We start from the raw sequence: 71,133 nt of genomic DNA, 5'->3' as shown, positions 1-71,133 counted from the left end.
AGCGATCACATGGATAAAACTTGAACCCTTGCAGAATAAATCAACTTTCCTAGTAACATGCCACAGTTGGCAGCTAGAATACCCAGAATACTAAAATAATGATTCACTTATTTAAGTGCAATTATAATCTAGGGTTATACCATGACCAATCATTAGTCATGTTACCGGTTTTGTTTTTGTTTTTGTTTTTTATTTTAAGACACGCCGATACACACACACTCTTACATTGTGCATTTGTTCCGGAGCAGAGGGAACCCTCAAGGTCACAGAGATGTCCAGACTGATGGGGGACGCGACAAGGCAGGCCGAGACTGTCCAGAACACGGTGACGCCCCGTTCACCGCCTCTTCGCAAAGGCAACGCCCCGGCCTACTCCTACCAGCAGATCAACTGCCTGGACAGCATCGTACGGTGGGTTTGTCTGTGAGGAGGGAGGGCTGCTGGGTTTAAATCCGCTGGGTTTCCCCCTTTCTTTGTACTAATCCTGGGCCTTGTACGAAACCACTTACTTGCCTGCTATTGAGTATGTAAATTGAGTGCACTGGAGGAGAAAGTTTAACAAGTAGGTGAAATGTTCTCTAATTGTAGTGTACTTACAATCCCTGGATGATCTACGTATGTCCAGGGTCTTGAGGACGCAATAGTTAGGAGGCCGTTTCCGATACACGGCGCTGCATTACGTGTACGGGAGCTGCTGTTAAGGTCTCAGGCTAATGATGTCACTTCCTGTTATCCACAGCTACCTGGAGAGTTGCAACGTTCCCAACACGGTGAAGAGGAAGTGCGAGTCCTCCTCAGGAACTACGTCCTCCACGTCGGATGAAGACCGGCAGAAGGACTCCGGAGGCCCCAAAGGTCATTAACTTTAACCTTGTAAAGGGCGGCCTGTAGCGTAGTGGTTAAGGTACATGACTTGGACCCGCAAGGTCGGCAGTTCGATGGCCGGTGTAGCCACAATAAGATCAGCACAGCCGTTGGGCCCTTGAGCAAGGCCCTTAACCCTGCATTGCTCCTGGGGAAGATTGTCTCCTGCTTAGTCTAATCAAGTGTAAGTCTCTGGATAAGAGCGTCTGCCAAATTCCAATAATGTAATGTAATGTAATGTAATGTTAACCCGGCGGTGAGTGTGAGTCTGTACTGCCCCCTGGCTGTGTGGCTGTTTCTGTTATTCCAGTGCTTATTTCGGCTGTTTTCATTCTCCCAGACGCGCCCCCCCTGCCCCCCCTGGCCCTGCCCCCGAAGGCGGAGAGCGTGACCTCTCACTGCAGCTTCAGCAGCACCATCGTCCACGTCGGGGACAAGAAGCCCCCCGAGTCAGGTACCCCCCCCTTTAATGCCCTTCACCTCTTTAACAAATCTCAGAAAAGCAGCTAATCAGCTGGCTAGGGCCAGGTCACATCCATTTGTATTAAAAAGGAGTTGGTGGCGTACTATACGGAGTGTTCATTTAATATCATTCAGTAGTTCACCGCAAACATCCGCCATCTCAAACGCATGTCTGCTGTGATGTGCTGTGTTGCTCTCGACAGTTTCCCTGCCCCGAAAACGACGTTTCTCTCCGTTTCTCTCTCTCTCATCCAGACATCGTGATGGAGGAGGCTCCGCCCGCCCCGCCCTCCGCCCTGACCCCGGCCCCGGCGGCCCCGCCCCCCGCGGCCTCCCCCGCCCCCGCAGCGCCGGAGCGGGACCTGTGCGTGGGGCTGACGAAGGAGGTGCTCCTGGTGCACACGCAGCAGGAGGAGCAGGCCTTCCTGGGGCGCTTTCAGGACCTGAGCAGCCTGCCGGACCCCCCCTCCGGCCCCCAGCCCCGCGCAGCGAGGGGCCACTACGCCTCCACCGGCGGCATCAGAGGTACGCCCCGCCCCCCTCTCCCCCTCTACCCCCCCACACACTTAGGAACCCGCCCCCCTCTCCCCCTCCCTCCCACACACTTAGGACCCCTCTCCCCCTCTCCCTCCCACACACTTAGGAGCCCGCCCCCCTCTCCCCCTCTCCCCCCCACACACTTAGGAACCCGCCCCCCTCTCCCCCTCTCCGCCCCACACACTTAGGAACCCGCCCCCCTCTCCCCCCCACACACTTAGGAACCTGCCCCCCTCTCCCCCCCACACACTTAGGAACCTGCCCCCCTCTCCCCCACACACATAGGAACCCGCCCCCCCTCTCCCCCGCCCCCCTCTTCTCTCGCACGCTTATGTCAATAACTATTATCTTTTTTACAGTATGGGAGGGTTGGGTTGGGAGTTTATAGTAATTCTTGTGCATATTTATCAAGGGTGGCAGTAATTCTGGAGCTCGCTGTATGCTTTGTTCACTAACACATGCTCTTATCTTGTGTAAACACACGTATTTCACAAAACCGCAAACCTTTCAACGTGTACAAAATGGCATCACCTTTTCTCTGAGCACATTTTCTTCATTCATAGGGATAAGTGCAGACCACAATGTGTACACACACATGCACGTGTATGCGAATGCACACACTTTCTTGGCTCAGGAAATAAGCTCATAAATGAAATCTGGAGGGGTAGTGCGTGCGCGAGTTCATGCCTGCAGACACTGCGGCCCACAGAACCTGGAGCTCATTTTTACACAAAGACCAGATTATTGGCTGAGTGATATACATTGTCACTGGTCCTCACTCCTGGTCTTGGAGAGCCGCAGGGTCTGATCACTTTTGTTGTTGCTCACTACGCTTGAGGAGCACAGCAACTGATCAGTTACCTGGGTAATCACCTGCTTTCACGCAGGGATGTCCAGTCTTATCGAAAGACGGACTGTGTGAGTGCAAGTTTTAATTTTAGCCCAGCACTATGACTCCTGATTCACTATATCAATGTCTTGATTGAAGACCTAATGGGTTGAATCGTGGAAGGTGTGGTAGTACTGGGCTCGGGAAAAGGCTGCACCCACCCCGGCCCTTTCCGGATATGACTGGACATGGCTGAGTTGATTACCCAGCTAACTCAGATCACCTGCTTTCTCAGGTCTGAACTGGCTGCTGATAAGTGTGATTTGGGGATAACTGTGTGTTTTGGTCTCCTGGAATAGGATTGGGGTTAAATGTGTTTTAGTCTCCAAGATGAGGATTGAGGATAAGTGTGTTTTGGTCGGTCACACTCTTTCTCTCCCCTGGTTTTTTCGGCAGGGGTGCGTAGCTCCCGGGACTATCCCACCGTGGCCAGTAGTGGGCGCCGAAGAGGCCGAGGAGGAAAGAGACTCAAGCACCAGGAAACGTCCGATCAGAGCTGCTCCTTGGGGCCGGGGGGCGCATTTTTGGGGCCCTTGGGGGGCGTGGCAGCTGGGTCGGCCTCTGTCCCACTGCACACCCAGGTGTCCATGGGCCCCCAGACGTCCTCCTCCTCCTGGCCCAACTCTGTGGGGTCCCAGGCCAGCCTGCCCTCCCTGCCGTACCACCCCGCCGTCCTGCCCCTCTACCCCCTGTACCCCCCTCTGGCCCCGCCCATGCCCCACCCCGCTGTGGACGTGCCCAATCCTGACGCCTCCCTGCGCTATCCCTTGCAGTGCGCCCAATTGGCTCCGCCCCTGGCCTCTCCCATGATGGCGTTCGTTCTGCCCAATTACATTTTCCCCCAACCCAACCCTCCCGTTCTGCAACCCAACCTTCCAATTCAGCAACCCAACCTTTCCGTTCCGCAAAGCAACCCTCCCGTTCTGCAACCCAACCCTCCAATTCCACAAGCCAGTTCCACCCAGGAGTTTTACAACCCCGATCACATGTTCCCCTTCCCCCGTCCCGCGCCGGTGGCCCCCGCCGCGGCCCTGCGCGCCCCCCCGTCCCGTTCCAGCACCCCCCTGTCCTGCAGTCAGCCGCCCCCCGAAAGGGACGGGACAGATTCTCCCCTCTTCCAGTCCCGCTGCTCCTCCCCCCTCAACCTGCTGCAGCTGGAGGAGTTGCCTAGCAACCGGCTGGAAATGTCAGCCCTGGTTGCCACCCAGCAGGCCACACCCACCCTAAACGGGGCTGCGCCGGATTGGACGGCGCAGCAGGGAGGCGTCGCCACAATGCAGGCCTCCACGAACCCAAGCGACGCAGTCGGGGACGGCAAAGAGAACGAGACGGTGAGAAGCGCTTTACTGCTCCTTCCAGGAGTCCGCTAATCCAGTAACGCTAATCTACTGTCCGCTTCCTACTCCAGTTAGTTTGTTATGCCTCTGCGTGTTTTCGTCAGCGTAGTGACCTCCTCTCCAAATCTGCTTCAGAGACTGACCTGCACGATCAGTTGCTAATGTTTTAAGTGGTTTTTAGCGTGTCATTAGCATGCGTAGCTCTCTCTGAACTGATGTACTGCTAGGCTAATGCTACCGTAGGCTAATGCGTCAGCCTCCTGTCCCTCCACCAGACGGAAGCCAACGAGTCGTCCAACCAGGATGCCATGTCCACCTCCAGTGACCTGCTGGACCTGCTGCTCCAGGAGGACTCCCGATCGGGCACCGGCTCGGCCGCCTCGGGCTCGGGGTCCTCCAGGTCCGGCTCCCAGGGCTGCAGCATGACGGAGAGCGGCACCAGTGAGTCTCCCAGAGCCGGGCTGTCTCATACCCCACACACACACACACGTACTCACACACACACACACATACTCACACACACACACACACACACACACACTCACTCACTCACTCACTCACTCACTCACTCACTCACTCACTCACTCACTCACTCACTCACTCACTCACTCACTCACACACACATACTCACACACACACACACACTCACACACACACTCACACACACACACACTCACACACACACACACACTCACTCACACACACACACACACACACTCACTCACATACTCACACACACACACACACACATATACACTCACACACTCACTCACACACACACACACACACACACACACTTGCACACGCATGCACACACACACACACACACACAAACACACTCACACACAAACACACTCGCACACAAACACACTCACACACACACACTCACACACACTCACACGAACACACACTCACACACACTCACACGAACACACACACACACACACTCACACGAACACACACACACTCACGCACACTCACACGAACACACACACACACACACACACACGCACACGCACACACACTTAAGTCTTCTGCTGCTGTAGCCTATCCGCTGAGAGGTTTGAGGCGCTGTGTGTTCAGAGATGCGGTGGGTGTGTAAACGGGGAACCCTGCCCCACTCTTTCCTCAGGGAGCAGTCAGAGCAGCCACACCAGCCAGTACTTCGGCAGCATCGACTCCTCCGAGAACGAGCACTCCCGGAAGCAGCCAGCAGGGGGCGCGGGCGAGGAGCAGTTCATCAAGTACGTCCTGCAGGACCCCATCTGGCTGCTCATGGCCAACACCGACGAGAAGGTGATGATGACCTACCAGCTGCCTGTCAGGTGAGCATCTCAGACGGCTTACTTAACCTACGGTCGAGTATGCAGGAGCCCTGTGCACTCAGTACAGGGGACAGCCTGTAGTTAAGTGTCTACGGTACATGATAGGGACCTGGGGGACTGGTGGTTCAAGCTCTGGTGTAGCCACGATAAGATCCATGCAGCTTTTGCTTAACCCCACAATGCTCCAGGGAGGTTTGTCCCCTGTGTAGTCTAACCAACTGCATCAGTCAGAGTCAGCTAAATGACAAATGATCATTATTGTACAGTGTAGAGTAATTGGGACATGTGGTAACTGTGTGTGTGTGTGTGTGTGTGTGTGTGTAACAGGGACCGGGAGCAGGTCCTGCTGGAGGACAGGAGGGCTCTGAGGTCCATGCAGAAGCAGCAGCCTCGTTTCAGCGAGCTGCAGAAGAGGGAGCTGAGCCTGGTGCACCCCTGGATCCGCACGGGACGCCTGCCCCCAGCCATCGACATACAGGTGAGCCTCTCTCATACACACACACACATACACGTTCATACATACACACACTCACACACACACACACACACACACACGTACACACGTACACACATACACACACACTCACACTCACACACACATACACACACACACGTACACACATACACACACATACATACACAACTCACACACACTTACACACACGTACACACTACACACACACACACTCACACACTCACACACACACACACACACACACGTGCATACATACATACACACACTCACACACACATACACGTTCATACATACACACACTCACGTACACACATACACACACACACACGTTCATACATACACACACTCACGTGCACACATACACACACACACACACTCTCACACGTTCGTACATACACTCACACACACATACACACACACACACACACACACGTACACACATACACACACACACACATACATACATACACACACACACACACACACACATACACTCACACACATACACACATACACATACATACACTCACACACACACACACACGTTCATACATACACACACTCACACACACATACACGCACACACGTACACACATAAACACACACACACACACACACACACACACACACATACATACACACACACGCACACATACACACACATACATACACACACATACACACACACACGCACATACACACACACACTCCTGGAGCAATCGACGACATCCCAAGTGTATGTGCGCACCTGCTAATGCCCCGCCCCTCCCTGTGTGACACAGATGTGTGTGGAGTGCGGCTTATCCCCCGCTGTTCCGGAGGCCACGCCTTTCGACGTGCAGATCCACGACATGGACCTGACCGGGGTTCCCGACCCGCCCCTCCAGGCCGCCACGGACGCCCCGGCCCAAACCAGCGACCAGGAAATGACGTCGGAGGAACAGGAAGTGACCTCGCGGTCAGCCGTGGAGAAATGGTCGCTTGAGACCGGAATGGCCCACTGAAGCGCCAGGGAGGAGCCTGGCGATGTGTGACTCTTAATAACCCTGGAGTGGTGCGCCGACGCACACGCTGTGTGTGGAGCGCCCGGTCGGGTGGCGGGGTTCAGTTTGGCCCCTGCAGGCTTCCGTACCTGCTGCTGCAGTCAGAGCAGGTCAGGTTTGCCCGGACACCGGCCGCACCGCGGTCGAGCGGGAGGCCCAGCTTTCCCGCGTGGCGCGCAGTTTACACGGTCAGCGCCTCGGTGACGTGTAGTGCGCGCGTGGTCAGTGTGTCAGTCGCCCGTCAGTTTCGCGCGGTCAGCGTGTCAGTACCTGTCAGTGAGCTGTCTGTGGAAAATCTCCATCTTTGAGGCTTTCTGGTCTCCAGTAGTTTTTAGGGGAGGAAAAGATCTATAGCGTACGTTTTTGAGTCAAGTTATTTAAAAAGATTGGTGACTGGCAAAGCAAATGAAAACGGAGGGGGAAAATGGGTCATGGCAAGACAGCGTGACCTCTGATTGGCTGACGATACAGGAAGTAGGAAGTGGGGAGGACAGGGGAGGTGGAGGGCACACAGCTCTCCACAGCAGTTGAGAGATCCTGTCTGGTCTTAACACTGTCCGGTTCATGCAAAGTGCATTTCCACACCACGGCGACGACTACTGTCCTTCTCAACAACACTAGAAGTAGAGGTGTGGAAAAGTGTAAATGTTGCTTACTGAACTGAAAGAGGCCATTTTGAGCGATGACTCAGCTCGATTGTACAGTGGTGCTTTGGCATATCCCTGACAAGAAAAGGTCCTCTGAAAGACTAAATCAGTTTCGCTTGATCAGTACGTTTGAATGTTTCTGAAGGTTTAGTGTTCATCCACTGAAAGAAAAGGTTGTTTATTTTTTAATACAGTGTATATATTTTTGTACTTCATTGTAAATTATGTATTTGTAACTATTTCTGTAAGTGTGTGTGTGAGAGTGAGAGAAAGCAAGTGAAAGAGTGAAAGAGAGAGAGTATGCGTGTGTATGCATTACATATCCCAGCATGGATTGGGAGAAATGTCAGTTTGAGTAAGAATGCCCCCTTACATCCATATAATTGAAATAGCGTCCCCATGGTAACAGACCCTTCGACTATTCTAGCTGTGTGGTCTACTGTATGCTGTGTGGTCTACTGTATGCTGCATTGTATACTATATGCTGTGTGGTATACTATATGCTGCTGTCTGTGCTCCTGTGGTGGCTTCCGCCCAGTAGTGTTGTCAAGGCTTGGGTTTACCTTTTGATTCATTGTTGGCCACAGTCGCACAACTGGAACGACCAGGAACGTCAGGAATCTGCGACCATTACTGGCTGAGTGTGACCCTGTCGAGCACTGTCGTGGTGAGGGACAAATCTTTTGACTTCGAGCTCAAGTCAGAATGCTCAGGATTTCTGAAACCTTATTGGTGGGCATGTTTCCATGGGACCCAGGACAAGGTTCAGCATGATGTGGACAATCCAAGGAGTCATTTTCTCTCTTTCGTTCCGTGCAAGTCACTTTGGAATTGGTTATGTGCAATTGCATCAGTGGTCTTCAGTATGTTGGAATTATTTTTTGTTTGTTAATAAAATAATGAAATGCCATGGTGAATAAACATTGTTTTTTTATTTAATTTATTTTATTCTTCAAGTTCTTGCTTTTTTAAAACAGGCTCCTTACTACTGTATCCTATGCACCATCTACTAAACGTATTGCCTGCTTATCAGCACACAATGTGCTGCCAATGCAGACCATGAGTACACTGGATGGGCAGTTTTTAAGTAGCCAGAATTTCTCAATGGGTTTTGCTGAGTGTATTTGGGAGCACACTTTTCAGGAAGTAAACCATACTTTTTAGGTGGTCCGACAGTCGAAGTAGACACTTTTGTCGTACATCTGATGTTTTCATGTTGTGCACACTATTGTTTGAACTGCAGACTTCTGAGTATATGGTGGGTAGGTCAGTTTGACATGAATCCTTAATTTTGCCTGATTTTCTTTTTCACCTCGAATACTACTTCATTTTTCCGATTTGTCATCATGATTTAAAAACATAACATTACAATGAAATTGCATAATAAGGAAAAAATATATATCCACAGAGCCCTCCAAAATTATACATGTATTAAGTTATTACATATTAACCCTACATTGACCATGTTCTTGGTTTCCACTTGCAGAAACAGTAGCATCTCTAGCATAGAGTAATTGACACAGTTTATTTGCTTTTTGCATAATGGACTCTGGATAATGGACTCTGGAGGCTGGAAGCCCACATTAGCAGCATCTCATCCATGAATCAAACCTATGACCACACGCATAGGAGAACTAGTGACTGTTATGCTATGTGTTTAACTGCAATTTAATTTCATGACCCTGTTCTATTTTATTGGCTGCCCACATGACAGTCCGTCTGAAATTTGATTACCACTTAAGGCATTTGTCTATATGTACAGATCGTATAACGTCTGTGTCTCAGACTCCATTAAACAGCTGGGGAAGAGGGATAGGGTGGGCTATGTGGGGGATTTAGAGTGGGGCGGGGGGGTTGGTGGGGGGGGGGGGGGGGGGTCGTGGGAATGTTCAGAGTACATTAAGGATTAATGAGTGGCAGAGACAGAGACAGGGATTTTAAAAGAGGATATGGAGTTAGCATTTGACCAGAAAGAGGAAATTGAGTTCTTCTCATTTCCCAGTTCAACACACAGTGACTAGAGAGCAAATCTGGAGCAGTAAAACAAACATTCTCAAGAATTTGTTTAGTCTCTGTAATGAGATGAGCTGTTTTCTGTCTGCGTTTGTGACTGTGATTGTGATGGTGGGGGCGAGCTGAAGAGGCCCAGAACGTTCTGCACGGGACAACAAAAACAGCAGCAACAACCGTCACATCAGCAACAACTACCACAACAATCACAATTTGAACAATTGGAACAATTTGCCATGTTGTGATCAGGCAGACGGAAAGTTCACCAAATGGCTCCTTTGCTTTCCTCCAGTGCCCCACAACTGATCTGGGTTCAGTGGGCACTTTAACTCAAACTAATTGTTTACCATGATGGGTGTAAGAGTAGATCAGGGATCAAGAAATGTTGTGATGATGTAAGGAGAGGAAGATAGCCCTGGTAGCATCCTCTAATAAAACAGATGAGTGGGTCCGACATAGTAATAAAGCACCTTAGTATTACCACCAGATTGAGTAAAAACTCACATCCAGAAAAATAGTTAATACAGTGTTAGTCCTTGTTTAAGAATGCTTTCAGGAGTGTGAATGCTTTCTCCTCCAACTCTGTACTTTCCCTTTCTGTGTTATTCTTGTTATTTTTCCACTGCTCCCTCTCTCACCTCCCAGATTCTGTTCTCTCTCTCTCTCTCTCTCTCTCTCTCTCTCTCTCTCTCTCTCTCTCTCTCTCCCTCTCTCTCTCTCTCTCTCTCTCTCTCTCTCTCTCTCTCTCTCTCTCTCTCTCTCTCTCTCTCTCTCTCTCTCAACCTCCCTCACACCACACTCATGCCATTGCTTATTTTACATACATTGCACAAACCGCATCAGTGAACCCAAGACAAATTTAACAGTGTAGAACTTGGGGTTAGATGAATAAAAAAATAAAAACCATCAAAACATGTGTGTGTCACCAGTTTGTCTAACTGTAATGAGGATGGTAAGGATGAGGGGGAAGTTTGTGATGATAGTTACCGGGTGTGTACAGCAGCAGTAATGAATGACTTGTCTTGCCAAAGCCAGTCCATGGACCATATTGCATTCAGCATTGGATCACAGTCAAATATAGAAATAGACATCCCCAAATAAAATAAAAATGTTTTTCTTGTGGGGACTGGATATTTGGGTTTTTGAGTACCCTGACATTAAGCTCCCAGCTTGGTAATGTAACAATTTGGCATTCTGGTTTGCAATATTATATGATTTTAAAGTTTTACTTATGTCCAGCAGGTGCCATGGACCACCTGGGACCACAACGATCAAATTACAGTTGATCGAATGCCTTTGACCGTGAAAGAGACTGGAATACCCTGTTAGGTCAACAGGGACTGTCATTGCACCAGATGATTCCATACCAATGCCCCTGACTGGGTTCAACAGGCCCCAACATGCTTCTGGTGCTGCATGGATACAAAGCTGTAGCCTCACCATTTCCCCCTCGTCTACGGCTAGGCCATAGTAACTCTATCCCCATATCCACAACCCGTAATCTTCCCCGATGCTGCTGGCTCTCGCTGAACGTGGGCTGGAAATGATACGCTTTAAGGAAGTTTGTTTTTCAGGGCTGTGCGCTGGTGCCCGCTTGCAGCCGGCCAAGAGGGCAGAGAGGTGCTCATTATGCTCGGTCCACACTAGCCGACTGTCTGAGACACAGGCGTGCGCATTCAGTAATGACACGTACGATAACGCCGACACACACAGGCGCTATCCTAGCGGGGGGACGCACACGGAAGCAAGAAGGCGTACGCATGTCAGAAGTTGTTGGGGTTGTTCCAGTTTTCCTGGGTTTATGTTTATCGATCATTTAATATTTTTCTCCCGTTTTGTCTCTGCTCAACTAACCCGAAGAAAAGCTCATTTAGGATTGACTTCTAATTTTTTTGACCATCTGGAAAAAATTAAAACATTCCCTCCCCTCTCCTTTCCTCACTCATTCCCCCCCTCTCTCTCTCTCCTCTCCTACTCTACTCTATCTTGCTCCCACTCTCTCTCTCTCTTCATCTCCACGCCTCTAGTTTTCTCTACTTTCATCCTTTCCTCCTTTCTCGTCCTGCGCCTCACCGTGAGTCTGCTCTGCACCATGAAGCGATTGGTACACGCAGGGGCTCCTTGCCTCCTACTGTTCCTGATGTTCGGGTGGACATGGGGTCAAAGCTCCAATGCGCAGAACACCAATTTCACAAGGTAAGTCCGACACGTACTTCAGTGATTGTATAATGGGTTCCCATGTGTCTGTGTGCCCATTTAACAGTCGTCTGCAATATTTATCTATCTACACACCGATCAGTTTGTGTGTTAGCAAGTGTGTGAGTGTGAGTGAATGTTCTTCATCTCTTCAACCTCCACTCTCTCTGTCTCTCTGTTGATGCAGTATGTGGCGCTGGCAGGAAAGGCAGTCCTTTCATCCTTAAGGGCCAAGTCCAGCAAAGGCTTCTGGGGAATTAGTGGTTTAGATTGTAGAGACAGGAGTCCGCCGGGTTGACCTGGGCTAGTTGGCTGTTCTCCATGTTGATGTGCTGCTGCATGGCTGCAGATCTTTCCTTCTTGGAGAAGGGGAACTGCCCATGTGAGTCGTGTCATGAATGGACTGTAGGAAAAAAAACTTTAATATCTGCCAATAGTGTAGGATGGACTGGCTTTGTGTGTGTGCATGTGATATCTCACGAATAGGTAAATTACAACTGCGTAAGAGAATATTTTTGGACATTTGAAAGGGGTGTGTTTCAGTATTTTAATTCAGATTGGCTGGTTTACAGTGAGGCAGGGGGAGGGTGAGTTAAGGCCATTTGATGAATGGTGTATGCGAGTGTGTGAGAGAGAGAGAGGGAGTGTTAGTGACGACTTACTGAAAATCACAACTGAGCATTCACTAGTGAGATTTTACGAGGTGATTGGCACACGGCAAGAGTGTTGAAATTTGGAGTGTGTGTTATTAAGCCTGCTGGGTAGCAGTGATGTAGGCATATGGTCAGACAGATGGCAATAGATACCAGACAGCGGTAGACAGTGTCAGGTTGGGGGAGGGGCTCAGGACACTATTCTGGAAATACTTTCATGTTCATGTTCCATGAATATTAAAATGTTATTCTTTATTTATTCTTTTTTTTTTTGCCATACTCACACACACACTTTTTTTTTATTACTTATCTGGTATATCTGCAAATAAGCTTATCTGAATGTCCACTTCTGTGCAATGTATTTACATGTTTATTCATACTCATTCGGCGATGAAAAGATTAATTTCCTCATGAAAGTGGCAGTGCCTCTCCTTGTGTGTGCCTCTGTGTGCGCAGTCTGTATACTTTGGAAGACCTGTGTCGTTACATAACGCATTTCCATCAAATGCTCATGCAAATCTAACAGTAGCAGATCTTGTCCAAGTACGAGTGTGGGCTATCCCTTGTCCTGACAGATATAAAGTCCTTATCCACTTGTTCTTCATTCACTTATCGACTCAACAGCATTTCGGTTTTTTAACAAAAATTCACTTGAATGAAAACGAACGGCAGTAGAATTAATGCCTGCAGCCACCGTGGCTGGATCGCAAAGAATGTTTACTGTGCGTGTGTGTGTGTGTGTGTGTGTGTGGGTGCGTGTGTGTATGTTTGCATAAGTGTCGTTAAGTCCCAGAATACAGTATGTATGTGTGTGCTGAATATGAGCACTGTAAATGTGTGTGTGTGTGTGTGTGTGTGTGTGTGTGTGTGTGTGTGTGTGTGGGGCCATGTCTGTGGGAGTAAGGTGTGTTTCTGAGAATTCGTGTTCATGTTGTCTGGATGCATATAATGGTGGTGCCAGGTGCTGTCTGTCTGCACCTATCTGCATGAACGTATGCATTCATGCCTGTGTTCTTAGTCCCGAGAGGTCAGCCCATGTGAATGTGTTTCCCTGGATTTGTGCCTGTATAAATACACCCCCCCCTTCCTTTCAATATCCTGTTTGCACAGGAAATGTGAAATAATATACAATAGCACAAAAAAAAAAAAAGATTCACTGAGAGGAACTGACCACCCCCACTAGCGCATTTCAACCAATCAGATTGGAGGTTAGGCTAACCACAGGGCTCCCAGAGTACACAGGATATGCTAATATGACATGTTATGTTTTCCTATGACACTCTCCTGACACAGTGGATGCGAGCCCTCTTCTTTAATTGTTTAAGAGCACAGAGTGATCCCTCTAATTGTGCTGCACAGGGCAATGCTTGACACGGTTTCCTTTCTCGGTTCGTTTTTTTTATTTATTTCCCTTTTGTTTACATTTATTTGCCACTATCTCTGCTGTCTTTATGGGACCGCATTTGTGATCTTCTGTGCTGCTAGCTTCATCAGCTGCAAGGTCATGGTCTTCAGGACTAAACTTGGACTGGCTCTGATTTGCAGCTCTGTAGTTGCAGTTCATACTTTGCTACTCTATGGTCTCTTTTTGTGGTTATACAAAAACTTTGTATAAGTCTGCTTTGTGCTTTTTTTCATTGCTTCAATGTTCAAAGCAAGAATCCTCTGCCTACGTTACTAATTCGGGTGATTTAGTGTAATTTTGGATAATTTGCGAATTGTTACTAGGTTATCTGATGGGTGGCTATTCTGAGCCTGGCATTCTTGACGCTGCTCAGTTAGAGGGCACTCTGTTCAATTCTATTTAATTCCATTTTATTTGTATATTGAAGACTGATGTTTGTTATACAAAGACGCTTTACAGAGTAACAGAAGGGGAAACACCAGGTCTGAACCCCCAAATAAGCAGAGGGGGGGGGAGAAAAACCCTAAAATGGTGGCGAGAAAAAATTCCCCAATGGGAGGAAATTTCAGGAGGAACCCAGCTATATAGTGGGAACCCATCCTCCGGTGGTAGACAAGGTGTAAAGGTAGAAAGGACTTCACAGAGGAGTAATAATAAATCTATTCCAATGGGTTGAACAGGTTACAGCCAAGGTAAAACAATAGCTGGAAGAGAGAATGAGGGGCACTTCCGTATAGTGAGCAGTTTATAGTCGCAGGATGATGCCTCTGTAGCTCCAGGGCGTGTCAAGGTGTGGGCAAGAACCAGGGGAGGAGCTGTCCATGACCTCCGGGCAGGGGTCAGGGCTGGAGAGTCTGCCTCTTACACTGATAAAGCTTTCAATTTAAAATGTTTTGGGGGGGGGGTTTACATCAGCCAACATTATAAGGCTCTCTTCTGCATACATATAGTCCATGCTTCTGTGCTTGCATCAATTTTTGTGATTTGTACAAGCTAGATTTTTCAGACGATCTTAAAGTGACTGTAAAGCTAAATCTGCGAATGGATTCAGACTACATTGTATGGGGTTATTATGATGTGTATTAAGCAACAGCAAAATTAGAGAAATCAAATGCATTGTAAAATCAGTACATCCGTCTAAAGATTTCCACCTTTTGCTATATGGGGATAAAATGGGAGGAGTTAAATGTATTACCAGATTCTGAGCTATTGGGGCCAGATCATTTATGACATCAAGAGGGACCTGAGCTAATGGCCAATAAATGGTTTAGCCTCATTGCAAATCTCCTCCCACAGTTTCATAAGATTTGTATACAGATATTTTTGCAGAGATTTGTAGCATGCACGACTTGTTGCCTCACAGCCAAAACCATTCCTGACTGTGGCCTTTCTGTGTGGAGTTCACATTTAGCTGTTTTTCAGCTCTTAATCTCTCTGCCAATCTTATCCCGCCTTCTCCAATACATTTTGCTTGTGGGTGATACATTTTGAGAGCAGTTAAGGAAGGAGCTGTGGTGGTGAGGCGGCCCAGACCACCCCCATACATTCCTGAAGTTGTTTTCCATACAGATTTTATTTCTGACTTGAAATACGTGTTATTATGGTTATTTACATGACTTTGAATAGATATTTGCCAGATGTGTAGTTCCCTGCCCCTTTAAAGTCACTCTAAACGTCTGTTTCAGTTGGTTGCTTGTTCCATTTAGTGTTGCTGAACAAACTGAGTGATCACAAAACCATAATTTTTCCCTCACTAACCTATATATTTATGTAAAGTCCTCTTCATCGCAAGTCACATTAGTAGCGACTATCATGCTAATTTGTACACATGTATTTTTAGTAGGGTGGTATAATTAAAATGTGCTAAATGAAGGTTAGTTTATTACCAACCATTTTGTGTTCTGTTCTTTTGGAGGACCATGCTGTTTTCTAGTTTAAATGTATTGCACATGCAGTACTGTTATGACACTGTTGTTCTGGCAGGCTCCATTGTGGCTCTTGTTCTGTGGGTCACAGCAGAGCCAGGTTATGGATGAAGCACCCATAAGACTCACTCTCCTCCTCTCTCTGCCCCTCCTGCGCCCAGGCCAATATTCAACTGTGGGGGTCACTTGGTCACGGATTCTGGGTTTTTGGGTAGCGAGAGTTTCCCCAGCTACTACAAACCCAACCGGAAATGTACCTGGTACATCACGGTGAGTGCTCATGTCTGATCACGCTTGGGCAATCCTACACTCACTTAGCCACACTCTCAACCACAATAGACCACCTCGAGTTGACCACTCTCATCTGCACATTACATCACATGTTATTTAGCTGACACTTTTATTAAAGGTGACTCACGGTTGATTAGATTAAGCAGGGGACAATCCTCCCTAGAGCAAAATGGGATTAAGGGCCTTGCTCAAGGGCCCAACCGCTGTGCAGATCTCATCATGGCTACACCGGGGATTAAACCACCAACCATCCCAGTCATGTACCTTAATCACTACGGTTACAGGCTGCCCCACATACAACTGACACACACACCACCTGCAACCTCACTCTTATAGTCTCAATGTCCTCAACCCCCCTCCCTTCCCCCCATCCCCAGGTCCCAGAGGGCCATGTCGTCATGCTGTCCTTCCGGATCTTCGACCTGGAGGCCGACCCCCGCTGTCGCTACGACTACGTGGACGTGTACAACGGCCACTCCTACACGGTGCAGAAGCTGGGCCGCTTCTGCGGAACCTTCCGGCCCGGCGCCCTCATCTCCACCAGCAACACCATGATGGTGGAGATGGTGTCAGACTCCGCCAACACCGGGCGGGGCTTCCTGGCCTACTTCAGCGGGGGCAAGCCACACGTGGACGGTGAGCCCCCCCCCCCCCCCCCCCCCATCCTGCTACATTTAACGAGTCAGAGATTTGCCTGAGTCCGAGGTGCCTCTCACTCGTCCGAAGAATTGGCAGACGAACGCATTACCAGTCAGCTAAAAAAGCCAAGGGCAGCGACGTTATTTTGAATTTGAGGGTTACGTCATCGGGGAGCGTTGCCGTGGTAACCTGCTCCGGGCCGAGCTTGCGGTGCTAACCCTGCTACATATGCAACAGCGCTGCGATCCAGCTGCCATGACAATGGCTGTCAGTCGTTTTTTTTTTATCAGAATTCAAATAATAAATAAATGTGTAACCTTGTTTGCTAAATCAGGCATTTATATTTTTAGTTATTCGTTTAATTTTTAATTAATATTTATAATTATAACTATGCCCTGCTGAAAAAAAACAAGCCCAAGCTAGGTTTTGAAACAGCCGGTAGCTGGTTGACCAGTTCAGACCAGCTCTATACTCAACATGGTTTTGACCAGCTCAAGCTAGTCTTTGAAACAGCTGGTAGCTGGTATTTCAAGTTGGTCATAGCTGGATCTTACACCAGGGTAACTACTCCGATTCATAAAGCAAAGGCTGCTTGCCTCTTTTAGCATTTGTTCTTCTCTGCTTTTTCCTCAGAGCACCAATTTTGCGGGGGACGGTTGACAAAGGCCGAGGGTTCAGTCAAAACCCCAAACTGGCCGGAGTCAAATTATCCAGCAGGCATCAGCTGCTCCTGGCATATCACCGTGGAGCCCAACATGGTAAAAGCCCAAAGATCTCCCCGCTTACATATCCTCCTTTCCTCTGCCCCATCCATTCTCTGAGAAACAAGATGGCGGGCTGTGTAGTGAGACTCATTCGCCTCCCTGTTCCAGTGGGACCAGGGAAGGTCTCCCTGCCTGTGAATGTGTTTCTTTGGAGTCAGAGCTAGGCCTCAGATTCCACCTGCTTTCTGCATACATGTGAATGAATGGTCTCATTGAGTGCAGTGTGTGTGTGTGTGTGTGTGTATGTGTATGTTTACTGTTAATGTAGGAAAAAGGGGCGGGAAATTCTCTGCCTACTCCAGACTTCCTATTAAAAACAAAATCTTTTTTTTTCACAGTTTTAACTTGTTTGTTGGTTTAATTTTTAAATGAAAGTACGTTGGTTTGGACTGCTGTTAGGTTAACCTGCCAAACTACTTGTTCTTGTCAATGGACACAGATCTCTTTCCAATCAGAATGATTGATACCCTGGTGTAAAATCCAGCAATGGCCAGCTTGGAATTCCAGCTACCAGTTGTTTCAAAACCTAGCTTGAGATGTTTTTTTCAGCAGGGTAGTCATCCTATCATTCTGGTCTGGACTGTTAGTGTCTAATTCTGACATTGCTGATGTGTTTCTGCTTTGTGTGTGTGTGTGTGTGTGTGTGTGTGTGTGTGTGTGTGTGTCTGTGTGTGTGTACCCTCTCATTTCTACAGTTAATCGAGGTGAAGTTTGATAAGTTCGACATGGAGGCTGACAGTTACTGTCGCTATGACTATGTTGCTTTTTTCAACGGTGGAGAAACGGACGACTCGCGGCGAATTGGGAAGTACTGCGGTGATATCGTACCTGAGTGAGTATCCTGAGAGGATCAATTGTTTGAAACGTCCCGACAACAGGAAGAGGCTTTAATAGCTTTTCTTTCTGTTTTCATACTTATTAAAATGTCTTAGAGAGGACCCCTCCATTAATTAATTTACTCCTCCTTCTTTGGGCATTCACACCATTCTCTTCTCCTCTTCCATCCCTCCCTTCATCCCCCCCTCCCTTCATGCCTCCATCCACAGAAACATAATAACCAATGGGAACGAGCTCCTGGTCCAGTTTGTGTCTGACCTCAGCGTGACCTCTGACGGCTTTCGGGCCACCTACTCCAGCATTCCCCAGGGGTCCAAGCGCCCCACTGCGGGGAACGATATCGCCCCCGGGCCTCGAGTAGACGCTATGCCGACTGGTCCCGTATGGCCTACCCCAAAACCTAAACCCAGACCTGCTGTGAAACCAGCCATCAAGCCCACTGCCAAACCCAAGGTCAAAGCCCCCGCCAAGCCCACCAAAAAGCCTGCCAAAGCCATCCCTACCAAGCCTGGAACCAAACCCAAACCCAAACCCAGCACCAAGCCGGCTGCCAAACCCACCCCCAAACCTGGGGCAAAAGCCATCCCCAAACCTGGTACCAAGCCTGGGTCGAAACCCACCACAAAACCCGGCGCCAAAACCAATATCAAACCCACTCCAAAACCTGGTTCTAAACCTGTCCCAAAACCAGGTACCAAGCCTGGTTCTAAACCCACCCCAAAACCTGGTTTCAAGCCCACCACAAAAACAACAACCAAGCCTGGAGCTAAAACCGTCCCGAAACCTGGTACTAAGCCCATTCCTAAGCCTGGCACTAAACCCAAAACAAAACCAGATGCCAAACCCAAGCCCAAAGTGACAGCAGGGGCAAACAAGCCGGGTCAGAACAGAACCGGACCAGTGGTGAAGCAGCCAGGAGCACAGAAGCGTGAGTATGCGCTGTGTCACTCAACTGGGTGACATCAGTACCGAGATCAATGCTCACGTCTCTACCACAGTTTTTCTAGTACAAATCCCCCCGCACAATTGGTCGACTGATTGTGCTACAAGACTGACTGACGCTGAGTCATGATGACAAGACCACTACTCTACCTATAACACTGTTTTGTGAACTTAGTAACGTTCATATGTTATTCTGGTTGTGTTTGTATATGGATGCGATGTTCTGGCTGTGTGTGTATGCGCGTGTGCATGTGTGAGTGCGTGTCTGTCTTGTGCTGACTGTGTGTCTTTGTGTTGCAGCATCTCCGAACCCTCTCTGTGCCCAGCCGTGTAAGGGGAAGACCAGCCTCCCGGCCAGCTTCTGCTCTGCAGAGTTCGGTGAGCTACATCGCCCTTTACCTCCCATTCACAGCTTGGAACCGCTGACATGTAGCACCTCCTAATTCCTCCATTTCTCCCTTCTCTGCACCTTTTGGTTCCTTCACAATATTATCGAGCCAGGGTAGGCAACCCTGGTCCTGGAGTACCAGTGATGTTTCTGGTTTTTGTTCCATCTGAGCTTGGCCTCCTGAATGTGATGGATGATTAAAAGTCTGAATATTCTGAATGGTCAAATGCTGAGTGCCTCCAGCACTTTCATCGCAGCACAGATGGCCCAGATTTATTAAATCCACTAAATCTGAATGAAGTTCAGATACCTAGATATACCTTTGGATAAAGCAAGAACCAAGACCATCTCTGGCACTCCAGGACCAGGATTACCTGTCCTTGTTATAGAGTCTACAGGGATGGTGAGGTCGTAGTGTAATGGTTAAGGAACTGGCCTTGTCCCAGGCAGGACACTGCAGTTGTACCCATGAGAAACCTGCATTGATTCAATACATATCCTGCGGTGTCACATATCCACGTGTTAGCATACAGCTAGCATAAGGTGTCAGAAACTAAACCATCCTGTATCAAGTACGTGCCTGTATTTAAATTGAATTTGACAGCACTGTCACTACACGTCAATATTCAGCCTCTATTTAAACCAAGCAGTCTAACTGAGGTATCATTATCCACCTACTGTAGGAGATTTGTGTATCTGCTAATCTCTCCCTCCCACTCCCTCTCTCTCTGTCTACCGCAGTAATCACAGGGAAGGTGACAGCCCTGGCTCCAGGTTCGAGGGGCAGTGTGCATGTCAGCGTCACCCTCTTGAAGGCCTTCAAGGCCGGGCGCCTCAGCCTGGCCCAGACGGGCAAATCTACATCTGTGAAGCTACTTTCAACATGCAAGAACTGTCCCCTGCTGCGCAGAGGTACTGCCATGCATGTCCAGACACACACACACACACACACACAGACGCACACACACATACACACACACACACATACAGACACGCACACACATACACACACACACACACACATACAGACGCGCACACATACACACACACACACTGTACACACACACATACAGACGCACACACACATACAGACACACACACTGTACACGCACACATGCACACTCACACACATGCTGCACATGTACACATGCATATACACACATACATGTACACACACACACTCACATGCGCACACCCACACACATACTGTACATGCACACACGCATATACACACATGCACGTACACACGCACATACACATATATGCACACACACATACGCACACACAATTATTGAGCATGTAGCTCGCATTGTGCATTAACGTCCAAGGCTTTTATGGATTGACAGATTAGCGTAATGACGATGAATATATAAAGCCAATAACAGGCCATTCAGCCCATCAAAGGTTTCTGTTTTGATCCACCCTTTCATCTGCCTCCCAGGGATGACCTACATCCTGACTGGCCTGGTGGACGCAGAGGGGCGTGGCCTTCTGGATCCCAGCGGCTTCACATTCCCCTATAAAGCTTCACTGCAGAAGCAGCTGACCAATCTAAGCAGCCAAACCTGCTGACCTCATATTACTGTCCACTAATCAAGGCCCAGAGAGCAGTCCTTCCATTCTGATAGAGGAAGACCAGACAACCACAAGTATTAATAGTTAAGATGTAATATAAAACATGAAAGGGGACTTTGTATTTGTATTCACAGTTTTTATTTTGTTTGCTATATAGAACTTTTGGAAACATTCAGTTTATTTTTCAAAACTTTTAACAAAACATACAATACTGTGACTTACAAAAATAACTTTGCAAAAATTCCAGTAAAATTTCAATAAACTAAATCTTACTGTAATGTACAATTAAAGATTAGATTACAGTAAGAGCAAAGGAAAATATATTTTGACAGTGTAGTATATATATTTTTTGCCAGTACACTTTAGTACTTGTTTATTTTATTTAGTTTTAATGATATTACTTTTTCCTGTGTAGATGATTAAATTACTGATGTATTGTCATTTCATTAAGGTTTTCCTTTGATTAATTTGTTTAAAGATGTCTCATCAAAATTGAACATTAATGTACAGTTTTGCAAGTCAAATTATCTTTTGTAAATATAGTTAGTGGTTTGGAATGTTGTGCTACCAGTTTTGGACAAAAGCGTGTAAGCAATAAAAAATAAAAAAATAAAACCATTGAATTTGGAATTCAATTCCAACCCGAGCGAAAAATATATAGTCATCGTTAAATAGTTATTTTCTCCGGCGAACGTCTGTTCACACCACGTTTGAAAGGTGGCGTATTGTACGTGACATTGCACGTGATTACAGTTAAGCAGAGCAGCCATCGCAAGGCAACAGCAGGAACATGTTTTCAATTCATTAAGCGGCCTTATAGTCACGTCAGCCCTCGAGAGGGAACACAGAGTCTCAAGCTGAACATCGTTGTGTCAGGCGTTCATTATAGCTGTTAAGTAGCTGTTCAGAATAAACAGGTTTTTTGTTGTTTTATACACTCACCAAAGTCACACTTTGGAGCTATTTGTAATTTATAATTGTCCTTAATTAAAGGCTTTGTAACACTGAGTAGTGCTTTTGCTTTTGCGGATATTTGTGGTATTCTTCCCTGCAGTGCTGTATAATCAACTGTCTAATAAATTTTCAGCTCTGACCCCATTATTGCATCATTCACAGAGGAAACAAAATAGCCTTCAGAGAGCTCAGTCTTTTAAGCCGTGAATGGCGCCTGCCCCATTGAACAGTGTATTAATTCCCCATTCAACAATAGATTCTGTCTTGTATATATATATATAAAGGAATACAAAGGTTCTCTGTAGTACAAAGGTAATTGACTGTGCCTTATTTAGAAAATTCAATGATAATGATTGAAAGCTCCATGTTCTTCATTGGAAGTCTTTTACCTCAGAACAAATTTAGCTGCAGCTGAACTGTATCGAGACCCCAGCTGTCTGTTCGTTCTATTTTGAGATATGATGTACTGTACTGTATGAGCCCTGCAATTTTGCTCTGATTATTCTTTATAGCAGTCAAATTGTGCTTCCAATTATTTTTGGATTATGTTTGATGACGGCAGTGATTGATTTTTTATTTTTTATTTTTTTTTACCTCTCCATCCTCTCTTTAGAGACAGATTTATTTCAGCACGATGCATTTGAATTATTTACAAAACAGTTCCACCATAGGTCAGTTTAGATCAACTATTATGAACATCAATCCGAATTTCGCAGCTGACCATATGAATAATATTCTTCCAAATTCTTCAGTTTTCTGCAAAGAAAAGCCCATTTCTTGTATCCCTTTCATGAGCACAGTGTCAAGCAGGAAGCTCCACAAAACGTTCTTCCATTGATTGCATTATTAGTTTGCCTAGATAATGTGGGTACCCTTATCCATTCTGTGCTTCAAACTTTATATCTTCATTCACCTGAATTTTATTCAGGCGAATTGTTTGAATACCCTTTCATAGCAGCATTGCCCCCTCCTGGTAACTAACTAACCAAAATCAGAGCCTTAGATCTCAAGCCCTGACTGCTATGCCTCAGCACTGCTCCCTGTGGCTCATACAGATATTTTATCTACTAAGCTTTCATAAAATAATCTAATATCACAGTATTGCATGTCTCTATTTTATATTGCTTTCTTTTAATTGAACATTTGTAGTTATCTATTTAATATTTTCTTGATATTTATCCCACCTACAAGACTAGTTTGCCCACCTCCCCACCCATATAACAGACGTAAGGTCAGCTTTCAGAACACTGAAATGTCAGAGGTAAGATCGTTGAAATCTTAGATTAATTCAACGTTTTATCAGTCAACGATGAACGTATTGTAAATTGCAGCCTGTTTTCACTCCATGACATGTATTCACAATTGACTTGCTGAGTTTTTAAAATCTTCAGCAATTGCACTGTTACTGGGGACCCCTAGTGGCCACTTGAGCTCAGGTTGTCCTTCAAGGGATACAACTTTACTTCAAAGTAGGACATGACATGTTACCCATAAGCCAGCGGGTAATGTGATCGCTGATCATCACCTCCATAAAAAGACTAGCAATGAGCACGGCAGCACGTAGTAAATTATAATACACCTGCCAGGGGAGAGGACAGTTGGGAAGTAGGTCACTCTCAGAAGCTTTTAGATTAATTAAAGGTGTCTGGGAAGGACTCGGGAGATAGTTCACGAACAAATCACTGCATCTGGGGCTGGTAGCTCTGGGGCTTGGAATCCAACCCACAAAAAAAGGCACACACCGAACATGCAACCACAGAAGCACTGGGTCATTCCCATCATCATGTTATTCTCTCGCTCTCTCGCACACACACACACACACACACACGCTCTCTCTCACACACACTATCTCTCTTTCATACACACATTATCTCTCATACATTCTCTCAGACACTCTGACATCTACACACCCGCACTCACACTATCAAACTACCTCTGGCGCTTTCTCTTTCTCTTTCTCAATGGCCCATCTCCACTGCATCAGGACAGATGGGGGGGGGACTGGAATATCAGCGGCCAGAAAGAAAGGAGAGAGGGAAATGCTACACCTCCCTACAGTATCATTCGTTCCCAAGCCCGTATCCTGTTACTGTAGGCCTCTTCTTTTTCACCTGGCCTACGCTCCTTCCATGTACTTTGTCTCACGTTGCAGAGTTCTATCTGTGACCCACTCTATCATAGTCTGTTGTAAAAAAATAATAATTTTGGGCTGTTTTCGGCTTCCATCATCATAATCTGCATGTCTTAATGCCAAGAGTAAATGTAAGAAAATAATTTTAAAAGGTTTATATGTATTATATGTATTGTATTTGATATTGTATTGTTGTGCTTGGGGTATTCTAGCTGCCAATCGTGGTATGCTATTTCGTAAATTGATGTATTCTTCAAGGATTAAATGATTCCAATTGTATCTGTATGGTCACGCTAGGACTCGGAACCGTACTGTCCTCTAGGGTCCTCCTCACACTTGTTCCTGTGTTCGATCTGCACTTCGTTGTACGTCGCTCTGGATAAGAGCGTCTGCTAAATGCTTTGTAATGTAATGTAATGGCATACATAAGATATCAAGTTATAGCATGGAGTGTCGGTAGTCTCCCAGCCTCACGTACACTCGTGACAAAACTTTCAAGCCCGTTTTCTCAAAACATGGTTTAGTGGCACTCAAAATGAAACGGCACACAACTCCCTTGATATCTGGAATTTATTCTAAAACTCAAAATACATTTTGAGGTCGATACAGCTGATTTTGATAGAGCAGGTCACATGTGCTGGGTGTGTGTGAGTGAGAGCGCAAGACAGGCACAGCAGTGGGTGTGAACTATGACATAAACTGTGCATGTCTGTAATATAACCAGCTGCTCCAATTTTTCAGCAGTAGCGTGCACCCACCCTCACTCTCTCTGCATGCGAACGCACACACACACACCACACACACACAGGCCAACAAAAAACTACACGTAAAAACAAAAACTCTGACACTTGCAAACAAAATTTGCAAATATTTAAATAATTCGAAACAGACTTGACTACAACCATCTGGCAATGGGTTACAAAGTGGGCCAAAGAGAAGGACGTCACGTTGCCTTTTTTCAGACAAACACACAAACAGGAAGGCTCTCTCTATCAAAGAGCATAAAGGCTCATTCAAAACACAGGAAGCAAACACAGGACACATCCTGCATGATTCTCATTGGTTTAATTTATTAGTTTTAAGATTTCAATAACTAACTCTCAGAGTGCAATGTTTTGTACATCAAAGCAGAAAAAAGAACAAAAGCAAAATTCATTCAAAACATTTTCGGACGTGTTAACCTGGGATATGGTACAGGGTTAAATTTATTTTTTCCTCCCCACCGAGTCCCTCCCCCCACCCTCGGAGCGGCAGCCCAATTATGCCGCTCCCTGGTGCGGCGGCTGTACTGGGCTTGGGCAGGACCGGGCCGCGAAACCCGGTTCACGGTGTGCAGCCGCACGGAACCGATGGCTGCCTCGCGGTCCGATGCCTCAACCGCGGGCCACCGCGGTGCCACGGGGGGGTTACGTTTCTGAGAGATGCTCGTTTGACGTCGCAAACAGAACACTGAGCGCTGCGCATGATAGGAACCCCGTGGGCCCTGCAATCCCCCTGAGTACAGCACACTGTGTCCTCAAGCCACAGTCTCACGTTCGCTCTGCTTTCAGTCAGGCATGGCAGCTGCTCACGGCAGCAGCAGGCTTAAAATGAAAATTAAAAAAGAACAAACATATCCAGAGAAGGCTTAGGTAAAGCTGTGCATCGGCGGCGCATCCCAGAAATTCATCATCATCATCATCATCATCATCATCATCATCACTGTCATCACACTCACACAACATGCACAGAAGCAAACAGCCCGGTGAAGAAATTTCACAATGCCTGTTGCTGTAAAGGGTCTGCATCTAGAATATTCTATTTACTGACACGGATTTGAGACCAGTTTTCCTGGCATCACATCCTCCCTGCTCGGGCCTGTGGTGCTCTGATACAGTCAGAACCCTGCAGGATTAACAGCCTGAAACATTCACGTCAGGCTTTAACTTCAAAAAGAAATCATTAATTTAAATAATCACAATAACCCGTAATGCCTTTCATATTAACTGGCCTAATCCGCTGTGCAAATCAACTTGAGGCAAACTTAAAACAGTTGCTTGCTCTAGTTTAAAATATCTTTGTTGAAGCAGTTCTAAAAAAAAAAATCACGTGTGACATATTTTTCCATTCACCTATTCCTGAACAACCGAAATGACAAACTTCAGATTATCACAAGCAGGTACATTATTGTGATAGGAACAAGGCCACTCTGTCTACGATAGTGTGTAAGAGTGTAAGACCAGAACAAGACTATCCGTTTTGCAGTCTGGTCACTTAATGAAGCAGACATTAGCAGACCATCTGGAGGTGTTTTGACACGAACAGAAGGTTGGCTCACTTCCTGCCTTTTTGGTGGTGCTAAAGAGAACAGATCACAGAACAGTAAGCAAAAATAATTTCGAGTCAGCAGCTCCTCTCAAACACTACATTCTTAGTGAGACAGCATTTAAACAAAAAAGGCTGTAAAGTGCACAACTTCCTGTATTGGCCTCAGGGCTTCAGAAATGTGAAATTTTTTCCAAACACACATGATATCACACGGAATAAAGCACAGAGCTTTTAAGATGTCCCATCATCTGAGGTATGAGTACAGGTTTTCTGCTGGAATGGGACAGTTATGTCTCCGTGAAGTTAAAACTGTGGCAATTTTGTATTTATTTGTTTAACTTTCAAAGTGTGTTTAATTCCGCAGTGAGAGGCAGTTTGTGTTGTTATCTGCTAGTTCACTTCCTGTTGCTAGGTTTGGTCTGGAATAAAGAGGAAATGAGAGTGACAGAGGAGGAGGGGACAGACAGGTTGATGGGATGGAGAGAGAAAAAGCAGAGGAGAGAGAGGGAGGACAATGACTGAAAAAGGACAGGAAGGCGGGATGTGAGAGGTGTTAATTGGTGTCACGGCTAGCTGTGGCAGTGTTTGAACAGCTGGCCCCTGAATATGGATAGCTGCATGGCCTCATGATTCACTACCCAAACCCTGCCCCCAGTAGCACCCGGAAATGGACCGAAAAGATGAACTTGGAAGCGACTATCCAGCAAGCAAAAAACCTCACATGAACTTCAGTGGCGGTACATAGGAGGACAGCAAACAAGAATGACATTAACATCACCAAAAACCAAAGCAAAAAAATAAATAAAACAATAAAAAAAAACATTGGAAACGCTTTCGGAAGGCTCGGGAAGAAGCACACTCAAACTTCAGCCGAATCCTTCAACCCGTATGTCTGCCCAATGAGAGAAGCAACGTCGTTAGATAATAATCTGCCTACCTAAAGCACTACCTTACTATGCTAATGCTCTAACAGCTCCTACAGATGGGCCACTCCCTCTTTCAAGGGCAGAGGTCAATTGCGGGCCTGATATGATATCATCTTACACTACAAATGTACTACGTACAGTTCAAAATATGACTTGTTATATTACAATAACTATGTTATTGAAATTGAAAGGCAGGGATTGTCCTGGAAATACAACAGTGTTCACTGTGCATATTTTATCAACTAGAAAATCTACATTTCTGACAGACAGTATGGCTGTTTCTTTGTTCTTGCCAGCGGATTCATGCATTCTGATCCCTAGTGAATGGAACCAAATGTGTCCCCAATCCCACACGGGATATAAAGGTGCTCTCACCATGAGATAAAATGCACAGAACATGCTTAATGTGCATGTCATATTCATATGGCGTTATTATGAATTTTTACTCATAATATATTTAATCATTGAGGATCCCGTGGCCTGTTCCACAAAGCCGGATAACTGCACGGAGTAAAACCCGGAGCCTACCCAAATCCGGAACACGGACTGAAGTAAAAATGGCTGTTCCGGGTTTTACTTTACTGCGCTCAGTGATTCTGCTTCGTGGAACGGGCCCCCGGCCTGGGTTTCCGGCTCATTCCAGTTTCATGCGCTCGGTGGGGGACTTCTTGGCGCGCCAGGCGTACCAGGAGATGATGGTGGCGATGCAGCCCTGCAGCGCGAACATCACGCCGTACGTGGAGCCCAGGGTGGGGCCAGAGAGCAGCGGCAGGGGCCGGGAGGGCGCGGCCAGGAGGGCGAGGGTCGGCCGGAGAGCCAGGCCGCGGATCTCGCCCTTGATCATGTGCAGCTCGTCCAGGATGGAGAGGAAGGTGCAGCAGTGGAACCACTGGTGGCTGTGGCCCCACACGTCGAAACGGCCGGGGGACAGGCGCTCCGGCAGCTTGCTGATGTTGAACAGCGCCGACACCAGGAGCCAGAAGCAGTGGCGGTAAAAGTAGGGCGCCAGGGTTCCGGAGGAGGGCGCGGAGGAGGCGATGGAGGCGGGCAGCAGCCGGTAGAACACGGGCGTGGAGGCCACCACGAACGGGAGCAGGAACACGGTGGTGCGGATGACGTAGCGGTACCGCCGCCACTGCTGCCGGGTGTTGCAGCAGGCCAGGGTGCAGATGACGGCCACCAGGCAGGCGCTGGGGATGTAGAGGCTCTCGAAGAACACGCGGAGCTCGGGCGACGGCGGGAGGAGGAGCGGGGAGGGCCCCTCCGCGCCGGCCGGCCCCGGGCGCGTGGCGTTGGCGAAGGCCTCGCCCGCGGCCCCCGCCCGCGGGTGGATGTAGTAGAAGTAGGCCAGCGCCGAGCCGACCGTGTAGGCGCTGATGTTGCCGTAGTCCACGAAGAAGCAGATCTCGCGGATCAGCAGCGACATGGAGTTGAGCAGGTGGGCCAGGCTGCTGGCCATCAGCAGGCAGAACACCCCGATGAAGTAGCTCCAGAACGGGTAGAAGAAGGGGTCGCTCAGCGGCAGGCCGCCCTCCCAGCCGAACAGCTCCAGGAAGTGGAAGGCGAAGACGAAGACGGCCAGGAAGTGGGTCCAGAAGTTGCCGGTCTCGTTGGTGGGCCGGAAGGCGGAGGCCAGGCACTCGCGCAGGCTGTAGTCGGGGAAACGGTAGCCCGAGAGGATGAAGCTCTCCGTCACGCGCGGCGGGACGTCCGTGTGCCTGAGCAGCGGCTGGGTGGGGCGGCCTCTCTTCAGCAGCATGGCTCGGGAGGACGGACGATCGTCTGGATGCCTGATCGGTATTTTAATGCGCACCGCCTGAGAGTGGCGCCTTTCCCGGTCTCGACTGTTCTTATTCCAGTAAGGCTACGGCCATCGCTTAATGTTTTCCTGGCCTCTCGAAGCAATTCACCACACAGGCCGCCGTAGCTGATCTGGCTGATCGACTCGTTAATCGGACAGCAGCCTTGACTGTGGGAAATGTGCTGACAACATGAGAAAATAAGTAGCCTAATGACAACTAAATAGGCTAAACCGGTCCTCCTGAGATAAATCTATCTCCAAAGAAAAATGACAATAACCCTGAAGTCCATTAGAAATTACTTTTCACTGACTCAGTTGGTTCATTCAGGAGCAGTTGCGCAGTGATAATGGATTGAACCACATGGAAGCTTTTTTTGGTTTTAAACCAAAGTCCAACAGTCTAGGGATCATGGGCATAGTATCTGTAGGCCGATTTTTGCAGTTGATAAGCATTAGTAATTTAGCTTAGCTAATAAAGCTTCGGCACTAAACAGCACTAAAGATAGCAGATTTGGTTTAACGAGGAGTTCAAATACACGATTGATACACGAGACTTTGCTTGTGCATTTTTTTTCCACTTCACCTTATTTGCTCCATTAAAGTACGACAAGTTGGAAGGAATCCAAAATCATCAAGTTAATAAATTATGCTTTCGTGCAAGCGCTCTTCGTGGATAGCGCGTGACGTGCCGGTGCTGATATATCTGCAAGCAAGTTAATCCGCATATCTTTCGTAATTGCTATGTATTTAGGCCTACTTGTCTTTCGTTGATATATGTAAAAGTATATGTTTGTTTAAAGTATGTATATTTCAAATCGTCGCGTGTTGTGACTCCAGGTATAGACATAGGCTACTAACTACTGTATGCGGCAATCACATCAAAAAGAATCCCTCCCAAAGTAGGTCATCAGCTTAGCTCTGGGTTTTAAATGGGGATTGGTTAATGGTACATTGCATTTTTCATGGCTCTGCATGCATAATTCAGGTCCCGGTAAATGTAGGCTACGTCATTTTCGCCCTGTGACTAGACTCGGACCCTTTGTAGACAGTAGATAGAAGTATTGTGGTAAAACAAAAAAACCTTAGTCTCCCAGCAAGGTCACTTCGGTGCGATATGTGCTCTCGGCTAAAGGGAGAATATGTCACGCAGATAGACGCATTCCTCTGGCTGCATTCGTTCCCGGAATATTATACGGTCAGATCTTCTCTTTCAAATAGACCAGAAAACCGGCGTTTAACTCCTTCGGCAGCTAACGTTTGTAATGCGGCATTTCCCGCAACCATCGCGAAGTCTCTTACCGTTTATGATAAATGCGCTCGTTCAGGTGACAAAGCAGAGTCCACTTTCTGCCGCGGTTTCTTCTCTCCTTTTTCTCATTCAGTTTGTCCTTGAATCGAAAACCACGACTGATACGGAGAGTTACGTTAGCCAGGGACAGCTGTAGCCTACAAAAGACAAGATGACAATGTGATCGACTTGCGTCACGGAACTGAAGTCACTGTCCCATTTGCACGGTCTTGTTAGTGAAAGTGATCCGCTGTTTCCACGACCGTACTGATGCACCGGCGTCCACCGGCCTCGCTTGATCCTGTGTTCTGCAAGTGTCGGCTGTATCTCCACATACACAGACGTTGTTGTGATAAACGCTCATTGTCCACAAAGCCCTTGCGGCCAACAATTTGGTGCTGCTGCGTTTTCTTGTGGAATGATCTATCGGCTACCAGCCGAGTCTTGCTGAGTTCTGTAGCGCGAGCATGAGCTGTTCGCCTTATCAGCGCTGCAACACGGATCAGTCTAGTACAGACATGCAGTTAGCCCCACCTCCAAACCCCCCCTCTATCTCTCTCTCTCTCTTACTCATACACGCGTGCATCCAGATATCGGCACCGCTAGCCAGCATGACAGTATTTGCATGCTTTTTAACGAAATAGCCTTGAAACGAGAAGGACATAAATAGTTCCCACTTATTTGCATAAAAAAACATACTCACCCGGAAAAAACTAAGATGCAGTCTTGACTTGTCTACGTCCATCTTTTGCAAACTATGCGAAAGCTAAAACAGGTCCTCACGCGTTAAATTGGGATGCAATGCACCGTGTCTGCCTGCCAAACTCCAGTTACACACGCGAGGGGTTGTAAAAGTATACTATACACGCAAGGCACACAGCCTCGCATTTAGATCCCTCAGAGCATGAAACTAAGTATGAACAGATAACCAGGCTAGATGTACTTACCTGTTTTTTGAGATGCATTTGGATCTGCTGGCTTTGGTGGCCAACCTGTCCATGCAGACATTTTTTCTTTATTATTCAATTTACCAGGAAAACCTCATCATCATCATCATCATCATCATCTCTCTTATAAGGGGTGCTGTTCATATGTTTAGAGTGTTAGAGTGCAATGGCATTGGTTGGTAGACTATTTTTTGTTTGTCACTTCCCCATTCAAAGCCACTGGGGTTGGCTGTGTCCATACGGGTATTTAAAAAAATGTATTGATCTTTTTGTGCCCCTTACGCACAGCACAAATATCACACTTCTCCTCAGCGCTGTGCAGAGAGCAGCCTCCGTGTCTGTGTGATAAGGAGGAAGCAGAACCTGGGAAGTGTAGAAATGCAAGTACTGTACAAATACAAAATTAAATAAAAATGGCAGAACAGCCAAATATGCGTTGAGTGCCCTCTGGTTGCTCGTTTTAAGTTATATTAGTTGTTTTCCAGGTCCTAATTGACTTTTACAGCACAAGTACCTTCCACAAGCGTTCCAGGATTTTGCCAACTTCAAAATCAGTTTAGCTCTAAGCAGGCCCTTTCCCAACCCAGTTCACAACATCTAGCAGGAAATAAATAATAAAACTGAAACTTTGTAGTTCAACATAGACATTCTGGTCACAACATGTTTGCAATTCATGTGGGTTTATATAAATATCATTCATATTTACATCGTACATTGAATCGGATATTAAGCTACTGCGTGTGTAATTTAGCTGTGAAAGCATCACATAAATTGTTATTTCTCCAGATTATCATCACACTCTGTGATCCCATGGTGCGAGCTGCGTCCTGCTGGAGCGCGTCTGCGTGTTGCGTGTCGCGTCCGATCGGTCATTTGCGTTTCCGTAGAACGCTGCGGGCGGCCTGCTTCCTCTCCTTACGGGTCATCTTGGACGGCGCGTCGGGGGGTGAGTTCTGTCGCACCCCCGCCTTCTGATTGGCCGGCGGTAACTGTTGGGCGGGGTCGCACAGTCTGGGACGGACGACAGGTACGCGCTGTGGACAGGTGGCGGTTTTGTAGATGAGGTGGAAAACAAATGCATTTGAATACCTGAGAGAGACAGAGAGAGGGGGGGGGGGTTGGGACTGACTGAATGAGATTGAGACTGACTCGTAGGTTGTAGGTTGTCTGTATGTTTGACTTTCATAAATGATATATCTAATTACATGCCTTACAAGTCCAAAAAGACATGCAGGTTCGCTATTTGGGGGATTAACAGGGAGTTGCTGCAAAAGAGCATGTGTGCTCAGTCAACTTACCCTGTATAAATAAAGGTTAACTATAATATGTGCTGTTGTTAATAGTTTCATTGTGAATTGTTTGGCAATATTGTTTATACAGTCACGCCAATAGAGCACTGTGAGAAATACCTGTCTCTGATGGCATGATACTACAATACAGTTGGAGCACATTGATTCATGGTAGAATAGTGGTTGGGAGTTAGAAACTAGGAACTACTCAAGTCAGCAGACATGCTAATTCAGTCATCACAGGATAATTTCTATTCTTGTGTAATGTATCATTCTTGGTCAAAAGTAGTCACTGCAAAGGTTCTGGGTTCAGGCTAATGTATTCTGACGACTGCCATTCATTTTCATCAAGTTCCAGAGATCGTCTGACAGCATTACTGAACTGAACTGAATTGAGGGAGGGGTAACTCAGACGTGTAGATGTGTGAACACGACAAGACCAACAATAACTACAGCAATAAATGAATGCAAAACATTATGATAAGTACGTCTACAACTAGTACTGCTGCTAAATGGTAAATGGTTTGCATTTATCCAAAGCTTCTCATTGACTCATTCACACACACACGGAGCTCCGGGACTCTTCGACACACCCAGGGCGATCGAACCGGCAACCCTCCGACTGCTCTTACTACCTGAGCCACTGTCGCACCACAGTTATTATGCTTATACTATTACTTCTGGTTGGTTGGCATTTATATAGCGCCTTTATCCAAAGAGCTGCACAATTGATGCTTCTCATTCACCCATTCATACACGCACTCACACACCAACGGCGATTGGCCACCATGCAAGGCACCGACCAGCTCATCAGGAGCAAATGGGGGTTAGGTGTCTTGCTCAGGGATACTTCGACACAGCCCGGGCGGGGGATCGAACTGGCAACCCTCCGACTGCCAGACGACTGCTCTTACCGCCTGAGCCATATCGCCCCAATGTTACCCCCAATTCTGCTGCTACTACTAATAATAAAAGACACAATTGGCGTTTCTACGTGCACCTGGCGGTCGAGCTGCACGTTCACGCCTGTTTTCCGTTCTGGTTCCTCAGTGGTGGAATAACTTGCCTACCACTGCCAGAACAGCAGAATCCCTCCCCCTATTTCGACGCAGACTCAAAACCCACCTTTTCAAACTCTACCTTAGTCCTCCCTCCTGATTTCCCCTGCCCCTCCTTTCTGATTTCCCTATCCTTGTCTAACCCCCCCCCCCCCCCCCAAAAAAAAAAAAAAATGCACTTATGATGACAACTATGTTTAGAACAGCATTTCATGTGTATTTTGCTTGTTCTGGATGTGATGCTTTGACTTATGGTAGAACCTATGCACTTGTAAATCGCTTTGGATTAAAAGCGTCTGCCAAATGACTAAAATGTAAAATGAAAATGTAAATGTTTCATCAGCAGCCTCTCACCAGGGCAGCGTGTTGTCCCCTCTCGTGACGCGCAGCGGGGAGTGAAAGGGGTTGATGTGCGGCGAGGAGAGGGCGCCCCCTGTGGCTGCTCCCATCACCTGCTGGCTGCACACGCAGCTCAGCTCGTTGTCCTCGCAGAAGTAGGCCGGGACCTTCAGAGACTGTCACAGGAAGGATTAAAGCTCAAGCTCCTTTTTATCACGTGACGGCGCGCCCTCATGCGCGACTGCGTCTGTAAACGGCCCGCGGATCAATTTTTCTCGCCCGCTTTCGTGAGGAGAGGTGACTGCGGCTCCCGTCGAGCACTGATACATGGTTACTCGCGTCGGTTCGGACTGTTCAAGCTCTCTAAAATCTCTCTGTTGGAGACTTTCTTACTTGCCAGCATGAGAAATTGTCTCTTTCAAAGAATCTGAATTAAAAATATGTTTTTGTTCATTTGAACAATATCAGTAAAACCAGACCAGTGTGCCTCATGTTCAGTGAAACTACTTGTTAGGGCAAAATAGCTAATTTTGTAGATAATACTGTGACATGGAAGAAGGTCAAAGTTTTTTTTCCTTATTTAGAAAGTGGAAATGTGAAGCCTTCATACCTGCAGCCTGGGGAGTGTACTCAGCCAAAAGTCATGCAGGCGAAAGGCTGGCCTGAAACCTGTAGAGGTAAACACACACACACACACACACACACACACACATGTACACATACACACACACACACACACACACACACACACATACACACAGATACACATACACACACACATGCACACACATGTACACATACACATGTACACACACATGCAAGGACATGCACACACACACACACACATACAAACGCACTCACGCACACACACGCACACATGGATGCGTACACACACACACATGTGCGGACGCACACATATACACACACACACACAGGCACACATACACACACAGGCACACACACCACAAAGATATGAGTTCAGAGAAAGATATGAGACTCTTGCAGTCAACTCAGTACAAACCACCAGCCACCAGTACAATGACCCCTTTTCTGGCCAAGTTTACAGAAAATGGTATTATGTTCAGGAGTCCTGGCGTGTATCAGAGTCCTGGTGTGGTTTGTTTGTCCTGACACATGTATTACCGGAAGCAGCACCTGACCACTCAAAAGCCCGCAGAAAGACTTATGAGTTCCTGTTTTCCCTTTGCAGAGAGGACTTACAGAGAGTTACAGAGCAGTTTTCTTTCAACAAACACGGCTGGCTGACATATTACCCCCCCGCCCAGGCTCCCCAACGCACCAATCACCAGGTCCGGCTTTGGTGCCTGCAGCATGTGATAGGCCCTTCGGTAACCTTTGACCCGGATGCTTCTCTTGCCCGTTCCCTCATCATGGGCCAAACTTGGGCACACAAGGGTCAGCCGGTCTCCCTGGGACAGAGGTGATTGGATCAGTCATTCTGTATGTACAGACTGCTGAGGGAACCAGCTTCAACTGCATGTACGACAGTCCGGCTCCTCAGCAGATCAAAATCCCAATTTATTCTCCATTCCCCCTTTTCCTTCTCATCTCAATTGTCCAATTGCAATTTATTTTTCAGGCCTTGTGCCACACGTCTCGTTGAACACATTGTTTGCAACGTGAGTGCAATTTCAAGGCAATCTCTAGTGGGTGGCTTGCTAACCATATCAAATGCTGGTTTTGTACGTCACTTTGGCTTGAAGCAACTGCCAAATGTTTAAAGTGTAAAATTGCAATCGTAAGCCAACTGTAGCAACATCCTGGATATCACAATGCAGGGCAGAGGGCGGGGGGGGGGGCAGAGTTTACGGTGGGGGCTAAAGTGTGACGAGGCTGTTCACACGGCGGGGTTAAAGATCGTTACTCCACCTTCTGTTGCAGAAGAAACTGCTGCTCGTCACACTCCTGGGGCAGACCCTCTCCAATGAACAAGAGTTCAAAGGTCACGTGGGGGAGGAGCATGGCTAACTCCTAGAGGGCAAAAGGATTGAGACTGAGATTGAGACTGACTTGTAGGTTGTAGGTTGTCTGTATGTTTTGACTTTTATAAATTATATATCTAATTACAAGTCCAAAAAGAGGGCAAAAGGGTGGCAGAGTGACAGATGAACACTCACACGCCACAAGCGGAACCTGTATGCAAAACGCGGGCCGATGTGGCAAACTCCAACTCCCAGAGGGCCAGAGTGCGTAGGTTTTTGTAGTTTGCGTTCAGCCAGCAGCCGATTTAGGCAAACCGAAGACTTACGTTAAGCACCTATGTGCGAAAACACACCGCAAAAACTGCAGACACTGCCGCCCTTCAGGACAGGGGTACGATACCCCTCCAGAGCTAAGAGATGGACAGGTGAAAGTACATGTTCTAACAGATGCTACAGTAACTGAAGGTGTGTGGAACACAGGGAGAAACAGTCAGAGGATGAATAACGCACCCAGAAAACCATGAGGGACTGGAATTCTCTGTTGGACTCGATGATGTGGATCTTCAAAGACTTCTTCTTCAGGATGTTCAGTTCGGGAACTGAAAGGTTGGTGGTGGAGAAGTACGCCCTTAGTGCACACATAATGCGGAACACATACACGCACAGGCACGCACACTTACACACACACACACACACACACCCATACATGCCCACACAGACATTTGGACACGCCTTGCCTTTTTCTGCTTTTTCATATTAATGTTTTATTTCCTCGGTTTGTAATCAAACAATTCATACACGGTCAAAGTGCGGATTCTCAGCTTTTATTAAAGGGTATTTTTTGTACATACTGGTTTCACCATGTAGTAATTACAGTACTTTTTATACATAGCCCCGCATTTCAATGTTTCAGACAAATACAAGGTGTGTCCAAACTTTTGACTGGGACTGTACATACACATACACACACACACACACACACACACACACACACACACTCGCTCTCTCTTACAGTCTCGTGGGACCAGGGTCGTCATGATGTAGTAGATGGACAGAGGTGAGCTGAGCAAAGCCACCACTGGAGAAGAGAGACTGAGACCCCGCCACTTACAGTACTGAGTCCAGCACACTGAGAGAGAGAGAGAGAGAGAGAGAGAGAGAGAGAGAGAGAGGGAGAGAGAGAGAGAGGGAGTGAGAGAGAGTGGGAGTTAGAGAGAGAGGGAGAGAGAGAGAGGGAGAGAGATGTTTACATTTAATAACTCCTTTACTTATCTTTTTCATATAATCCAGTTCATCACACCATTTTCACAGCAGAGCAACTGTTATCATTGTCAGTTAAAAATGTAATCTGCTCTGCATTACCCACCCCACAGAAAACTCCCCCCCAACGCCAAAGAGAGAAAGAGAGAAGCCTTTTCATGTAGTCATTAAAAAATGACCATGGCTTGAGAGGAAAAATGTATTTAGTTATTTTTAAATGAAAGGCTGAAGAAAAACAATGAACCAAAAAAAACTATGCAAACGACAGATTTAAATAACCGTGACATCAAGCAGTGTTACTTCTGCTTCACAGCATAAAGCACACAGCTGTTGCACTTTCGTTTTACTTAGCACTTTCATGTGCTAAGAAGGCACGTCTATGTCTCTGCATAAAAGGAGTGTTCATTTGAAATGCATGTGCATGTCTCTCATTATGAGGAAAAAAAAAGGTTTTAAGCTAAAGCGCAGGCCATGACCTCGAGCTCTTAATAAAAAGTGGAAAATGTTCTCTTCCATCCGGCAGAAGTCATGACTGACTAGCAACAACCCTGTCTGCGGCTACACTTCCACTCAAGGTCACTAGCATGCTTTGGGACGTGGCTTCCGTTGGTCACCAGGGCCAGACCTCTGTGTGAGTTCTCAGCTGTTCTCTCCAACATGTTATTCTTCTGTCAAATGACATGCACAATATAGATGCTATATTTGCACCAACTCAGACTGAGGCCAACCACAGTACTGCACAGCCGGGAGAGAGAGAGTCAGAGAGAGAGAGAGAGATGTGGGGAGAGAGGGGGGGGGGGGTAAGAGATGGTGGGGGGAGAGAGAGAGGGAGGAGGGGGGAGCCGGGAGCGTGGGGAGAGAGATATGGAGGATGGATGGAGGGATTTAGCAGGACTGTTCTTACCTAGTGGGGAGGTCAGGTTGGGGGCACGGGGGCCCTTGGCAGAACAAGCTAGCAGTATGTCTGATTCTGCTTTCAGAGGACCATAGGGATCCGTATGACCTGCACACATATGCCACCATACACACACACACACACACACACGCATGCAAAGCGAGAGAGAGAGAAAGGGAGATCACATGTGACTTAAGCCTATATTCGAGGTCCTAGTCAGCTGGCGGTGAAGGCTTTGCGATACAAAAAACTATTGCAGAAACATATGACGGTTTGATATATGATTACAGGTTTCCCTGGTATTAGACTGATGCTCTGATGCTTGTGAGTACATCTGGGTTATACCAACCTGTCAACCATGAGGAGGTGATCTCTCCGGAATAGTCCATGTCAGAATGCAGGAGAAAGTGCGGGGAGCGTACCAGCAGACTCCAGTGAACCCAGTACCCATGATCTAGCCTGTTCTGAGACAGGAAACGCTCCATTTCAAAGTCCTCCCCTGTCACTTCTGAAAGTAATAAATATGAAAGTGTGAAACAATAATTACAACATGCTGAGACACTGCATTTTATTGTTCGTTGATGGAGAGACGCCAATTCAAGTGCATTCTCACTCAGTTATCCCAGTGTATTTAAATGCTAAATGGTTGGCATTTATATAGCTCCTTTATCCAAAGCCCCGTACAATTGATGCTCTCATTCAGCCATTCATACACAAATTCAAACAACAATGGTGATTGGCTGCCATGCAAGGTGCCACACCTCGACACACCCAGGCCGGGATTGAACCCAGGGCGTTACGCCGTCACCGGTTGCTAACTGAGTTTCAGCTGCGAATGAGCTCGTCAGCCTAGTCGTGAGCTGGTCTAGCAGGGTTTGAGTTGGTCAGCCAGCCAATGCCGGTAGCTGTACCTGCAGCATAGGAGAATGGCAGGTTAGCCAGCTCCGCCCCATGCCTCAGGTACTGAGCCAGGCTCTTACACCAGTACTTGTGGCTGGAGTCCTCCGGGCAGCGCGACTGGTCGATCTCAGCGCACCGGTCGGAGCAGTACAGCACAGCGTTGCACTGGGGGCTGTGGACAGAGAGAGGGGGTGGGGGAAGAGAGAGAGAGAGAGCGAGAGAGGGGGGGTACGAGTAGCAAAAGAGAAATAAAGAACAGACGACAAAGAGAAATATGCAAAAAGAAGGGAAAGAAAGAACGGATGAGAAAAAAATATAAAAGAGAGGGAGGGGAAAAGCAGTACAGAAAACAAAGGAAGACAATTATTCAGAATAATCAGAAGAAGGGTGTGAGGGGAGAGTTGTTTGTGGTCAAAGGCGGGAGAGACAAGATGACAAAAGAAGAAGGAATGAGTGAAGAATAAGGAGAAACACATGAATGAGAAAAAGGTTGGAGGGAGATATTCCACAATGTGGTTAACATGCTGCAATGAAATGGTATATCTTGATGATGAGTAGCTGGTCACGTGAGGCCCAGAAAGCGTGGTCAATTTATCTGACCTGCAATCTGTTTGGTGATAATGGATTTGGTTGGTTGGTTAGCCCACACAATATTTATTGCATCCTTGTTTTAAATCCACTGCAACAACATTTGAGAGCTGCTATTTCAAATCAAGATATCTTGCCTGCCTGCTGACAGAATACAGGAAGTTTCTACGGGTACAGCAAGAAGTCTGTGAAATGCCGTCTAGGTGTTCAGGTGAAAACCGGGCTATATTTGGATGAACCGCGAAAGTGTTCTTGCTGACTGTGACGTAGCCAGGCTATATCTAGGTAAAACCCTGACCTATAAACATCTCAGTCTGCATTTTCACCCCTCTAGATGTCTAGAGCTGGTCAGTCTGCATTTTCACCCCTCTAGAAGTCTAGAGCTGGTCAGTCTGCATTTTCACCCCTCTAGAAGTCTAGAGCTGGTCAGTCTGCATTTTCACCCCTCTAGATGTCTAGAGCTGGTCAGACTGCATTTTCACCCCTCTAGATGTCTAGAGCTGGTCAGTCTGCATTTTCACCCCTCTAGATGTCTGAGCTGGTCAGCCAGCTACCGGCCGTTTCAAAACCTAGCTTCAGCAGGGTTTGTCCCCTTCCCTCCTTTCGTCTCTCCCTCCCTCCCGCTCCCTCTCGCTCCCTCCTTGCCTTACCACGGTCTCAGTTGGCAGCAGAAGGAGTATCTCTTACACACGTGGCAGTGCCGCATGACGGGCCAGCGCAGGGCGAACGGCGCGCCGGCCCGGTCGCCCGACTCCGGGTCGGGCCCCGCGGCCCCCCAGTCGTCGGCGGCGTGGGACGTCAGCGTCAGCCGCAGGGCCGACACGGCGTCGACGCTCCCGCGCAGTAACCTGGGACACGGGACGCGCGCGCGGTCAGGGAGGGAGGGGGAGAGGAGGTGACACACGGCAGGACTGTCAGAGTCCTGGTGCGGTTTGTTTGTCCCGACGCAAAACTGTTGTTTCACTTCTAGGCTACTGGCTGGCACCGGTTTGACTGGTTTGACACGGTATAGTTATTGACATGAAAGTGCAAATGAACTTCTCTTCGTTTGCAGCTAAGTGTGTCCCTTGGTGTACAGTTCCCTGTCCCCCCAAGGAGGATGCTTCTACACGGGGAATTCCTGGTGGTGGGCCTGGGGTGGGGGAGGGGGGAAGGGGTGGGAGCAGGCCATATTGGCGGAGGTATAGTGTGGGATCACGGTACCAGTTCTAGGAGGGGAAGGCCTGAGGGTATGCAGAAATTTACTTCTGCTATGACAAAGGTATCCACTCAAATAAGAAATATTGAAATATGATTCTACTGTGAGGAATAAACTTCTTCTTTACTTACTTGTGCAGCTTCCTGTCGAGGACTCTAAGAATTTGCGGTCGCCGTGGTGATCCTCCGCTCATTGGAGCCTCCATGCAGTGTCGCAGCAATCCCAGGATTCTCTCTGCCATCTTGCCCTCACCATCATCCTTTGCTTTCTGATTGGCCCCCTTGACAGTGGCCCTGCCCTTAGGGTTGGCCCTGCCCGCAGCGATAATGTCGAAGCCCAGGGGTAGCCCGGAGGCGTCAGTCACCATCAGCAAAGTTTGTCCCACGTGGTGCTCTGAATGGCCGGGAGGGAGTGAAAGAGATGGTGGGTGGAAGAGATTGGGATGGTAGGTAGGGCAGCAGGTACATTTACCGCAAAATGAACAGAGCGGAGATTTTGCAGAAGTTGCACTTCACACCAGCTATTTCAGCTATTTCAGGGGCGGCCTGTAGCGTAGTGGTTAAGGTAAATGACTGGGACACACAAGGTCGGTGGTTCTAATCCCGGTATAGAGACACAATAAGATCCGCACAGCCGTTGGGCCCTTGAGCAAGCATTAACCCAGCATTGCTCCAGGGGAGGATTGTCTCCTGCTTAGTCTAATCAACTGTACGTCACTCTGGATAAGAGCGTCTGCCAAATGCCAATAATGTAAATGTAATGTAATCTACTGTGTGTAAATTAAAATGGACGAACCACATGCTAAGTACTTTTGCTTTCTCGTCTAACTAGACCTGTCTTCTCTCTCATTGCAGACAGTTTTTTTTAAATATATATATACAATTACAACCACATTTTACTCTTACTGAATTCTGCTTGGTCAACATGAACCCGACTGAACCAGGACTGTGCTTCAGGTGGGGGCGAGGCGCAATCCAGCCGGTGCAGTAGCCAATGAGCAGAGGAGCGGTCCAGGGGAAGCTTGGGGCAGCCCTGGCTCCTCCCTTTGTTCCTCAGCCCTTTCTGCTGGCTAGCCTTCATCGCCGCCTCATAGTTGCGGTACCACTGGGCCATGGCTTCGCAGAATTCCATCCTCTGATCACAGGACCTTGACATTAACTCCATCTTGACTAAAGAACAATGAAAGTGGGCGGAGATGTAGAAGCAAGGAGAGTTAGACGAAGAGACAGGACTGCTTGACGATTGACTGAAAGAGATATATTTCTATTTCTATTTCAATACTGTATTATAGCTATCGTAGTTATGTCTAAAAGGTTAATGTGAGGAATTGTTAGTTACATATTTAAAAATCCACACATATTACCGGAAAAAGCCACTGGAAGAACCAACAACATACTTCACTTTATAATAGGCTATGGTGATATGTGGTTTCAGTTGAAACTCGTCAGCACTGAAACTCATTATCACCATAGCCTATTATAAAGTGAAGTATGTTGTTTTTACAAATTACAGGCTGACGGTGATAATGAGTTTCAGTGCTTTACCTAATTTGCCTAGCCCGCTAAATTATTGCGCGAAAACTGTAGCTAGCTATGTTCATGTAATTAATACAACGCAGATAATGCTATTTATTAACAATACCTTTTTATAATAGTAGGCTGCAACTGCGTCTGAAGGCATAAACTTCGTCCCCTGAATGTGAAAATGCTTGACTCCGGTTGCAGTTGCATGTAAACTTGTGGGTATTATTTTTCAAAAGCGCTGTAGTCTCCAAAACTCGTGTATGCTTTTGAGTTGACGAATATTCCAAATTAGAATGCAAATGACGTTCCTTTCTTTCCAACTCTTAGCTCAATGGTCCGTTACGATATATAGGCCCTCATTGTTCATTGTGTCAGTAATTAATTGATAATCTAAGAATGCATTAATCGAACTATGTATTCGGCATTACTTCTATTACAGACTTATCTTACCTGCCATAGCATTTTTCAGCGGTAGAGGCGCTTTATGGAAACTGGACTGTCAAAGCTGGCTGCGGTAATGTAGGTCACAGTACAGCCTGCTGGATGTTGAATAGATAAGACAAGATTTCTGATGAAGTGTAATTTATTTTATATATATATATATATATATATATATATATATATATATATATATATTTAACAGTTTAAAAACCGACAAAAATATGATACACGTCTGGAATTGCGTCTGTTTGCAGGTGGCAGTCCTGTAGGTTACAGAGATACATACTGTAGGTTGTGCGAGTTGTCGGACTCGGCCTGCCCCACGCTTTGGAAATACGCCACAATGGGGAGTATTTGTCTGACAATAGCAGAATACTCAGTTCTTCAGATGTTGCAGGGGAGGAAACAGAAATGTGGTATAGAGCCTGCTTTAACTTGTGTACTGCATCCCTATTTTGCCATGAAGTTTATTTTATAAAAATAAAACCAACAAAGAAAAAACATTCAAGAGATGTCCACAGTGACAGAAAGTGAATTTCCTATACCTACTAACCTTTCAGACTGGGTACTAAAAAGCTATCTGGATATCAACGTATAATGTAATATGTTATGGGGATACAAAATATTAACCAATTACAAGTGGCACCACAGGCTGATAGAACTACAGTTGCCCGGGTGATAAGAGAATGTTGATTTTTGAGTCCAGTAAACCTGGAAACTGACTGAGAAAAGGGGGATTGCCAGTCATTTGTATTTAGTTACACAAACACAAAATAAACTATGGAGGACAGGCCCAAAACCCAAGGGAAGCAGAAATTCCGGAATAAACATGACAGAACAAAGGCACTCTCTGCGGTAAGTGTTGATTACTGAAGCATTTTTTAAACTAATTTGACTAAAGCACTGCTCAAGGGTGATGAGACCTCTGTAAATGTTGCTTTCTTATTCTTTTCATGTCACAGTTTAAGAAGAACGGCGTGATGTCATCCACCTCTGATATGGACAACATGGCAGAGGCAACGATACAGTCCCTTCCACCTGAGCTGGTGAGACGTGCGCTTACTAAGACACTGAGACAGAATTCTGACAGATAAAAGCCACAAGATGAATTAATAAACAAATGATAAAACAAAGTGGAATTTAGTCCCTGGTTGGTGTGACTGCGTGCATGTTCAGAGTTGCCTACCACTGCCTACCACTGTCAGAACAGCAGAATCCCTCCCCCTATTTCGACGCAGACTCAAAACCCACCTTTTCAAACTCTACCTTAGTCCTCCCTCCTGATTTCCCCTGCCCCTCCTTTCTGATATCCCTATCCTTGTCTAACCCAATCCCCCCCCCCCCCCCCAAAAAAAAAAAAAAAAAAAAAAAAAATTCTGATGACAACTATGTTTAGAACAGCATTTCCTGTGTATTTTGCTAGTTTCTGGATGTGATGCTCTGACTTACGGTAGAACCTATGCACTTGTAAGTCGCTTTGGATTAAAAGCGTCTGCCAAATGACTAAAATATAAAATGTAAAATGTAATGTTCAGAGTTATGTCATTGTTGTGGAATTTTCCTCTGGTTTATTCTGTCATTCTGTGTCATTAATCAGTAATGAAAGTGCTGTATAAACCAAGTATTAATCATTTGTAAAAATTGTTGTAACAATTATCCATCCATCCATCCATTATCTGAACCCGCTTATCCTGAACAGGGTTGCAGGGGGGCTGGAGCCTATCCCAGCATACATTGGGCGAAAGGCAGGAATACACCCTGGACAGGTCGCCAGTCCATCGCAGGGCACACATACCATTCACTCACACACTCATACCTACGGGCAATTTAGACTCTCCAATCAGCCTAACCTGCATGTCTTTGGACTGTGGGAGGAAACCGGAGTACCCGGAGGAAACCCACACAAACACGGGGAGAACATGCAAACTCCGCACAGAGAGGCCCCGGCGGACGGGGATTCGAACCCAGGTCCTCCTTGCTGTGAGGCGGCAGTGCTACCCACTGCACCATCCGTGCCGCCCCTGTAACAATTATATAACCTATTATTATTATTATTATTATTATTATTATTATTATTATTATTATTATTATTATCATCATCATCATCATCGTTGTTGTTGTATTAGCTTTTTGCCAGGAGCTGAGATCTCCTCTGTTTATATTGTCGAGAAACCACGGCCACCATTTGCATTGTGTCCGAACCCCTTTCCCCAGCTGGTGGAGATCCTGTCGATGTTGTCGGTCCGTGATGTCATTGCCTTCGGGTCCACCTGCCAGGCCTTCCACCAGCTGACCCTGATCCACTGGACCTGGCGGAGGCTTTTCCGCCGGCAGTCCCGGGACTGGAGGCTGAGGAACATCCGGATCATCCTGAACGCGCTGAAGACCTTCACCAGGTCAAAGAAGCACGCAGACACCGAATGACGGCTTTTACCTCCCTTGACGACGGTGGCTTACTGGAGTTACCGTACGTAGGGTTTGCTTACGCAGCAGGACGGAGGCTGAAGCCATTCAGGTTTCACTGAAGGGTACGACAGCTGAAACTGAAACCTGCAACCGAAGGCAGGCAGCGTAATCGCCACGCTATACCGCAGAGCAGCTGCCAGCCGATGTGAAGATGAATGTCAAACTGCACTTTAAATATAAAGTCTTGGAGGCAGGTGTGTTGTATCCGGGGATGATGTAACCATACAGGGGCATGAGTGAGATGCAAAATTATATCACTGCACAGATGATAGTGTTACATGTACACGAACGTTTGCACATTTGCACTTCGACGCATTTAAATGAACCCTTTCGGTGGAATTCCCTCCTCCGTTAAACTTTGGAGTTGGAGGTGCGTACACTGCACTACACATCCCTGACTGGTGTATTACATGTTTATGAGGCTTTTTACCATGATCAGTGTTAACTATTAGAACATTAAAACATTTTTTTAATTATTGTCGCTGACTTGGTAAAATGTGGTAAATGCTTAATGGGAGATCTAACACAACGGCAAAATCATTCCACACCCTTTCAATGGTTTTCATTTCGGGGATTGAAAATATTCAGATTTGTGGATATTTTGAATGCAGACCGAAAATAAATCCTGTGTGGTGCTCACATGCTGTAACAGCCACTTGTATGTATGTAATGTAACATCATTTGTGTATAGCAGGGGTCTGATGGTAGATATTCATGAGTCTTTCAGTCTTGAGGTAAATGCGCAATTCAACAGGGACCAAATCCGGCAATACCGGCACAGATGGCCTGTATATGCACCTGCTGAATGCCTCCCCCCGAGGGGGAATTACAGTTCTCTGCCAGTTATGTGGCTAAACCCACAACTGTCTTCATATGAATAATTTATTGACAAAACCAAGTCACATTTGTGCCAAATATGCTCACGTACATTAACAACACTTAACAACTGCTATAACCAACCACAGACATCAGGCTCCAACAGTTGTGGCCAGTCATTTGCTCGAATTGTTTTAACACTGCTCCACAGAATAGCATATAACCGAATGCATTGAGACAGCAGCCACAGGATTCCTCCTATATTAAACACCATTCGGCACAATTCTTTTGCTAGTAATTCTCTGGACAAATTACTGGACCTGTTGTCCCAGTCTTCCAACAGTTATTATTATTATTATTATTATTATTATTATTATTATTGCAATACCTTTGAGGAATTACAGATTCATACGGAAGGAATGTCCACCAGCACAGGTAGATTGAGAGGCCCCATAATCAAGTAACACCTGCCTCTCATATGCAAATGAGGCCCCCTGCGCTGTGATTGGCTTAGCACTGCATTGTGACACGGGGACTGACTCCCTCGCCGTCACTGAGGTTGAAGGGACCTTCCCCTCCCTCCTCCTCTTCTTCCTCCTCCTCCTCCTCCTCCTCTTCCTCCTCGTCCAGCTGCAGGCTGCCCGAGGAGAGGCGCATCCGCACCAGGGGCCCCGCGTGCACCAGGCTCCCCAGCGCGGGGCAGTAGTAAGGGTAAGGGTAGAGCACGTCGGAGTCAGAGTCGCTGAAGCTTCCGGAAGCGCCCAGCACGCAGAGGGAGGCGGGGCGGTCTGGCAGCGTGGCAGACCCCAGGGGCAGGTAGGTGGGCCTGGCGGGGCCCTGGCGCCGGGAGAGGTGCGGGTAGTGCCCCAGGGGCCGGAACTCGGAGGCGTACGCGGCCGTGGGGGGCCGCAGCGACTTGACGTCGGACTGGCTGCGGCAGCGGCCGGGCAGGCCCGCCTGGTAGCTGGAGTCATCGCTGAAGTGGCCCACCTCCGCCCTGCCGAAGTCCGACTGGCTGCCGTACCCGGAGGCCCGCCCGCCCTGGCACAGGCCCACCCCCGCCACGCCCAGGCCCGGCCCGTTGGCCCGGGGCCGGTGCCGCCGCAGCGGGGACAGCGAGGACGGGCTGGAGAAGCTGGAGGACCGGACCACGTCGTCGGAGGGGGGCGCCGGGTGGTGGCGGTGCAGCCTCTCCTGGGACGCGGGCCCGCCCCCGCCGGGCACGAAGACGGGCGCGGCCAGCGGGAAGGCGGGCAGGACGGGGTGCAGCGCCAGGTGGGGGTTGTTGGGGTACAGGAGGACCAGGCCGTGGGGGCCCTCGGCCAGCCCCGCGCTGGCCCGGCACTGCCCCGCCCGCGGCCGCACTTTGGGCCTCTGCGCCCCCCGCACCTGGAGCCCCGGCCCGGGGTACGAGGAGGAGGCGGAGGGGGGAGGGGAGCGGGTTTTCGTCAGGGGGCTGGGGTGCGGGAACACCACCTCCACCGCAGACTTGCTGCGCCTCCCCCTCAGAGCCGGGGGGTCCCCATCATGATCACAGCACCTCTGAGCACAGCCAGCGTGAGGGAGCACACAGTCCTCATACAGCTGTGGAGACACACACACACACACACACACGCATACAGACACACACACACACACACACATACACACACACACATACACACACATACAAACACAAACATACACACACACACACACACACACATACACACAAACACACACACATACAACCACGTACATACACACACACATACAACCACGTACATACACACACATACACACACACATACACACACATACACATACACACACACACGCACACACATACACATACACACATACACACACGTACACATACACACACACATACACACACACACATACAACCACGTACATACACACACACATACAACCACGTACATACACACACATACACACACACACACACAACCACGTACATACACACACACACAAACACACATACAACCACGTACATACACACACATACACACACAAACACACATACAACCACGTACATACACACACAAACACACATACACAAACATACACACACATACAACCACGTACATACACACACATACAAACACACACACACAAACACGTACATACATATACACACAAACACATATATGCACGCACACACACACACACATGAACACACTTTTGTAGAAATGTGTGTGACAATCTTTAATCTTGAACAGCCAATTTACCAAATAGCCTCACCTGAATCTAGTCTGATCTAATGGGATTATACTGAAATGTTCCATGGTGAAATACCATCCCAGCTCTTCACTTATCTGGAAGAACTTGAGCTGACTAAACACTAAGCTTTTTGGTCTGCTTGTGCCAAAATTGGATTAGGTTGGTTTAGGATTCTCCATGTCATACCTACACTAAGTCTATGACCTGGCTACTGTGAACTGAGATATGAGGTGGCTGTCTGATTTCCAGGTGCCCAAGCTGTGACCTCATTGCACATGTAAATATTTGTAATTGTAAAATAGATTGTAGGCAGATAACTCTAAACTTGCATTACAGTTTTCTGTCTACTGTGCAACACATTTTGAAGATCCCTGTTAATCATACTGCAGCTCTCCTGTCATGGTGATGATTGTGGCAGTCATGAGGCATTAATACCCACGCACGTACCTGTTTGGAGACATCGGTGAGGAGGTCAGGAGAGGACCTGCAATGCCGCGCATCAAAGTCTGTCTTGCAGTACTTCCTGTGACACACCGGAGGACAGAGGTCATTACACACGCAAACAAGCAAACACAAATACCAAGAGGCACACACACACACGCAAACTCAGACACAATTTCCCTTCACCTTTCAAAGGATGTATTTTTCTTCTCTCCCTTTACCAAAGAGTCAAGGAGCTGCTTCTGTGTTCTGCCACTGAAACAACAAACAGCGAGAGAACAGGGGCATCATGGGACAAACTATGCATTCAACAATTTTACTGTGCCACAATGTGAAAGGATGTGTGTGCATGTGCGTGTATATATGTGAACATCAATAACACATAACAAAGTCAAAGATATGTAGTCAACAGTTCAAACAGTGCAGTCCGTATGTATTTGGACAGTGTTACAGTTTCTGTTCCTTTGGCTCTGCACTCCAGCACATTGAATGCGAGGTTGAAGTGCCCCCCCCCATCTCCCACGCCCAGGTGAGCTCACCTGAATCTGAAGCTGGAGCCCTTGCTGGAGAGCAGGGACTTGTGGTGGGACTTTGGCTCCTCCGTGAGGCGGAAGAAGGCATGGTACTCCACACACATCCTCCAGAAGGCCTTGCATACGTCCCGGCTAGCCATGGTGAACACCACCGTGTCCCTGCGAGAGGGCTGGAGCATCCCCACAGTCCCACAGAGAGGGGGTCATCACCCCTCAGTCCCACAGAGAGGGGGTTATCACCCCACAGTCCCACAGAGAGGGGATCATCACCCCACAGAGAGGGGGTCATCACAACTCACTGGCAGGATACTGCACTGTCTCAAAGACAGTGATTCTCAATTTTGTCAATGCTTCATAACCATACAAACACATCTTTAAGTATATATTCCAAAAAATATATAAAAAGTTAATACTTGTGTATTCTCACACCAAAGTTTTTTTTCCATTCACCAAAAACAAGATTTTACATCATTGAGTACCATCAGGCATATATGTCGATTAAATATCTATCAATTTTTTTGTTCCTGTCCAATCAATATCCTCTTTCAAATCTCATTTGACGCCCCCCTCTTCATTTGACGTCAGTCAAATCGACTCCCCACCCGAAGGATTTGTTTCACTCGTGTATACATCATATACGAGTGCTGCTCTACCTCCCGTTTCAGCTTGTCTTTGAAAGCATTAAAAGCATTGAGAACGGCAGGGGACACTATTATATATATTACATATAACCCTGGTTCTCCTACACCTCTGCCTTGTGTCTTCCCTGCCCGGCGATGGCGGCTGTTGGAAAGGCACCCACTCACCACGATCTTGGCATGGAGTTTTATTAAGAAGTGCTTCCTCTTAAAGCTCAGCTTGCGCACTTTGGCCCAGCTGAAGGTGTTGATCTTGGTGTTGCCCTGGGAAACAGAGTGGACGAGCTTAGTCAACTGTCGCTTAATGCGCTCGACAATTAGTGTCCAGTGTCCACACATCTTTCTGCCCTGGTCTATGCCTGTGTAGAACTCTACTTAATGTAGATTTGAGCGCAAAGCAGGGAAATTCAAATCTGGCTCTTCAGACCAGTAGTACTATCAGTTTTCTTTTCTACACAATAACTAATTGATTGAATAACATCGCTGACTGGCCAGATATTTAACTAATCTCGTGACCAAGGTTTAAATCGGTCCTGTTTAGAGGAGAAGAATGAAAACCTGCTGAGTTTCAGGACTGGAATTTGCCAAGCAAGCGGGTGTGTATGTACAGTGCGTGGAAGACACGATTGATGAGGTGAAGGACACATATGTTAGATCCTCCTGAGAGCCAGCAATTCACGTGTGTCCCTTGTAGGGGACATATCTAGAGCTATATATTCTACTAGGCTGAAAGTTACAGTGCAAGGGACACGCAAAAATAGATATAGAAGTTTTTTTTCCCTAGAATTCTTTCCTTTTTTTTGGTAGCCAATTATACCCTATCTAATCCAATTACGACCCCGTCCCTCGGGGCCCAGTAGGATCTTGTGACCCTGAGAGCAACACAACTTCTCCAAGCCGTCTTGTCTGAATTAAACCGTTACTCCGAGGCGCCCGGGGTGATCCCACTAACCCTGCCAAGTCCCGCCCCTGGAGCAGCGAGCTCAAACACAACGCTCCACAAGAGCCGGTCAAACTCGGCTTTTCGGCAGGACCGGGAATCGAACCCCAGTCCTCGGCGCGCAATCGCAACGAACTGCGACCGCAAGTCCACGGCATCTCAGCCCGTTGCGCCAACACGGCTCTCACTTAAACTTCTGCTGGGTCTCGGGAGGATATCGAGCGGGTGTGCGTGTACGTGGAGGACGCAGGGCACGCGCGTGACGTGACGACCAGGCGCGCACCTGGAAGACCAGCACGCCCATGTGCGTGACGGCCAGGTTGATGCGCATGCCCTCCCCGTCGCTCGCCGCGTGCGGGCGGATGCCGTACATGTCCAGCTTGCGCGCCACCTCCAGCAGCTGCGTGTCCGACTCCGACGGGGTCTGCGCCCTGCACGCCAAACCAAGGGGCCCCGCGTCAGTCCCAGGGGCTTAAATACGTAGAACCCCAAAGCTGCCCCCTCTAGGGCCAGTTTGACAGCCCTGCTATAAGGCATGCCCCCACCCCACCTCCTCCTAATAGAACAGCTTTGAAATGATAACGTCTGGTGTATTCTAAGGGGGAAATACTTCAGACTACTGATCAGTATATCCCAATCACAACATGAAATCCCCATATTTACTATATAAAATTGTTTTTCTCATCGATATGCTATATTATTGTGGGGGTTATTTGGCCTGGTTTGTAATATTGGGTGGACTTGTAACCCACCCCCTATCCCTCATATAAATCAAGCCCTGGGGTTGAACACCTCCGTTCATCCACAGCCATACTTTTTACTTGTTCACCAAACCACCCATCCATCCTTTCACTCATTCAACACAAGGCCTATCAGCACATCAACCACCACCAGTTTCTCCATACACCCCTTTGCATTGTTTGATAATACCTATGAGCACCAAGCATGGAATGGGTTTCATAAGTAAATGCATTATTTATGAACTACTGGTCATCTTACACCACAGTTTCCTCCAAGGACTAGACAGTTGAGGGCAGTCCTAACCTATCCAGTCATCATTCTGCTGAACCCAAAAACCGCTTCGATTCCATGGCTAATGCATATCCTCCCTTGTGAATCAGCTGTCCAGGGCCTCTGTACAGATGGAGTATGGGGTCCCTGGGCAGTGTGGAGCAGGGTGAGGAGGCACAATGTCTGACTGGTACCTGTGCCGCTTGTGGAAACTGATGATCCTGTGGTCCAGGTACTCCTGGTTTGGGACGTACTGGTTGTTCTGCAGGTGTTGGGCATCCAGCTCCTCATCGTAGTCTCCCAGCTCGGCTGTGGGTGAAAACGGTGGGAACCCACTCAACACCTCCACACTGAACCCCAAAATTCTCCCCTAAAGAACTAGTCCGTACACTTCTGTCTCTTATTCAGAACAGGGTCAAATACGTTATTGTTTTGGATTCCAATACTGTTCTGTGCTCGATTTATCTTGCCTGGTACAATTGACTCAACGAAGAGGACCAGAAAGCGGATTGGATTTTTGGAATCCAAAGGAATTTGATCCAGGTCTGCTCTTATCACCTCTTAGACCATTCAATACAGTTTTTTGCACCTTTACATTATTACAGACACAAAGTTTGGCTTTTGGTGTGGGTCTCAGACATATTGGAGAGTTACATGGGCGCACTCACACTGCAGTATATGGGACACCAGCAGGGCGGCGCTGTTGTCGTTACACGTGAGGCTCCCATTGGACAGATCCTGCTTGATCTGCAGTGCAAACAGATACCTGTGAAGAAAGGAGGGTGGGGCCAGGTCAGGAGCACAGCACACCTGCAGCAGGTGAGGTAGGTATACGCCATTTCCACTATAAACAAGGGATCTTCTGCAGGGATTATCAAATCACAGTCCTCCAGGGCTGAGAACTGCTGCTTTTTCAGCCTCACTTTACCTGGGTTTCAGGTGTGAAGACAGTCTGGCCAATTAGTAGCACTAATTGTTCAGTTAATTACACAGGAGAAAAGAAAAACCAGGGCTGGATTTGCATTCAAGGGCCAGATTTGATTAACCTTGGTGTAGTGTTTCTTGACCTTATACACTGGGACATGCTGCTGTTTGTGTACCTGTCATTTCGATAGTCACTGCATTTGTATTGACATGTACCTATTAAGATATCCATATCATTAGAAGATTAATAATGAGATTTTTAAAGATTCCATCCTTTTACATCCTGGCCCTTAAGCAGAGAACTACTCTTTTGGGTGTAAAGCATCCAGATATTTAAGGGCTACACTAATGAACAGTGTACTGATCAACAGTACCCAGAAATAATACGTAATAAGATGGAAATAATTGTGTGTGCTGCACTGTAACCACGGACCACAATCAAAATCTATATTTACAGTACAATATGCTGCGGAAGCTTTTAAAACTCAAAGCCACTATCGGTCGGCTGAGACACATTTTTATTAACGCAATAATGGGTTCTGAAGAAGAATATCTTATTAATATTTCCCTTATTGACCGATGCATGAGCACACAGTTCAGCTTCAAAGATGAACGGAGATGACCCTACTTTGCTGCGCCACACTGTGCAACCTACGCCCTTGCACAAACTATAATATATATGATTGCTATTAATTAACAGCACTAAAACACACAGACAGTTTTTTCACCTTGATAAATTAATTGATTTTCTGAAACAGAAATTAACTGAAACAGCTCAGCCAGTGGACTGAAAGGTTATACTGTTCAGAACCACTTTGGTGGACACTGAGTGCATGTGAAAATAAAAACAGGTTATAAAAACAGGTTATGAAAACCCCATGACCCTAGGAGTGAATGATATCCACAGCACAATTTCTACAGGTATAGCATGAAAGCTCACCTGGTGAGGCCCTTTTGAAGTTGCCCTGGATCTGGGGGGAAGAACTTGACAATGAAGCGAAACGTCAGGTCAGTGGTACCTGATACGGGGAGAGACAGACCTGGGTTATTCAAGCCTTATTATTAAGCTCCTGAGACCCTACTTTTGTGCATGTAGAAATCTAAAAACCTTTTCTCTCTTGGGTCTCAGGGTGGTACAGACCCACCCTGACAAACACACATACATTTTAGTCATACGTTTTAGAAAAGATCAGCATTCTGTTTGGCTCTATGTTTATCACTGCTCATGTTTTTTGTAGATACCCTTCATTCATAGAGACTGATATCCATGATCCAACTGATAATTTTAACATATAAGTTGCCCTAAGCAAAACCAAAAGGGACATCGGCGAATTGAAAAGGAAAGCAAAGAATGAATGTTTCTGGTTGACAATGCAACCATCACATAAATTATCTGAAACTTACATTTAACTTGCTTCGCCAGGGGTTTAAGCAGTTCCAACCACACCTGAAATAAAAGTAAGCATGAACTGAATATTTTAAATGTCAAAAATCTCCTCGATTGATCTCTGCTTCAGGATTTAGCTGTAATACTAAAATCTAAGGAATCGACCTATTGCATCATGGGGTTTCTCTGTGGCACTCACATAGCTGCCGCTATGGTGACGAAACTCCAGTCCAAAGTACTCCTTCTCCAGCAGCTTTAGGTATCCACACACTTTGTTGAAGAAGTCATTTCCCAGGATCCGTTGCTGCAAAGCAATACGTAAGGAATAATTTGAGTTGTTTGTTGTTGCTTCCCAGAACCACTCCTCATCGCCTCTCCTCTACCAAAAAGCAAAATGGCTTCATTTAAATGTACTAAATATAAATGTAGCCAAAAGTGCCCTGACACAGATATACTCTTGACCCTTTGATCATTGAAAAGGAAAAACAGGGTACTGTTAGATGTTTAAAAAATTAGGATGATGTTCAGACCATTTGCAGTGCATTTGTTCACTGTCAGCATACCTACAGCTAGTGCCATGATATGCAATTGCAATGCATATTTTAAGAAGCTATTTACTTTATTTACACTCAATTCAGTTATATTCATGAATGATTTTATATGTGGCTTGTAAGCTTGGCACAGCAGCCATTTTGGGCCAAAATCACCACACGTGAGCACTGCAGAGAAGGGGAACTGCTGGGCCACTTTTACATTATTGGTATTTGGCAGACGTACAGTTGACTAAGCAGGAGGCAATCCTCCCCTGGAGCAAAGCAGGGTTAAGGGCCTTGCTCAAGGGCCCAACAGCTGTGCAGATTTTACTGTGGCTACACCAAGATTAGAACTACCTACCTTGCGTGTCCCAGTCGTTTACCTTAGCCACTACGCTACTGGCCACCCTACACTTAGATCTAAGGATGATTAGGTGAAGTGAAATAGCTTATGCCAGTATGTTGCCTGAATGAACCCCCTACTCTGCAAAAAGGTGCTACTGGGATATTTAATGACCACAGTGAGGCAGGACCTTAGTTTAATGTCACAAATGAAAGATGACATACAGCGCAGTGCCCTAATCACTACACAGAGCAACTGACTTTTCTAAAGTTTGGTCCAGAGAGGAATCTGGGAATCTGTCCCCGCCTGGCCAACCACTTCTGCCAATAATGAAGTTCTCCCTGGAGGTACCCCATCTAATACTAACCCACCCTGCTGTAAAATCCAGCTGCTCAAGCTGGTCATAAACTGGTTTAGCTGGGTATAATCTGGTCAACTAGCGTGGCCAAGCTTTGACGAAGCTGCCCTAGTTGGGTATGAGCTGGTCAACCAGCTAGTGCTGGGATCTGGTCTAAACTGGCCAACCAGCTAGACCATGTCAAGCAGAGAACTGGTCTGAACTGAGCAACCAGCTACCAGCTGTTTCAAAACCTAGCTTGATCCATTTTTGTCAGCTCTAGTTTGGTTTGCTGGTAAGGTGTGTGAATCTTGGTGGATTGGGTCATACCAGTTCATACCAGCTCGGTATAACTAGCCTGGGCACAGAGCCAACAACTTTTTTGGTATTATTATTATTGCTGCAGTCACGAGGGAGAGCCTTAAAAAAACATCTTAATCACTTAGCCTCGCCCCGAGGAACTTTCAGACTGCTCGTGTACAGCTGGTGCATCCTGACTCTGAGGCGGCCGTTGCCATGGCGGCATTGAGGAGGACAGGAACGTGGGCGAGGCGCGGCGCGAATTCCGTCCTCCGCTGACAGCAAATGCCCGCCCGCCCGGGACAAACGCAGAGGCACCCTGTGTTTATCAACACAGAGGACACCGGCAAGCTCCCATTACCCTGTCACCTCCGACTCAAAAATAGAAGGAAGAGAGCGAGAGGGAGGAAGAGGGACGACTAAAACCACTTATTAGCGAACGCCGCTCGCCAACGAGATGCTTTCCGCTCGTGCGGCAACCCTCGAGACTTTAACTCTACACTCACCCTGCGCATGTGGTTCAGACGAGCTGCGTCTTAGAGCTGTGTGTAATCGTGCAGTGCTATTCTTATTTTAAAAAACCGAAAAGACATCCTTGCCCAGGGCCATTTAAAAAAAAAAAAAACCTGAATCCAAAATATTAGATGTTTACCAAATCAAAGTAATCTCCTTTCTCAGGAGGCCACAGCAGTGTTGAGCCTGGGAGTCCCAAATCTCACTCAATGAATCAAATCCCAATCCCTTTATAAACTCCAAAACCACAGCAGTGCACTGCTCAGCATAGCCTGCACCAGCTAACACCCCGGCAGCACTCTCATTGACCTTGACTGATATTGCTGGCTGCTGTGGCTCTACTTATTTGCTTAGGAAATATCCTCGTCAACAGCGCGGCTCGCTTTAGTTTTGTTTTACACGGTACTGCCAGTCCCGAGGAGCTGCTTTTAAAGGGACTTTTCAGCTGGAATGGCCTAGACCACATTTCCTAAAAATAATGCTTAATTTTAACAGTGAATTGTTTCACAAGAAAAGCTGAACCACTTCCCTATCTTCCAGGGTAAAAAAAAAAAAGCTACGACTTCTACAATGCAACATTGAATAATCTGTTACTGCACGCTTCTTTTGGAGTGCATGTTGAATGGATGGATGGATGGATGGGTGGATAAATAAATAAATAAATAAATAAATAAATAAATAAATAAATAAATAAATAAATAAATAAATAAATAAATAATCTTTAACTGGCAGCTTATAAATCCACAAAGCGCTGGTGTAGAGTCCTTTATCCTATAGCTGCTGATTTGCTGGCCCATGATTAATGACGTCTCCCACACTTTCAGCCGCGTCCACTGTCCCCCCAGGCGGCTGCATACTCCGGAGACGCGCTTTCCTCGCCGCACCAAGCGCAGGAATCTCTTCTGTTCTCCACTGATGCTCGTCTCTATTCACTACTCGTCGCAGCGAGAGAAACGGGACCCCGCTCGAAGCCCGCGGGCACTAGGGCACTAATGCGCAATGAGAGAAAAGCAGTGGGGATAATGGGAGCCGAAATGTAACCACTTTGCAAGGAAAACACATCCCCCCAGCTGTCAGTCATGCCATTCTGGGGGACCCGAGTCAACAGAAAGCTGCAGGTCCAAAAGGGATGGCTTTTATGGATGTCTTTTAGTGTGCAGATGCTAAACCTGCTTCACCGATCTAATGCATCTTAATCCAAGCCGTCCACTGGAAATCAAGGGCAGACTAAAGTGCAATGTTGCACTAGTTTCAATAATTGTGCTTTGATCATTCCGAAGTTATAAATAGCAAATAAAGTTAATAAAATCAAGCAGATAATAAATCAGAACACTCACACGAGTAATTAGCTTCCATCATACTGAAAGTGCATTGAAAGCTATGTTTATATTTTGCAATCCACAGCTTCTAATATATTTATTGTCGACATAAATTTAAATCGAATGACCAAATGTTTAAAAAGCGATAAAACAGAAAAATTCTAAAATTATGGCAACCGACATAAACAGTGTGCCCTGCGATGGACTGGCGACCTGTCCAGGGTGTATTCCTGCCTTTCGCCCAATGTATGCTGGGATAGGCTCCAGCCCCCCTGCGACCCTGATCAGGATAAGCGGGTTCAGATAATGGATGGATGGATGGATGGATGGATGGACATAAACAGTTCGAACGATTCAAACATCTATAAACACTCAACTACGCCGTGAAATGTTGTGTAAAATCAACTCCAATATAGCATATTGAGTCCATTCGACACATCTGGACATACATGAACTGTTACAATGAAAGTAACACTTTATATTTGTACATATATTCACAGTGTGTGGTGGCAATAACAATATCATATTAATACCGTAGGTTAAACTCTCATAACCAGAACTCATGTTCATCTTCAATGACACAATGACATGTAGTATATCAAATTTTATCAAATTGTGAAAGAGTAGCTATGTATGGTAGATAGTAGGATAAATTACGTCCACCTATTCTAAACTCGTCGCATTTACAATAATTATAAGTAAAGTGCTTACTTCGACTTCAAAAATCTTGTCGCTGTCATCCAGGAAGATGACCCGAAGACGCAGCTTGCTCTCCCTCGAGCCCTTACGCGCCGGGTTTTTAACTGGAGTTTTGAAGAGATCGAACTTGCCCCGGCTGTCCCCCATCCTCAGCAGCCGGTCTCGACCCGACACCCTGTGACCAAAAACACCACCGTAGACGACAGAAACCCGGAAACTCCGGCGAGGCGCATTCGAAAACGAACCCCGCGCTCGCAAAGGTGCATAGATGATGCTGGTGGGATTTGCAGTGTTCACTGAATGTATATTCCGTGCACCCGAAACTAGTCGAACGGATATTTACGTCTGTGAATTTGGTATGTCATTACATTGCAGATTCGTGTCCCACCCACTTCACAATCCAGGCTAATTCCACAAATATAACTATAAAATAGCTACAGTTGCGTTACACTCGGAAATTCACTCAAGTAGTTTGTGTTCTATTGGACAACAAAGCGCAGTTCTGCTACAACATTACAACTGGAGATCATGTTTAAAAACGAAAAACAAAAGTTTCGTTTTTTTTTCTATACACGATTTCCTATCGATGTGCCGTCATGATCCAGCATGCCCGGACAATATTTAAGCACGTGCAATTCGATCCAGATAACCCTTTCCACTTATTATATCGATAACCAACATTTACCTTGATGTATTTCTTTTCTGGGAGTCATAATCTCGTCGACGCAAAGGATGCTTTCTATTAGTTGTTCTGGAGCTGTCAGGATCAGGATAGCTCAGTAAATCAAAGCAAGGATTTGCCAGGGAGCGCGAGGGGCAGCAAGAGTCAAAGCCAGCCAAAGGTCACCTGACCTGGTAGCTTCGGCCGCTCTGGGCTCCGCGCGTGCGTGCGAGCGAGTTCCGAATCGAAAGGGCTGTCTTCGCCACAAATCTGCATCGCTGGACTGAAGTCTTTGACTTGCTTTTCTCATTGCCACGTCACATTGGATTGTCTCAGTACGTTAAATTGTTTAAATAAAGTCAAATTTAAATGTGTTAGTGCACAGAAGTTTCGCTGAGCTGGAACAAGAGGAAACATGCCAGTGTTCATCTGGCCAGCTGAGCTGCCAAATGCCACCTATCACCCTTGAGCTTGCCTGCAGCTTCCCAGAATCATACCTGCCCTCCTGCCTGCAGACAGGGGTTCCACCAAGGATTTTGGGCCCCGTGAAAAGATCTGACATTGGGCTCTACCACCACAGAAAATCCCGTTTTTCTTGAGGACCCCTGTTAGTCAGGGCACTTGTAACTCAGAAGCGTTCATGGTGTCTTCTTGCTTTATCTTCCAGTGCCATGCCACAGTGTGCCTGTCTTGTTGACCGTTTGCTTGCCTTGTAAGATAACATTTGTCAATTTTATATCATGTAATTCATTCCTCGTATTTAATCAGCAACTTTCTCATGCTCCAAGTGCTTTACAGTGATGAGGGAGAAACTCATGGAAGCCATTTTGCATCAGAACACTCGCCACACATCAGCAAATTGAAATACAGTAGGCTCCAGAATTATTGGCACCCTTGTCAAATATGCACAAAAATACTGCAAACTAAAAAATAATACAGTTATTGATATAAGCTTTCTTTTTCAGATATGTTTAAAGTAGTGAGCTTTATTGGAATCAATGGAATCAACCAAAGAATGACAGCCATGTGCCTTTTTATATCATTTGTGATAAGGATAGAAAGCACAGCACCTTTCCTCCATGCAGAACATTTCAGAATCATTGATATCTTTGGGTTTGTGTTTATGGGCCCCCTGTTCAGTTCAGACCGCAGGTTTTGATGGGATTTATTACATTACATTACATTACATTATTGGCATTTGGCAGACGCTCTTATCCAGAGCGACGTACAACAAAGTGCATACCCATAACCAGGGATAAGTTCGCTGAAAGACCCTAGAGGTAAGTACAATTTCAACTGCTACCTGTACAACAAAGATAAGGCTTTTTTTTTTTTTTTTTTAACAAACAAACAAACAAACAGAGCAAAAGTCACCAAAGTTAACTACTCAAACACTGCTTACCTAGCCAACTAAAAATACCGATACAATGTTGTTATGTTATGTTATGTTATGTTATGTTATGTTATGTTATGTTATGACTGAGAACGGCAATTGGAGAACATGGATGTTATTTTCACTTAACCATTTCTGTGTGTGTGAATTTTGATGTATGTTGATGTGTGTGTATGTTTGGAGTCATTGTCCAGTGGGACAATCCACCAAGTCTCAGCGTCCTGGCAGAGACAACCGCATTTTCATTATGCCATTGATCTTTAATAGTGCCCCTGGACTACTGGCAGCAAAATATCTCTAAAACATGATTGTTTGACTGTAGATATGAGGTATTTTTGTACACATTCCTCTTTTGTCACGAAACATGTTGATAGTGTGTATGGTCAAAACATTCAATTTTGGTCTCATCTGACCACTCACTTCCAGTCATAATTACAATGATGTTTGCAAACTCCAGATGCTTGGTAAGGGCTGCCTTTGTGCCACCCTGCCAAAGTTGTAGTTGGTTTGGAGGTTCATTTTGAGACTTGGTGTCCCCAAGATGCAACCAGTCTCTGCAATTCTTAAACTGTGATCCTTGGGTTCTTTATGGCTTCCCTCAACTTGTCTTGTCCTGATCTTCCTCACCATTCGTGGGGACAACGTGCCCTTGCGTCCACTTCCTGGCAATTTGCAAACATTTCTATTTCTTTGACATCGTATTATTATTACTTACAGTGTAATAATAACACAGTGGTATGTACAGTGCTAAGTGGTATGTTCCCACTACCAGACTTGTGAAGGTCAATCACCATATGTCTCTTCTAAATTGACAGTTCTGTGGCTTTCCCCATGCTGATGGATGACAAGGGGATTTTGCATGCTTGTTACCTCATTTTTAGACTCAAGTGAAATAAGAATTGATGGAATGACACAACATAGTTCCTTTAGACTGAGATTAGCCACCCACAGTGGTGCAGTCTTGGTCCTTTCCTTTTTATAAATATTATACATGTGGTTATGATTCTTGGGGCCCACAGTTTTGAGGGGTTCACAGTTGGTGAGGGCATCCCAGTATGATTAGGGGCCCAGAGCAATATTCTTTCAGGGGGCCCAGCATTACTAGCTATGCCCCATAACCAGGAGTGTATTTACCGTTTGTCTTCTGGGGAAATTGCAATTCTATTATAACAACACTAGATGGCGACCTGTGCGCACAATACAAAGCTCTTCAACGATGAATTCACCTGGATCCTTTATGTGCTGAAGTTAAAATTTTAGTTATCGCTTTGTGATTGCATCCAACAATTTAATTTAATTTAATTATGGTAACTTATTTGAGCTGTCCTGATTTATTCCCATTTATATCTCATTCAAGGTTGTACAATACTTTATATTGTGTAACATTCATTGAGCAGATACTCTTATGCTAGACCTGGCCACTTTCATTGGTACGACTTTCTGGTCCTCAGGTTGACAAACACCAATAACAGACACCCAAGGCAGTCAAAAGCCTACAATCAAGAACAGATACTGTAAGCTATTTTATACCTGCACTAAGGAAGAGATTGAATACACCTCTCTAATTAATCATTTAGGTTCCCTAAAATAGGGGGACTATGTATAAAAATGGATTCAATTGCTACACAGATCACCTGATACGGATATACAAATTTAAGGTGACTGTCTGCACTTTAACCGCACATTCATTGTTTCATTTCAAATCCAATGTGCTTGGGTACAGATCCAAAAGAACAGAAATTTCACTCTCCAAATATTTATGGACTGCACTGTATATACACTCAATGACCACTTCATTAGCTTCAAGCTGATAGGAAGGCAACAGTAATGACACATTACAACAGCTGTATGCAGAACAGCATGTCTGAACACAACACGTTGAACCTTGAAGCGGATGGGCTGAGCAGCAGAAGTGCTTATAGCACTAAAGCATGCTAATTGTATTAAGGAAGAACAAAATACAGATCCTGAATACATAGCTACAGATTACATTCAGTTGAAGACTGAGGCATGTACACTTTTAGCTAATTACTGATTCAAATTAAACACTTTAGTGCTGGCCCTCCAAGATTTAAGTTTGAGATTTCTGCTGTAAATGCATTCACGTCTCTCGATTTCTGCAGTCCATGACACAATTTAGATGAATAACCTTCATTATACTGAGGATAAGCCTTTTTATTCACAGTGCAAAGTTATACTGCAATAACTGCTACAAATGTAGGCCAACTTTATTTAATTTGAGTACTGGTGATGCCACCACTAAGGCTACAGTTGGTGTTGTGTTTACTGCGTTATCAAAGGATATGTGTATAGCTACACTGGCACCTGCGAATAGAAAATATAGCAAGGTAAGATGCGAGATGCATTTTCTTTGAGACGGCAGGGCAGGATGATAATGTGAACGTAGGCCAACATTAGGTAACATGTTAGCTAATGCATTTTAACGATACTGTTATTACTTTTTTCCGCCATTATTTAACCCGGGAAGGCAGTGATAGTCCAAGACGGCATTACACTCTCGAGCCAAGAATATATTTAACATCTGAGAAGAGCTTCTCTGTGTGATTTCTCCGGTGTCCCCCTCCCGCCGCGCGAGCGAGGCGCGTCTCCGGTCGCCGCCTTGCCCCTGGCTCTCCTTACCCTTTCGCGTCTTAATGTCAAGACTCGTCACGCGGAAAATTGATTCCCAATGATACAATTTAGCAGCGGGGGTATCTCACCGGGAGAAAGGAAACAAAAACACGGCAAGACAATTTCAAGTAAGAGCACGAGAGAGAGAGAGATTATGTCGGCTAAGATTTCAGCTAAACACCGTGTAAGGGAGATAGGTGTGAGGATGAGATGTTGCTGGGGGTAGGGGTTAAATGTCTTTCTCAAAGCTTAAAATTCTGCGTAAAACTGTGAGCCTGGGTTGGACAACGCACTGCAGATGTAACCACTCTATGTGGCAATGGTTTGGAGTATTTCATCAGTATCACTGTATTTTTTCCTGTTTACTTTAGGGCTGGGTTGGCCGGCTGTTGATCATTTGTTGGGGTGCCAGTCTGCATCCCAGCTGCTGTTGTGCTACACATCACCATCTAGCTACACATCACCATCCAGCTACAAATCCCAGTCCTGCTATACATCTCCGTTCTGCTATACATCTCCCTTCTGCTACACATCACCTTTCACGGTTAGATTTTTCACATGGACACTGCCTGCACCCGGCACAGCATATTTTTCCACAGCGCTTCATTAGCACTGCCCTTTGTGTGTGTGTGTGTGTGTGTGTGTGTGTATGTGTGACAGAAGCATGCAGGTCTGCTGCATATACACACGCAGAAGAAATACACACACTTACACACATACAAACGCATGCGTACACATGTATACACTCAATGTAAATGTCGCTTTAAGTACAACCATGAGCGTGCACATATAAATGTATGTGCATACTGTACACACAGCCATGAGCGTACATACACACACATACACACACACACACACACAAATTGCATTTTCTAGCTAAACCCAAATCCCCAGCAAAGAGGACTGTATTAAAGCAATCTACACTTAGGGAAATTAAAAGAGGAAGTGTGTATGAAGCAATGAGTGTATTTCCACACACTCCAACCTCGAATAGAGAAATTCTGCCCTGGGAAAGGTGACATTTTGTTAGCCAGAAAAGATCAGCATTCTTTCCATAATGCTGAAGCAGAGAGGAACATGGTCTCCATTGAGGGGCTGGCATTTGGCTTGCTGATGCAGAATTAGGGCAGTTTTTGTCTTGCCATTTGATCAGTGTGCGAAGAGGATTGGGAATGTGGTTCTATTAAACAGGGGGAGAGAGATCTGAAACGACTAACGGGTCACAGGTTTCGAACAGTAAAGCTGTCATTCAGTGGCATTACCCTTTAAATATGATGGCCCCCAAAAAAGATGGGCCAAAAAAAAAAGGTGTCACTCTAAAATGTCAGGACGGTCATTATGAAAATGTCACAGTGCTATAATATGGGCCCCATTGTCTGCCCGGGGTGGCTGAGTGGTTGTTCGTTTGGAGTGCAGTGCAGGTCCTGAAGGTGTGGCCAGGCTGACCAGCTACTTATCTGAGGTTGTGGACAACACACTTACAGTATATACATCACACACACACGCACATGCACACACACGCACGCACACACAAGCACACACGCCCACACACACATAAGCACACACGCATTTACACGCACACACACCACACATGCAGCCACACAAGTGCACACACACACGCACACACACACACATAGACATCTACATCTGCATACAGAGGCACACACAAACACACATGCACACATACACACACACACACAGATGCTAACACACTCAGGTGCAAACAATTACACATACTGAGAGACAGCGAGAGAGGGAGAAATAGCGCGAGAGAGAGAGAGAAAGAGAGCGAGAGAGAGAGAGACCCCGTCACTGGGAGGAACAGATGTGGGAAATGTCAGATTAGCATATGTGAGTGCCACAGCTCAAAACAGGAGCGTGTGCTCACAGCTGTTTCCCCACACGGAGACCCACAATGCATTTCACCCCGAAGCCAAAGTCCAAGCCTGTTTCCCATTTCTCCTGGCTCTGAATTCGGGGGGGGGGGGCCCACAGGAGGCACGGTTCCTGCTGTACGTGTGACGCGCGGGGAAGAGAGGTGTGGAAGTGATTCACTCAGGCAGTCCGTCGAAAGACATTATTGCTTTTATTACTTGGGTGAGAATCGATACACATCGTGTTATTCTGGTCGCCCGCTGCTGGCTCCTCCTCCCTCGCATTCTCACCTGTCAATCACACCTGCGCCACTGACACTGCGCCTCCTCGCGTCCTACACCCACCCCTCTCCCCAAAATCCCCCCCTCCGATCTGGACCGCTGCTGCTGTAGCCTCCTACCTCAGTCTCTGCACCCCTTCACAGTATTAGTTCTGACACTTCAATTAAATCACCTTTTCCTCATTCTCATTAGGGGGGGGGAGGGTTGAACCACTGAAGCTGGACTCCTCCAAGACCGTACCCCACAGAAGGTTTCAGAGACGGGGTGGGGGCTGGGGTGGGGGTTTTTCGGAGACCAGACGAGGGACTGGGGTGATGGAATGCGGAGGGAGCAAGAGTTACTGTGAAAGGAAATTAGGTAAAAGAGAGAAAAGACCAAAATAAATTGAAGATGTTTTACTGTTTCTCCTTAGAAGAACACAGTACCAAATCGGACTCAACTTCCATTGTACACTGCTAAAAAAAAATCATCAAAACTATTTGCTGTACCTAAATTGGACAATGTTGTTTTCAGAAAAGACAAACTTCTTTTCATGAAATGAAGTGATAAATAATGGAAAATACTCAGTATAAATACATATACAATACCAAGTTACCAAACATTACATATATACAGTAGTGTGGAAAAATTGCATCCCTGGTCAAAAAGCCTCTTACAATTAATATCTAAGTGAACAGAAGTAACCCTGACCTCTAAATGGTACAATGTTAAACATGACACATTTCTTAAAATTAGTGCAAAAGCTTGGGAACCCTGTCAGTTAATAATTTGTAACTCCTCCTCGGGCAACTATAACAGCTTGTAAATGCTTCCTGTAGCCAGCTGAAATTCTTTCAATTATTGCTTTTGGAATTTTTCCCCATTCCTCCTGGCAGAACACCTGTAGCTCAGAAATATTGTTTGGCCTCCTTGCAGGTACGGCATGTTTGAGGTCTCTCCACAGATTTTTAATAATATTCAACTCTGTGGACTGTAGTGGCCATTCCAAAACCTTCATCCGTCATTCCTGGAGGTACTTAATGGTTGAATTCGAGGTATCATCTGGATTGTTGTCTTGCTGGAATACCTAACCTCTCTTCAACTTCAATGTCTGGACTGACCTTTGAACATTAGAACATTATCTGTTCTTCCTTCCACTCACACAATATTTCTTCTGCCCCCAGCTGCCACACAACCCCAAAGCATAATGGATCCACCTCCATGCTTCGCAGTTTTCAGGGTATTTTTCTCTAAAGATTTCACCCTTTTATAATTTATAATAATAATAATAATAATAATAATAATAATAATAATGATAATAATATTATATTATAATAAAAAAAGGAAATAAATCTTGCTTTAAAATCTACAGAAAGGTCTCATGTTTAACTCTATACCATTTTGAGTTCAGGTTTGCTTTCGATCACATACAGATTCATGGTAACAGACATTTAAACCAGGAGTTTTGCACCCCACTATACGTATAATATTATAAATTATATAAACCCATAGATACATACATATAAAAACACATACACACAGATATATGAATACATAATATCAAATGAATGTATGCTATATACAATCTGATATATAAAATAATCTGCTATATACAAACACCACTCACACACACACACACACACACACATTTGCTCATAACACACACAGCTAAGGTAACACACTGGACTAATGAAGCATGCAAGATTATCCTAAAACTTATTACTAAATTCCAGGTCTCTGTAATGGAATCCCTGCTAATCCTTTTATATGAATCCTTGGGATGTTTCTATACAATTATATCTTTTTTTTTCCAGAAGTTAAATCGGTCATTTCGGGCTAGCAGGAAGGTTTGGGCATGTGGAAGTCTGTGGAAGTCTTCGTCTCCAGGCAGAGGAGTCACCAGGGAGAGCCGATCACCTTCCCCCGTCTGCAGGGGGCTGAGTCTTTCCAAAGGACGAACGGCTCGCTAATTAAAAATATAATGAATATTTAATTACGTTTTTGTCAGGCATTCATGCGATATTCCATTTACACACTGTGTCGAGACACAGACATCCATTTGAGGGACTTTAGTTTAATCCCCATCAAGCAGAAATTAAATGTGACTTATTTCTTTCTTTTACCGAGAAGCTGAAAACCGGATTTCGGTCATGGTCAGGGCTGAAGTGCAACGCTACACCAAAACATCATGGTCGAATGGGACAAACTTCCCAGCTTTGAGAAATTCTTATACGCCCCCTCCCTCCCAAGTATGATGAAATTGCACTGTTTTTTTAACACAGTAAAAAGAGGTGAAAAACTTATTATACACTATGCAGCGGGATGATGAACAATGCAATCCTGGCCTAGTGAAGCAGCTTGGCCTGTAGCGTAGCGGTTAAGGTAAACGACTGGGACACGCAAGGTCGGTGGTTCTAATCCCAGTGTAGCCACAATAAGATCCGCACAGCCGTTGGGTCCTTCAGCAAGGCCCTTAACTCTGCATCGCTCCAGGGGAGGATTGTCTCCTGCTTAGTCTAATCAACTGTACGTTGCTCTGGATAAGAGTCTCTGCCAAATGGCAAATGGCAATAATGTAATGTAATGTAATGTATTGAACCAGTGGGGCATGGGATAGGCCCCGAAGGTGACATCTCTCAGGTTTGCTCCTAGATCTGTAGGACCTGCAGAAAAAGGGGGCTTGACATGGCTGGCATAGGCAAAGATGTGTTTACCTTGGTGTAAAATCCAGCTATGACCTGCGCCCAGCTGTTTCAAAACCTAGCTTGAGCTGGCCAACTCATGTTGAGTATGGAGCTGGTCTGAACTGGTCAACCGCCTACCAGCTACCGGCTGTTTTAAAGCAGGGTATGACAATGATCTACATCCAGATAGCACGGCTTCCTGGGCGGGCCTGAAGCCTGCCGGCACGCTCCGATCAAATCAGAATGAAGAAGAGGGATGATTGGCAGCCCCATTCAGAAAGGGGCGGTCCTTGTCATGCCTAATCCCCCACCCCCACCCCCTTTCCAGATTCTCTTCATATCACAAGACATGACATCTTAATAAAGTGCTGAGCGCGAAACCATCTGCAATCACGCAAGCCATCTAATGTCGTCCACAAAGACCTGCTTCAGACACCGGGGTAGCCCTTGATATGCCATTAACCCTAACTGACAGACGTTTAAAGTGATACCTCTCTAATTAACTGTCCGCTCGCCCGCCGTAGCGAAGCGCTCTGTCCCAGCCGGGGGGACACCCCCGCCACGCCGGCACCGCCGCCCGCCTCTCACCCCGTGACATCACTCCGCATCGCCGCTAAATTAACAGTCGTGAAAAGGCTCCCCCCCCCCTCCCCCCCCCCCTCGCCCCCGCCTCGTTACGGCCTCTAAATGCCATTTCGGTTTCTATCACGGCGGGAATCGCCGGCGCGAGTTTTTAATACGACGGCAAAACAATAGAAGCCATTAAGGGCCTCGCGTGTGACAGCGCGCTTGCCGATGATTTATGAGTTGGCGCATAATCTGATTATTCTATTAATTCCACTGATGACTGCTGGAGCTAACACGGAGAAGGTCACATCCCGTATAAATCCCCTCTCCAACCCCGCATTAACCCCCGCGCAAAACAACGGCCTCAAACCAGTTGTTTCTGTAATTAAGGGGTAATGGAACAAGAAGTTAAAATAAGCTCGGGGCTCTAGTCGTCCAACCACAGGCCCGACTGGACCTGAGCGATGCAGGGGATAGACTGAGAGCTTTCATGAGCTGCATTTTACCTGGATGATTTCAATATTTACCTTGTAATACCTTTATAATTTTTATATATTTCTACCTGTGAAATTTGCTTTTGAAATGCATGCTGTTAGGTTCCGTCTCTAAGTTCTGGTGGAGCTGTGAGTAAAACCAAGTGACACGACCGTATACAAAATAAACACAAAACACAGAAAAATATAAAGTAACCAAAGCCAATAAAAGAAGGGGAAAAAAACAAACCCAGTGGCATGACATTTCCTACACCTGAATTCAGATGGGCAAATCATGTTTTGACATGAATAAATAGATAATCAAACCCAGTTCAAAAGTTCTACTGTTGTATTTCTTTGAATAAAAGGGACAATTTTGCCAGAAACAAAACAAAACATGACTCAAGCCCTGGTGTGTTTATTCACAGATTTCAAGAATCTAGAATACATGCCCAGAGTGGGAATTTCCTGTCTACTTCATTCAAAAGCACCCTGTGTAAAATCCAGCTATGACCAGCTTGAAATGACCCAGCTTTTTGAAAACATAGCTTGAGCTGGTCAAACCAAGTTGAGCATGGAGCCGGTCTGAACTGATCAACCAGCTACCAGCTGTTTCAAAACCTAGCTTGAGCTGTTTTTTTTGAGCAGGGCAAGCATTGGAATCCAGCTAAAGTAGCTGTAGTAAGACAGGAAAAAATATTTCTGCTTCTGTTACTCTGACCGCTCATAAATAAGGTACTGCATACTGTGGAACAGCCGAAAGCGCCAGTTGAGGGACATAAGAGAAGGACCAGGCCTATGTGAACTTACTGTACAATGTATGACTGAAATGCACCTAAAAAGAAATATCAATTTGTTCACATAGCTGATAGTTATAGCCAATGTGACATTTTCATCAGTTCATACAGCTGGGTGTTGTGGCGGGAGCCTTGCTTGCTCAGGGGCAGAGTGACAATATGTATTGACATGTGATTTGAACCTGCAACCCCACCAGTCAATTTCCTTAACAACTACACCACTGCCTCCCACACAGCTGGCCAATCAGCACAGCCGGCTGCGCTGCATGTGTACATGGGGTGGGTGGATACTGCCCCTCATCTACAGTGAGGTCCGTAAATATTTGGACACAGACAAATTTTAAAGGGTCATTTCTACGCAGTTAACTCCATAGGGACTTTGCAGTCTAATTTATATCTTAATCTGAGGCTACTTGCGTCCATATGGAGTTAACCGTGTCGGAACTACAGCCATTTAGAATTGCATCACTGTCCAAATACTTATGGATCTCACTGTATATGCCATCTGACATGGAACCTGCTCTTTCCTACCGAGCCAGTGCGCCGCCGTGTTCTCCTCCACACTGTCACAGGTCAGGCATTAGTATCCACACTTACCGGCACGTTCCACAGGATGATGGCAGTTGTTTCTGTCTCTTTGCTGTCCTGCCTTTAATAAAGGAAAACTGTGCTTGACATTGTCACGTTTTTAAATAAAGCCGGCTTGGCAAAGTTTATCAGCGGCTCTTCTTTAACCCCACAATAACAAAAGCGCTTCTCGACATTTTCCCACGAAGCAGTCAATTACGCCCGAGTCCATTAATCTGAAGGATCTTTACACGGCTCCTGGAACCTTCACAGGGTCTGCTGCAGATAAAGGAGGCGGCCGAACACCACTCCTGGGCCTTTGTGTAAATATAATGGAGTTTTCACCGCGTAGATGATTGTTTCTGATGCTCTTAAACATTCATAATTCAGAGTCCTGTCAACACTGAAGATTTAGAGGTCCTGGGAGAATTTTGACAGCCAATGTCCTTTTCAAAACAGTGTGCACACGCGCGTGTGTGTGTGTGTGTGTTTGTGTGTGTGCATATACTTATGGCTAGGATGAAAACATCAGGCAGATGTATTCAGAAGCGTTTAACGTGCTGTATGGTTTGTTTACTTGTAATGAACAAATACAGCGCTTCCCCTCACTTTAACACACTAAAGAGAGGCGAATCGGCTATGAAAAAAAGGAAAAACCACCCAATTATGTTATTAGCAACAAGCTAGAAATTACCTTGATAGCCACAATACTCGCCTCACAGCAAGGAGGTCCTGGGTTCGAATCCCCGTCGTGCGTGCCTCTCCCCGTGTCTGCGTGGGTTTCCTCCGGGCACTCCAGTTTCCTCCCAC

The 71,133-nt window shown here is 46.4% G+C and overlaps 6 protein-coding genes across 7 annotated transcripts in view; 2 read left to right on the top strand and 4 right to left on the bottom strand.

Moving 5' to 3' along the window:
* The window catches only part of LOC133123780 (period circadian protein homolog 1-like), a 20,299-nt gene extending 11,810 nt beyond the window's left edge, over positions 1–8,489 (top strand). The window contains exons 12-20 of one of the 2 annotated variants that reach the window (XM_061234311.1): positions 249–411; positions 740–855; positions 1,205–1,318; positions 1,582–1,851; positions 3,149–4,083; positions 4,365–4,530; positions 5,222–5,414; positions 5,742–5,892; positions 6,672–8,489. In XM_061234311.1, coding sequence (XP_061090295.1) covers positions 249–411; positions 740–855; positions 1,205–1,318; positions 1,582–1,851; positions 3,149–4,083; positions 4,365–4,530; positions 5,222–5,414; positions 5,742–5,892; positions 6,672–6,893 — 2,330 coding nt within the window. In that variant the 3' untranslated portion in view covers positions 6,894–8,489. Of the gene's footprint in view, positions 1–245; positions 412–739; positions 856–1,204; positions 1,319–1,581; positions 1,852–3,148; positions 4,084–4,364; positions 4,531–5,221; positions 5,415–5,741; positions 5,893–6,671 lie in introns of both variants that reach the window. The other variant, XM_061234310.1, reaches the window with a different exon arrangement.
* Positions 8,490–11,657: 3,168 nt separating this feature from the next.
* Positions 11,658–22,283, top strand: LOC133124635 (procollagen C-endopeptidase enhancer 2-like). The gene is made up of 9 exons (XM_061236012.1): positions 11,658–11,785; positions 15,930–16,038; positions 16,437–16,695; positions 17,332–17,456; positions 18,158–18,294; positions 18,509–19,227; positions 19,542–19,619; positions 20,371–20,541; positions 21,071–22,283. The coding sequence occupies exons 1-9, from the start codon at positions 11,682–11,684 to the stop codon at positions 21,199–21,201; spliced, it is 1,833 nt and encodes a 610-aa protein (XP_061091996.1). The 5' UTR covers positions 11,658–11,681; the 3' UTR covers positions 21,202–22,283.
* A 3,052-nt stretch (positions 22,284–25,335) lies between these two features.
* Positions 25,336–31,102, bottom strand: paqr9 (progestin and adipoQ receptor family member 9). The gene has a single exon (XM_061233574.1). The coding sequence runs from the start codon at positions 29,279–29,281 to the stop codon at positions 28,157–28,159; it is 1,125 nt and encodes a 374-aa protein (XP_061089558.1). The 5' UTR covers positions 29,282–31,102; the 3' UTR covers positions 25,336–28,156.
* Positions 31,103–32,349: 1,247 nt separating this feature from the next.
* On the bottom strand, positions 32,350–39,580 carry LOC133125092 (zinc finger MYND domain-containing protein 15-like). The gene is made up of 10 exons (XM_061236809.1): positions 39,254–39,580; positions 38,692–38,850; positions 38,352–38,450; positions 37,200–37,316; positions 36,698–36,786; positions 36,135–36,236; positions 35,545–35,674; positions 34,855–34,913; positions 34,260–34,420; positions 32,350–32,647 (listed from the first exon to the last, which is right to left on the bottom strand). Exons 2-10 carry the CDS (start codon positions 38,825–38,827, stop codon positions 32,428–32,430), a joined length of 1,113 nt encoding a protein of 370 aa, XP_061092793.1. The 5' UTR covers positions 38,828–38,850; positions 39,254–39,580; the 3' UTR covers positions 32,350–32,427.
* On the bottom strand, positions 39,192–42,441 carry LOC133123562 (zinc finger MYND domain-containing protein 15-like). The gene is made up of 5 exons (XM_061234033.1): positions 42,392–42,441; positions 41,934–42,197; positions 41,160–41,421; positions 40,481–40,678; positions 39,192–39,414 (listed from the first exon to the last, which is right to left on the bottom strand). The coding sequence occupies exons 1-5, from the start codon at positions 42,420–42,422 to the stop codon at positions 39,192–39,194; spliced, it is 978 nt and encodes a 325-aa protein (XP_061090017.1). The 5' UTR covers positions 42,423–42,441.
* A 4,343-nt stretch (positions 42,442–46,784) lies between these two features.
* Positions 46,785–58,562, bottom strand: LOC133123561 (FERM domain-containing protein 7). The gene is made up of 12 exons (XM_061234032.1): positions 58,428–58,562; positions 54,571–54,675; positions 54,389–54,431; positions 53,925–54,003; positions 52,729–52,826; positions 52,255–52,369; positions 51,333–51,480; positions 50,278–50,373; positions 49,478–49,641; positions 49,125–49,193; positions 48,945–49,020; positions 46,785–47,858 (listed from the first exon to the last, which is right to left on the bottom strand). Exons 1-12 carry the CDS (start codon positions 58,560–58,562, stop codon positions 46,785–46,787), a joined length of 2,202 nt encoding a protein of 733 aa, XP_061090016.1.
* Between the last annotated feature and the right edge of the window lie 12,571 nt (positions 58,563–71,133).

Source organism: Conger conger, chromosome 3 (assembly GCF_963514075.1).
Source record: "Conger conger chromosome 3, fConCon1.1, whole genome shotgun sequence".
Classification (NCBI taxonomy): Eukaryota; Metazoa; Chordata; class Actinopteri; order Anguilliformes; family Congridae; genus Conger; species Conger conger.
Note: the sequence above shows the minus strand (reverse complement) of the source record. Positions and strands in the feature narration are given on the sequence as shown.

Coding starts and splice junctions, on each gene's coding strand:
- LOC133123562 (XM_061234033.1), bottom strand. CDS start 42,422: ATGTTGTTGGTTCTTCCAGTGGCTTTTTCCG. Junction 41,422..41,933: donor TGTTGACCAAGCAGAATTCA/GTAAGAGTAAAA, acceptor CCGGCCATTCAG/AGCACCACGTGGGACAAACT. Junction 39,415..40,480: donor TGCTGCCAACTGAGACCGTG/GTAAGGCAAGGA, acceptor CTCTGTCCACAG/CCCCCAGTGCAACGCTGTGC.
- LOC133124635 (XM_061236012.1), top strand. CDS start 11,682: ATGAAGCGATTGGTACACGCAGGGGCTCCTTGCCTCCTACTGTTCCTG. Junction 11,786..15,929: donor CAGAACACCAATTTCACAAG/GTAAGTCCGACA, acceptor TCCTGCGCCCAG/GCCAATATTCAACTGTGGGG. Junction 19,620..20,370: donor CTTCTGCTCTGCAGAGTTCG/GTGAGCTACATC, acceptor TGTCTACCGCAG/TAATCACAGGGAAGGTGACA.
- paqr9 (XM_061233574.1), bottom strand. CDS start 29,281: ATGCTGCTGAAGAGAGGCCGCCCCACCCAGCCGCTGCTCAGGCACACG.
- LOC133125092 (XM_061236809.1), bottom strand. CDS start 38,827: ATGGAGCGTTTCCTGTCTCAGAACAGGCTAGATCATGGGTACTGGGTT. Junction 36,237..36,697: donor AGTCCCTCATGGTTTTCTGG/GTGCGTTATTCA, acceptor TTTGCCCTCTAG/GAGTTAGCCATGCTCCTCCC. Junction 35,675..36,134: donor AGTTTCTTCTGCAACAGAAG/GTGGAGTAACGA, acceptor CCTCTGTCCCAG/GGAGACCGGCTGACCCTTGT.
- LOC133123561 (XM_061234032.1), bottom strand. CDS start 58,562: ATGGGGGACAGCCGGGGCAAGTTCGATCTCTTCAAAACTCCAGTTAAA. Junction 49,642..50,277: donor AACTCCATGCCAAGATCGTG/GTGAGTGGGTGC, acceptor GGGATGCTCCAG/CCCTCTCGCAGGGACACGGT. Junction 49,194..49,477: donor GGCTCCAGCTTCAGATTCAG/GTGAGCTCACCT, acceptor TTGTTGTTTCAG/TGGCAGAACACAGAAGCAGC.